The sequence below is a fragment of the Urocitellus parryii genome, chromosome 11 (assembly GCF_045843805.1).
Source record: "Urocitellus parryii isolate mUroPar1 chromosome 11, mUroPar1.hap1, whole genome shotgun sequence".
In the NCBI taxonomy this organism is placed as follows: Eukaryota; Metazoa; Chordata; class Mammalia; order Rodentia; family Sciuridae; genus Urocitellus; species Urocitellus parryii.
The window spans coordinates 122,198,113-122,266,365 of record NC_135541.1 but is presented as its reverse complement, the minus strand read 5'-3'; the positions used below and the strand labels follow the sequence as shown (position 1 = coordinate 122,266,365).

The window sequence follows — 68,253 nt, the reverse complement described above, 5'->3', positions numbered from 1 at the left end:
CTGGGCCTGTGTCTTGAGTAGAGGTAGAGACCCTTGTCACCTGGGCCTCTGTATGGAGTCGAGGTAAGGACCCTTCTCACCTTGGCCTCTGTCTGGAGTTGAGGTAGGGACCTTCTCACCTGGGCCTCTGTCTGGAGTAGAGGTAGGGTCCCTTCTCACCTGGGCCTCGGTCTGGAGTAGAGGTAGGGACCTTCTCACCTGGGCCTCTGTCTGGAGTAGAGGTAGGGACCATCTCACCCGGGCCTCTGTCTGGAGTCGAGGTAGGGACCATCTCACCTGGGCCTCTGTCTGGAATAGAGGTAGGGACACTTCTCACCTGGGCCTTTGTCTGGAGTAGAGGTAGGGTCCCTTCTCACCTGGGCCTCGGTCTGGAGTAGAGGTAGGGACCTTCTCACCTGGGCCTCTGTCTGGAGTAGAGGTAGGGACCATCTCACCTGGGCCTCTGTCTGGAATAGAGGTAGGGACTCTTCTCACCTGGGCCTCTGTCTGGAGTTGAGGTAGGGACCTTCTCACCTGGGCCTCTGTCTGGAGTAGAGGAGGGACCCTTCTCACCTGGGCCTCTGTCTGGAGTAGAGGAGGGACCTTCTGAACTGGGCCTCTGTCTGGAGTAGAGGTACGGACCTTCTCACCTGGGCCTCTGTCTGGAGCAAGGTAGGGACCCTTCTCACCTGGGCCTCTCTCTGTAGTATAGGTAGGGACCCTTCTCACCTGGGCCGCTGTGTGGAGTAGAGATAGGGACCCTTCTCACCTGGGCCTCTGTCTGGAATAGAGTAGGGACCTTCTCACCTGGGCCTCTGTCTAGAATAGAGGTAGGGATCCTGCTGACCTGGGCCACTGTCTGGAGTCGAGGTATGGAACTTCTCACCTGGGCTTCTGTCTGGAGTCGAGGTAGGGACCCTTCTCACCTGGGACTCTGTGTGGAGTCTAGGTAGGGACCTTCTCTCCTGGGCCTCTGTCTGGAGTAGAGGTAGGGTCCCTTCTCACCTTGGCCTCTGTCTGGAGTCGAGGTAGGGACCTTCTCACCTGGGCCTCTGTCTCGAGTAGAGGTAGGGTCCCTTCTCACCTGGGCCTTGGTCTGGAGTAGAGGTAGGGACCTTCACATCCGGGCCTCTGTCTGGAGTCGAGGTAGGGACCATCTCACCTGGGCCTCTGTCTGGAATAGAGGTAGGGACACTTCTCACCTGGGCTTCTGTCGGATTAGAGGTAGGGACCTTCAAACCTGGGCCTCTTTCGGGAGTCGAGGTAGGGACTTTCTCACCTGGGCCTCTGTCTAGAATAGAGGTAGGGATCCTTATGACCTGGGCCACTGTCTGGAGTAGAGGTAGAGACCCTTCTCACCTGGGCCTCTGTCTGGAGTAGAGTTAGGGACCCTTCTCGCCTGAGCCTCTGTCTGGAGTAGAGGTAGGAAGCCTTCTCGCCTGGTCCTCTGTCTGGAGTAGAGGTAGGGACCTTCTCACCTGGGCTTCTGTCTGGAGTAGAGGTAGAGACCCTTCTCACCTGGGCCTCTGTCTGGAGTGGAGGTAGGGACCTTCTCACCTGGGCCTCTGTCTGGAGTCGAGGTATGGAACTTCTCACATGGGCCTCTGTCTGGAGTCGAGGTAGGGACCCTTCTCACCTGGGACTCTGTGTGGAGTCGAGGTAGGGACCTTGCCTCCTGGGCCTGTGTCTTGAGTAGAGGTAGAGACCCTTGTCACCTGGGCCTCTGTATGGAGTCGAGGTAAGGACCCTTCTCACCTTGGCCTCTGTCTGGAGTTGAGGTAGGGACCTTCTCACCTGGGCCTCTGTCTGGAGTAGAGGTAGGGTCCCTTCTCACCTGGGCCTCGGTCTGGAGTAGAGGTAGGGACCTTCTCACCTGGGCCTCTGTCTGGAGTAGAGGTAGGGACCATCTCACCCGGGCCTCTGTCTGGAGTCGAGGTAGGGACCATCTCACCTGGGCCTCTGTCTGGAATAGAGGTAGGGACACTTCTCACCTGGGCCTTTGTCTGGAGTAGAGGTAGGGTCCCTTCTCACCTGGGCCTCGGTCTGGAGTAGAGGTAGGGACCATCTCACCTGGGCCTCTATCTGGAATAGAGGTAGGGACTCTTCTCACCTGGGCCTCTGTCTGGAGTAGAGGTAGGGACCCTTCTCACCTGGGACTCTGTCTGGAGTACAGGTAGGGACCTTCTCACCTGGGCCTCTGTCTGGAGTAGAGGAAGGGACCTTCTCATCTGGCCTCGGTCTGGAGTAGAGGTAGGACCTTCTCACCTGGACCTCTGTCTGTAGTAGAGGCAGGGACCTTCTCAACTGGGCGTCTGTCTGGAGTAGATGTAGGGAGGCTTCTCACCTGGGCATCTGTCTGGAGTAGAGGTAGGGACCTTCTCACCTGGGCCTCTGTCTGGAGTAGAGGTAGGGACCCTTCTCACCTGGGCCTCTGTCTGGAGTAGAGGTAGGGACCCTTCTCACCTGTTCCTCTGGATGGAGTCGAGGTAGGGACCTTCTCACCTGGGCCTCTGTCTGGAGTCGAGGTAGGGCCTTCTCACCTGGGCCTCTGTCTGGAGTAGAGGTAGGGACCTTGCACCTGGGCCTATGTCTGGTGAAGAGGTAGGGACCCTTCTCACCTGGGCCTCTCTCTGGAGTAGTGGTAGTGATCCTTCTCACCTAGGCCTCTGTCTGTTGTAGAGGTAGGGAACTTCTCACCTAGGCCTCTGTCTGGAGTAGAGGTAGGGACCTTCTCACCTGGGCCTCTGTCTGGAGTAGAGGTAGGGATCCTTCTCACCTGGGCCTCTGTCTGGAGTAGAGGCAGAGACCCTTCTCACCTGGGCCTCTGTCTGGAGTAGAGGTAGGGACCTTATCACCTGGGCCTCTGTCTGCAGTAGAGGTAGAGACCCTTCTCACCTGGGCCTCTGTCTGTTTTAGAGGTAGGGACCTTCTGACCTGGGCCTCTTTCTGGAGTAGAGGTAGGGACACTTCTCACCTGGGCTTCTGTCGGATTAGAGGTAGGGACCTTCAAACCTGGGCCTCTTTCGGGAGTCGAGGTAGGGACTTTCTCACCTGGGCCTCTGTCTAGAATAGAGGTAGGGATCCTTATGACCTGGGCCACTGTCTGGAGTAGAGGTAGAGACCCTTCTCACCTGGGCCTCTGTCTGGAGTAGAGTTAGGGACCCTTCTCGCCTGAGCCTATGTCTGGAGTAGAGGTAGGGACTCTTCTCACCTGGGCCTCTGTCTGGAGTAGAGGTAGGGACCTTCTCACCTGGGCCTCTGTCTGGAGTAGAGGTAGGAAGCCTTCTCGCCTGGTCCTCTGTCTGGAGTAGAGGTAGGGACCTTCTCACCTGGGCCTCTGTCTGGAGTAGAGGTAGAGACCCTTCTCACCTGGGCCTCTGTCTGCAGTGGAGGTAGGGACCTTCTCACCTGGGCCTCTGTGTGGAGTCGAGTTAGGTACCTTCTCACCTGGGCCTCTGTCTTGAGTCGAGGTAGGGACCATCTCACCTTGGCCTCTGTCTGGAGTAGAGGTAGGGACCTTCTCACCTGGGCCTCTGTCTGGTGTAGAGGTAGGGACCCTTCTCACCTGGGCCTCTGTCTGGAGTAGAGGTAGGGACCCTTCTCACCTGGGCCTCTGTGAGTTGAGGTAGCGACCCTTCTCACCTGGGCCTCTGTCTGGAGTAGAGTAGGGACCTTCTCACCTGGGCCTCTGTCTGCTGTAGAGGTAGGGACCTTCTCACCTGGGCCTGTCTAGAATAGAGGTAGGGATCCTTCTGACCTGGGCCACTGTCTGGAGTAGATGTAGAGACCCTTATCACCTGGGCCTCTGTCTGGAGTAGAGGTAAAGACCCTTCTCACCTGGGCCTCTGTCTGGAGTAGAGGTAGGGACCTTCTCACCTGGGCCTCTGTCTGGAGTAGAGGTAGGAAGCCTTCTCACCTGGGCCTCTGTGAGTTGAGGTAGCGACCCTTCTCACCTGGGCCTCTGTCTGGAGTAGAGGTAGGGACCTTCTCACCTGGGCCTCTGTCTGGAGTAGAGGTAGGGACCCTTCTCACCTGGGCCTCTGTGAGTTGAGGTAGCGACCCTTCTCACCTGGGCCTCTGTCTGGAGTAGAGGTAGGGACCTTCTCACCTGGGCCTCTGTCTGGAGTAGAGGTAGGAAGCCTTCTCGCCTGGTCCTCTGTCTGGAGTAGAGGTAGGGACCTTCTCACCTGGGCCTCTGTCTGGAGTAGAGGTAGAGACCCTTCTCACCTGGGCCTCTGTCTGGAGTGGAGGTAGGGACCTTCTCACCTGGGCCTCTGTCTGGAGTAGAGGTAGAGACCCTTCTCACCTGGGCCTCTGTCTGGAGTGGAGGTAGGGACCTTCTCACCTGGGCCTCTGTCTGGAGTAGAGGTAGAGAACTTCTCACCTGGGCCTCTGTCTGGAGTAGAGGTAGAGACCCTTCTCACCTGGGCCTCTGTCTGGAGTAGAGGTAGAGACCCTTCTCACCTGGGCCTCTGTCTGGAGTAGAGGTAGAGACCCTTCTCACCTGGGCCTCTGTCTGGAGTGGAGGTAGGGACCTTCTCACCTGGGCCTCTGTCTGGAGTAGAGGTAGGGACCTTCTCACCTGGGCCTCTGTCTGGAGTAGCGGTAGAGACCCTTCTCACCTGGGCCTCTGTCTGGAGTGGAGGTAGGGACCTTCTCACCTGGGCCTCTGTCTGGAGTAGAGGTAGAGACCTTCTCACCTGGGCCTCTGTCTTGAGTCGAGGTAGGGACCATCTCACCTTGGCCTCTGTCTGGAGTAGAGGTAGGGACACTTCTCACCTAGGGCTCTTTCTGGAGTAGAGGTAGGGACCCTTCGCACCCGGGCCTCTCTCTGGAGTAGAGGAGGGACCTTCTCAACGGGGCCTCTGTCTGGAGTAGAGGTAGGGACCTTCTCACCTGGGCCTCTGTCTGTTGTAGAGGTAGGGACCCTTCTCACCTGGGCCTCTGTCTGGAGTAGAGGTAGGGACCCTTCTCACCTGGGCCTCTGTGAGTTGAGGTAGCGACCCTTCTCACCTGGGCCTCTGTCTGGAGTAGAGTAGGGACCTTCTCACCTGGGCCTCTGTCTGCTGTAGAGGTAGGGAATCTCTCACCTGGGCCTCTGTCTGGATTAGAGGTAGGGACCTTCAAACCTGGGCCTCTGTCGGTACTCGAGGTAGGGACCTTCTCACCTGGGCCTGTCTAGAATAGAGGTAGGGATCCTTCTGACTTGGGCCACTGTCTGGAGTAGATGTAGAGACCCTTATCACCTGGGCCTCTGTCTGGAGTAGAGGTAAACACCCTTCTCACCTGGGCCTCTGTCTGGAGTAGAGGTAGGGACCTTCTCACCTGGGCCTCTGTCTGGAGTAGAGGTAGGAAGCCTTCTCGCCTGGTCCTCTGTCTGGAGTAGAGGTAGGGACCTTCTCACCTGGGCTAATGTCTGGAGTAGAGGTAGAGACCCTTCTCACCTGGGCCTCTGTCTGGAGTGGAGGTAGGGACCTTCTCACCTGGGCCTCTGTCTGGAGTAGAGGTAGAGACCCTTCTCACCTGGGCCTCTGTCTGGAGTCGAGGTACGGACCCTTCTCACCTGGGACTCTGTGTGGAGTCGAGGTAGGGACCTTCCCTCCTGGGCCTGAGTCTTGAGTAGAGGTAGAGACCCTTCTCACCTTGGCCTCTGTCTGGAGTCGAGGTAGGGACCTTCTCACCTGGGCCTCTGTCTGGAGTAGAGGTAGGGTCCCTTCTCACCTGGGCCTCGGTCTGGAGTAGAGGTAGGGACCTTCTCACCTGGGCCTCTGTCTGGAGTCGAGGTAGGGACCATCTCACCTGGGCCTCTGTCTGGAATAGAGGTAGGGACCTTCTCACCTGGGCCTTTGTCTGGAGTAGAGGTAGGGGCTCTTCTCACCTGGGCCTCTGTCTGGAGTAGAGGTAGGGACCCTTCTCACCTGGGCCTCTGTCTGGAGTACAGGTAGGGACCTTCTCACCTGGGCCTCTGTCTGGAGTAGAGGTAGGGACCCTTCTCACCTGGGCCTCTGTCTGGAGTAGAGGGTGGGACCCTTCTCACCTGGGCCTCTGGATGGAGTCGAGGTAGGGACCTTCTCACCCGGGCCTCTGTCTGGAGTCGAGGTAGGGCCTTCTCACCTGGGCCTCTGTCTGGAGTAGAGGTAGGGACCTTGCACCTGGGCCTTTGTCTGGTGAAGAGGTAGGGACCCTTCTCACCTGGGCCTCTGTCTGGAGTAGTGGTAGTGATCCTTCTCACCTAGGCCTCTGTCTGTTGTAGAGGTAGGGAACTTCTCACCTAGGCCTCTGTCTGGAGTAGAGGTAGGGACCTTCTCACCTGGGCCTCTGTCTGGAGTAGAGGTAGGGATCCTTCTCACCTGGGCCTCTGTCTGGAGTAGAGGCAGAGACCCTTCTCACCTGGACCTCTGTCTGGAGTAGAGGTAGGGACCTTATCACCTGGGCCTCTGTCTGCAGTAGAGGTAGAGACCCTTCTCACCTGGGCCTCTGTCTGTTTTAGAGGTAGGGACCTTCTCACCTGGGCCTCTTTCTGGAGTAGAGGAGGGAAATTCTCAACTGGGCCTCTGTCTGGAGTTGAGGTAGGGACCTTCTCACCTGGGCCTCTGTCTGGAGTAGAGGAGGGACCTTCTGAACTGGGCCTCTGTCTGGAGTAGAGGTACGGACCTTCTCACCTGGGACTCTGTCTGGAGCAAGGTAGGGACCCTTCTCACCTGGGCCTCTCTCTGTAGTATAGGTAGGGACCCTTCTCACCTGGGCCTCTGTCTGGAGTAGAGGTAGGGACCCTTCTCACCTGGGCCTCTGGATGGAGTCTAGGTAGGGACCTTCTCACCTGGGCCTGTCTGGAGTCGCGGTAGGGACTTCTCACCTGGGCTTCTGTCTGGAGTAGAGGTAGGGACCTTCTCACCTGGGCCTGTCTGGAGTCGCGGTAGGGACTTCTCACCTGGGCTTCTGTCTGGAGTAGAGGTAGGGACCTTCTCAACTGGGCCTCTTTCTGGAGTCGAGGTAGGGACCATCTCACCTGGGCCTCTGTCTGGAATAAAGGTAGGGACACTTCTCACCTGGGCCTCTGTCTGGAGTAGAGGTAGGGACCTTGCACCTGGGCCTTTGTCTGGTGTAGAGGTAGGGACCCTTCTCACCTTGGCCTCTGTCTGGAGTAGTGGTAGTGATCCTTCTCACCTAGGCCTCTGCCTGTTGTAGCGGTAGGGAACTTCTCACCTAGGCCTCTGTCTGGAGTAGAAGTAGGGACCTTCTCACCTGGGCCTCTGTCTAGAATAGAGGTAGGGATCCTTCTCACCTGGGCCTCTGTCTGGAGTAGAGGCAGAGACCCCTGTCACCTGGGCCTCTGTCTGGAGTAGAGGTAGGGACCTTATCACCTGGGCCTCTGTCTGCAGTAGAGGGAGAGACCCTTCTCACCTGGGCCTCTGTCTGGAGTAGAGTAGGGACCTTCTCACCTGGGCCTCTGTCTGTTGTAGAGGTAGGGAACCTCTCACCTGGGCCTCTGTCTGGATTAGAGTTAGGGACCTTCAAACCTGGGCCTCTGTCGGTACTCGAGGTAGGGACCTTCTCACCTGGGCCTCTGTCTGGAGTCGAGGTAGGGACCTTCTCTCCTGGGCCTCTGTCTGGAGTAGAGGTAGGGTCCCTTCTCACCTTGGCCTCTGTCTGGAGTCCAGGTAGGGACCTTCTCACCTGGGCCTCTGTCTGGAGTAGAGGTAGGGTCCGTTCTCACCTGGGCCTCGGTCTGGAGTAGAGGTAGGGACTTTCTCACCTGGGCCTCTGTCTGGAGTATAGGTAGTGTCCCTTCTCACCTGGGCCTCTGTCTGGAGTCGAGGTAGGGACCATCTCACCTGGGCCTCTGTCTGGAATAGAGGTAGGGACACTTCTCACCTGGGCCTCTGTCTGGAGTAGAGGTAGGGTCCGTTCTCACCTGGGCCTCGGTCTGGAGTAGAGGTAGGGACCTTCTCACCTGGGCCTCTGTCTGGAGTAGAGGTAGGGACCCTTCTCACCTGGGCCTCTGTCTGGAGTCGAGGTAGGGACCATCTCACCTGGGCCTCTGTCTGGAGTAGAGGTAGGGTCCGTTCTCACCTGGGCCTCGGTCTGGAGTAGAGGTAGGGACCTTCTCACCTGGGCCTCTGTCTGGAGTAGAGGTAGTGTCCCTTCTCACCTGGGCCTCTGTCTGGAGTCGAGGTAGGGACCATCTCACCTGGGCCTCTGTCTGGAATAGAGGTAGGGACACTTCTCACCTGGGCCTCTGTCTGGATTAGAGGTAGGGACCTTCAAACCTGGGCCTCTTTCGGGAGTCGAGGTAGGGACTTTCTCACCTGGGCCTCTGTCTGGAGTAGAGGTAGGAAGCCTTCTCGCCTGAGCCTATGTCTGGAGTAGAGGTAGGGACTCTTCTCACCTGGGCCTCTGTCTGGAGTAGAGGTAGAGACCCTTCTCACCTGGGCCTCTGTCTGGAGTAGAGTTAGGGACCCTTCTCGCCTGAGCCTATGTCTGGAGTAGAGGTAGGGACTCTTCTCACCTGGGCCTCTGTCTGGAGTAGAGGTAAAGACCCTTCTCACCTGGGCCTCTGTCTGGAGTAGAGGTAGGGACCTTCTCACCTGGGCCTCTGTCTGGAGTAGAGGTAGGAAGCCTTCTCGCCTGGTCCTCTGTCTGGAGTAGAGGTAGGGACCTTCTCACCTGGGCCTCTGTCTGGAGTAGAGGTAGAGACCCTTCTCACCTGGGCCTCTGTCTGGAGTGGAGGTAGGGATCTTCTCAGCTGGTCCTCTGTCTGGAGTTGAGGTATGGAACTTCTCACCTGGGCCTCTGTCTGGAGTCGAGGTAGGGACCCTTCTCACCTGGGACTCTGTGTGGAGTCGAGGTAGGGACCTTCCCTCCTGGGCCTCTGTCTTGAGTAGAGGTAGAGACCCTTCTCACCTTGGCCTCTGTCTGGAGTCGAGGTAGGGACCTTCACACCTGGGCCTCTGTCTGGAGTAGAGGTAGGATCCCTTCTCACCTGGGCCTCTGTCTGGAGTAGAGGTAGGGACCTTCTCACCCGGGCCTCTGTCTGGAGTCGAGGTAGGGACCATCTCACCTGGGCCTCTGTCTGGAATAGAGGTAGGGACACTTCTCACCTGGGCCTTTGTCTGGAGTAGAGGTAGGGACTCTTCTCACCTGGGCCTCTGTCTGGAGTAGAGGTAGGGACCCTTCTCACCTGGGCCTCTGTCTGGAGTACAGGTAGGGACCTTCTCACCTGGGCCTCTGTCTGGAGTAGAGGAAGGGACCTTCTCATCTGGGGCTCGGTCTGGAGTAGAGGTAGGACCTTCTCACCTGGACCTCTGTCTGGAGTAAAGGCAGGGACCTTCTCAACTGGGCCTCTGTGTGGAGTCGAGTTAGGGACCTTCTCACCTGGGCCTCTGTCTGGAGTAGATGTAGGGACGCTTCTCACCTGGGCATCTGTCTGGAGTAGAGGTAGGGACCTTCTCACCTGGGCCTCTGTCTGGAGTAGAGGTAGGGACCCTTCTCACCTGGGCCTCTGTCTGGAGTAGAGGTAGGGACCTTCTCACCTGGGCCTGTCTGGAGTCGCGGTAGGGACTTCTCACCTGGGCTTCTGTCTGGAGTCGAGGTAGGGACACTTCTCTCCTGGGCCTCTTTCTGGAGTAGAGGTAGGGACCTTCTCAACTGGGCCTCGGTCTGGAGTAGAGGTAGGGACCTTCTAACCTGGGCCTCTTTCTGGAGTCAAGGTAGGGACCAACTCACCTGGGCCTCTGTCTGGAATAAAGGTAGGGACACTTCTCACCTGGGCCTCTGTCTGGAGTAGAGGTAGGGACCTTGCATCTGGGCCTTTGTCTGGTGTAGAGGTAGGGACCCTTCTCACCTGGGCCTCTGTCTGGAGTAGTGGTAGTGATCCTTCTCACCTAGGCCTCTGTCTGTTGTAGCGGTAGGGAACTTCTCACCTAGGCCTCTGTCTGGAGTAGAAGTAGGGACCTTCTCACCTGGGCCTCTGTCTAGAGTAGAGGTAGGGATCCTTCTCACCTGGGCCTCTGTCTGGAGTAGAGGCAGAGACCCCTGTCACCTGGGCCTCTGTCTGGAGTAGAGGTAGGGACCTTATCACCTGGGCCTCTGTCTGCAGTAGAGGGAGAGACCCTTCTCACCTGGGCCTCTGTCTGGAGTAGAGGTAGGGACCTTCTCACCTGGGCCTCTCTCTGGAGTAGAGGTAGGGACCTTCTCACCTGGGCCTCTCTCTGGAGTAGAGGAGGGAACTTCTCACCTGGGCCTCTGTCTGGAATTGAGGTAGGGACCTTCTCACCTGGGCCTCTGTCTGGAGTAGAGGAGGGACCTTCTGAACTGGGCCTCTGTCTGGAGTAGAGGTAGGGACCTTTTCACGTGGGCCTCTGTCTGGAGCAAGGTAGGGACCCTTCTCACCCGGGCCTCTCTATGGAGTATAGGTAGGGACCCTTCTCACCTGGGCCTCTCTATGGAGTATAGGTAGGGACCCTTCTCACCTGGGCCTCTGTGTGGAGTAGAGGTAGGGACCTTCTCACCTGGGCCTCTGTCTGGAGTCGAGGTAGGGACCATCTCACCTTGGCCTCTGTCTGGAGTAGAGGTAGGGACACTTCTCACCTGGGGCTCTTTCTGGAGTAGAGGTAGGGACCCTTCGCACCCGGGCCTCTCTCTGGAGTAGAGGAGGGACCTTCTCAACTGGGCCTCTGTCTGGAGTAGAGGTAGGGACCTTCTCAACTGGGCCTCTGTCTGGAGTAGAGGTAGGGACCTTCTCAACTGGGCCTCTGTCTGGAGTAGAGGTAGGGACCTTCTCAACTGGGCCTCTGTCTGGAGTAGAGGTAGGGACCTTCTCACCTGGGCCTCTGTCTGGTGTAGAGGTAGGAACCCTTCTCACCTGGGCCTCTGTCTGGAGTCGTGGTAGGGACCCTTCTCACCTGGGCCTCTGTGTGGAGTTGAGGTAGCGACCCTTCTCACCTGGGCCTCTGTCTGGAGTAGAGTAGGGACCTTCTCACCTGGGCCTCTGTCTGTTGTAGAGGTAGGGAACCTCTCACCTGGGCCTCTGTCTGGATTAGAGGTAGGGACCTTCAAACCTGGGCCTCTGTCGGTACTCGAGGTAGGGACCTTCTCACCTGGGCCTCTGTCTAGAATAGAGGTAGGGATCCTTCTGACCTGGGCCACTGTCTGGAGTAGAGGTATGGAACTTCTCACCTGGGCTTCTGTCTGGAGTCGAGGTAGGGACCCTTTTCACCTGGGACTCTGTGTGGAGTCGAGGTAGGGACATTCTCTCCTGGGCCTCTGTCTGGAGTAGAGGTAGGGTCCCTTCTCACCTTGGCCTCTGTCTGGAGTCGAGGTAGGGACCTTCTCACCTGGGCCTCTGTCTGGAGTAGAGGTAGGGTCCCTTCTCACCTGGGCCTCGGTCTGGAGTAGAGGTAGGGACCTTCACATCCGGGCCTCTGTCTGGAGTCGAGGTAGGGACCATCTCACCTGGGCCTCTGTCTGGAATAGAGGTAGGGATACTTCTCACCTGGGCCTCTGTCTGGATTAGAGCTAGGGACTTTCAAACCTGGGCCTCTTTCGGGAGTCGAGGTAGGGACTTTCTCACCTGGGCCTCTGTCTAGAATAGAGGTAGGGATCCCTATGACCTGGGCCACTGTCTGGAGTAGAGGTAAGACCCTTCTCACCTGGGCCTCTGTCTGGAGTAGAGTTAGGGACCCTTCTCGCCTGAGCCTATGTCTGGAGTAGAGGTAGGGACTCTTCTCACCTGGGCCTCTGTCTGGAGTAGAGGTAAAGACCCTTCTCACCTGGGCCTCTGTCTGGAGTAGAGGTAGGGACCTTCTCACCTGGGCCTCTGTCTGGAGTAGAGGTAGGAAGCCTTCTCGCCTGGTCCTCTGTCTGGAGTAGAGGTAGGGACCTTCTCACCTGGGCCTCTGTCTGGAGTAGAGGTAAAGACCCTTCTCACCTGGGCCTCTGTCTGGTGTAGAGGTAGGGACCCTTCTCACCTGGGCCTCTGTCTGGAGTAGAGGTAGAGACCCTTCTCACCTGGGCCTCTGTCTGGAGTGGAGGTAGGGACCTTCTCAGCTGGGCCTCTGTCTGGAGTTGAGGTATGGAACTTCTCACCTGGGCCTCTGTCTGGAGTCGAGGTAGGGACTCTTCTCACCTGGGACTCTGTGTGGAGTCGAGGTAGGGACCTTCCCTCCTGGGCCTCTGTCTTGAGTAGAGGTAGAGAGCCTTCTCACCTTGGCCTCTGTCTGGAGTCGAGGTAGGGACCTTCACACCTGGGCCTCTGTCTGGAGTAGAGGTAGGATCCCTTCTCACCTGGGCCTCGGTCTGGAGTAGAGGTAGGGACCTTCTCACCCGGGCCTCTGTCTGGAGTCGAGGTAGGGACCATCTCACCTGGGCCTCTGTCTGGAATAGAGGTAGGGACACTTCTCACCTGGGCCTTTGTCTGAAGTAGAGGTAGGGACTCTTCTCACCTGGGCCTCTGTCTGAAGTAGAGGTAGGGACCCTTCTCATCTGGGCCTCTGTCTGGAGTACAGGTAGGGACCATCTCTCCTGGGCCTCTGTCTGGAATAGAGGTAGGGACATTTCTCACCTGGGCCTTTGTCTGAAGTAGAGGTAGGGACCCTTCTCATCTGGGCCTCTGTCTGGAGTAGAGGTAGGGACCCTTCTCACCCGGGCCTCTGTCTGGAGTAGAGGTAGGGACCATCTCACCTGGGCCTCTGTCTGGAATAGAGGTAGGGACACTTCTCACCTGGGCCTTTGTCTGTAGTAGAGGTAGGGACTCTTCTCACCTGGGCCTCTGTCTGGAGTAGAGGTAGGGACTCTTCTCACCTGGGCCTCTGTCTGGAGTAGAGGTAGGGACCCTTCTCACCTGGGCCTCTGTCTGGAGTAGAGGAAGGGACCTTCTCATCTGGGCCTCGGTCTGGAGTAGAGGTAGGACCTTCTCACCTGGGCCTAGGTCTGGAGTAGAGTTAGGGACTTTCTCACCCGGGCCTCTCTCTGGAGTATAGGTAGGGACCCTTCTCACCTGGGCCTCTGTCTGGAGTAGAGATAGGGACCCTTCTCTCCTGGGCCTCTGTCTGGAGTAGATGTAGGACCATCTAACCTGGGCCTCTGTCTGCAGTCATGGTAGGGACCTTCTCTCCTGGGCCTCTGTCTGGAGTAGAGGTAGGGTCTCTTGTCACCTGGGCCTCGATCTGGAGTAGAGGTAGGGACCTTCTCACCCGGGCCTCTTTCTTGAGTCGAGGTAGGGACCATCTCACCTGGGCCTCTGTCTGGAATAAAGGTAGGGACACTTCTCACATGGGCCACTGTCTGGAGTAGAGGTAGGGTCCGTTCTCACCTGGGCCTCTGTCTGGAGTAGAGTTAGGGACTTTCTCACCTGGGCCTCTGTCTTGAGTAGAGGTAGGATTCTTCTCACCTTGGACACTGTCTGGAGTAGAGGTAGGGACCCTTCTCACCTGGGAATCTGTCTGGAATAGAGGTAGGGTCCTTCTCACCTGGGCCTCTGTCTGTAGTAGAGATTGGAACCTTCTCACCTGGGCCTCTGTTTGGAGTAGAGGTAGGGACCTTCTCAACTGGGCCTCTGTCTGGAGTAGAGGTAGGGACCCTTCTCGCCTGAGCCTATGTCTGGAGTAGAGGTAGGGACGCTTCTCACCTGGGCCTCTGTCTGGAGTAGAGGTAAAGACCCTTCTCACCTGGGCCTCTGTCTGGAGTAGAGGTAGGGACCTTCTCACCTGGGCCTCTGTCTGGAGTAGAGGTAGGAACCCTTCTCACCTGGGCCTCTGTCTGGAGTAGAGGTAGGGACCTTCTCACCTGGGCCTCTGTCTGGAGTAGAGGTAGGGACCTTCTCACCTGGGCCTCTGTCAGGAGTAGAGGTAGGGACCTTCTCACCTGGGCCTCTGTCTGGAGTCGAGGTAGGATCCTTCTCACCTTGGCCACTGTCTGGAGTAGAGGTTGGGACCTTCTCACCTGGGCCTCTGTCTGGAGTAGAGGTAGGGTCTCTTGTCACCTGGGCCTCTGTCTGGAGTAGAGGTAGGGTCTTTCTCACCTGGGCCTCTGTCTGGAGTAGAGGTAGGGACCTTCTCAACTGGGCCTCTGTCTGGAGTAGGGGTAGGAACTTCTCACCTGCACCTCTGTCTTGAGTAGAGGTAGGGAGCTTCTCACCTGGGCCTCTGTCTGGAGTCGAGGTAGGGACCTTTTCACCTGGGCCTCTGTCTGGATTAGAGGTAGTGTCCCTACTCACCTGGGCCTCTGTCTGGGGTCTAGGTAGGGACCTTCTCACCTGGGCCTCTGTCTGGTGTAAAGGTAGGGTCCCTTCTCACCTGGGCCTCTGTGTGGAGTAGAGGTAGGGACCTTCTCACCTGGGCCTCTGTCTGGAGTCGAGGTAGGGACCTTCTCACCTGGGCCTCTGTCAGGAGTAGAGGTAGGGACACTTCTCACCTGGGCCTCTTTCTGGAGTAGAGGAGGGACCTTCTCACCTGGGCCTCTGTCTGGAGTAGAGGTAGGGACCTTCTCACCTGGGCCTCTGTCTCGTGTAGAGGTAGGGACCCTTCTCACCTGGGCCTCTGTCTGGAGTAGAGGGAGGGACCCTTCTCACCTGGGCCTCTGTGTGGAGTCGAGGTAGCGACTCTTCTCACCTGGGCCTCTGTCTGGAGTAGAGGTAGGGACCTTGCACCTGGGCCTTTGTCTGGTATAGAGGTAGGGACCTTTCTCACCTGGGCCTCTGTCTGGAGTAGTGGTAGTGATCCTTCTCACCTAGGCCTCTGTCTGTTGTAGCGGTAGGGAACTTCTCACCTGGGCCTCTGTGTGGAGTAGAAGTAGGGACCTTCTCACCTGGGCCTCTGTCTGGAGTAGAGGCAGAGACCCCTCTCACCTGGGCCTCTGTCTGGAGTAGAGGTAGGGACCTTATCACCTGGGCCTCTGTCTGCAGTAGAGGGAGAGACCCTTCTCACCTGGGCCTCTGTCTGGAGTAGAGGTAGGATCCCTTCTCACCTGGGCCTCTGTCTGGAGTCGAGGTAGGGAACTTCTCACTTGGGCTTCTGTCTGGAGTCGAGGTAGGGACCTTTTCACCTGGGCCTCTGTCTGGAATAGAGGTAGTGTCCCTACTCACCTGGGCCTCTGTCTGGGGTCTAGGTAGGGACCTTCTCACCTGGGCCTCTGTCTGGAGTCGAGGTAGGGACCATCTCACCTGGGCCTCTGTCTGGAATAGAGGTAGGGACACTTCTCACCTGGGCCTTTGTCTGGAGTAGAGGTAGGGACTCTTCTCACCTGGGCCTCTGTCTGGAGTAGAGGTAGGGACCCTTCTCACCTGGGCCTCTGTCTGGAGTACAGGTAGGGACCTTCTCACCTGGGCCTCTGTCTGGAGTAGAGGAAGGGACCTTCTCATCTGGGCCTCGGTCTGGAGTAGAGGTAGGACCTTCTCACCTGGACCTCTGTCTGGAGTAAAGGCAGGGACCTTCTCAACTGGGCCTCTGTCTGGAGTAGATGTAGGGACGCTTCTCACCTGGGCATCTGTCTGGAGTAGAGGTAGGGACCTTCTCACCTGGGCTTCTGTCTGGAGTAGAGGTAGGGACCCTTCTCACCTGGGCCTCTGTCTGGAGTAGAGGTAGGGACCTTCTCACCTGGGCCTGTCTGGAGTCGCGGTAGGGACTTCTCACCTTGGCTTCTGTCTGGAGTCGAGGTAGGGACACTTCTCTCCTGGGCCTCTTTCTGGAGTAGAGGTAGGGACCTTCTCAACTGGGCCTCGGTCTGGAGTAGAGGTAGGGACCTTCTAACCTGGGCCTCTTTCTGGAGTCGAGGTAGGGACCATCTCACCTGGGCCTCTGTCTGGAATAAAGGTAGGGACACTTCTCACCTGGGCCTCTGTCTGGAGTAGAGGTAGGGACCTTGCACCTGGGCCTTTGTCTGGTGTAGAGGTAGGGACCCTTCTCACCTGGGCCTCTGTCTGGAGTAGTGGTAGTGATCCTTCTCACCTAGGCCTCTGTCTGTTGTAGCGGTAGGGAACTTCTCACCTAGGCCTCTGTCTGGAGTAGAAGTAGGGACCTTCTCACCTGGGCCTCTGTCTAGAGTAGAGGTAGGGACCTTCTCACCTGGGCCTCTGTCTGGAGTAGAGGGAGAGACCCTTCTCACCTGGGCCTCTGTCTGGAGTAGAGGTAGGGACCTTCTCACCTGGGCCTCTGTCTGGAGTAGAGGCAGAGACCCCTCTCACCTGGGCCTCTGTCTGGAGTAGAGGTAGGGACCTTATCACCTGGGCCTCTGTCTGCAGTAGAGGGAGAGACCCTTCTCACCTGGGCCTCTGTCTGGAGTAGAGGTAGGGACCTTCTCACCTGGGCCTCTCTCTGGAGTAGAGGAGGGAACTTCTCACCTGGGCCTCTGTCTGGAATTGAGGTAGGGACCTTCTCACCTGGGCCTCTGTCTGGAGTAGAGGAGGGACCTTCTGAACTGGGCCTCTGTCTGGAGTAGAGGTAGGGACCTTTTCACGTGGGCCTCTGTCTGGAGCAAGGTAGGGACCCTTCTCACCCGGGCCTCTCTATGGAGTATAGGTAGGGACCCTTCTCACCTGGGCCTCTCTATGGAGTATAGGTAGGGACCCTTCTCACCTGGGCCTCTGTGTGGAGTAGAGGTAGGGACCTTCTCACCTGGGCCTCTGTCTGCAGTCGAGGTAGGGACCATCTCACCTTGGCCTCTGTCTGGAGTAGAGGTAGGGACACTTCTCACCTGGGGCTCTTTCTGGAGTAGAGGTAGGGACCCTTCGCACCCGGGCCTCTCTCTGGAGTAGAGGAGGGACCTTCTCAACTGGGCCTCTGTCTGGAGTAGAGGTAGGGACCTTCTCAACTGGGCCTCTGTCTGGTGTAGAGGTAGGAACCCTTGTCACCTGGGCCTCTGTCTGGAGTCGTGGTAGGGACCCTTCTCACCTGGGCCTCTGTGTGGAGTTGAGGTAGCGACCCTTCTCACCTGGGCCTCTGTCTGGAGTAGAGTAGGGACCTTCTCACCTGGGCCTCTGTCTGTTGTAGAGGTAGGGAACCTCTCACCTGGGCCTCTGTCTGGATTAGAGGTAGGGACCTTCAAACCTGGGCCTCTGTCGGTACTCCAGGTAGGGACCTTCTCACCTGGGCCTCTGTCTAGAATAGAGGTAGGGATCCTTCTGACCTGGGCCACTGTCTGGAGTAGAGGTAAGACCCTTCTCACCTGGGCCTCTGTCTGGAGTAGAGTTAGGGACCCTTCTCGCCTGAGCCTATGTCTGGAGTAGAGGTAGGGACCTTCTCACCTGGGCCTCTGTCTGGTGTAGAGGTAGGGACCCTTCTCACCTGGGCCTCTGTCTGGAGTAGAGGTAGGGACCCTTCTCACCTGGGCCTCTGTGTGGAGTCGAGGTAGCGACTCTTCTCACCTGGGCCTCTGTCTGGAGTAGAGGTAGGGACCTTGCACCTGGGCCTTTGTCTGGTGTAGAGGTAGGGACCTTCTCACCTGGGCCACTGTCTGGAGTAGAGGTAGAGACCCTTCTCACCTGGGCCTATGTCTGGAGTAGAGTTAGGGACCCTTCTCGCCTGAGCCTATGTCTGGAGTAGAGGTAGGGACTCTTCTCACCTGGGCCTCTGTCTGGAGTAGAGGTAAAGACCCTTCTCACCTGGGCCTCTGTCATTAGTAGAGGTAGGGACCTTCTCACCTGGGCCTCTGTCTGGAGTAGAGGTAGGAAGCCTTCTCGCCTGGTCCTCTGTCTGGAGTAGAGGTAGGGACCTTCTCACCTGGGCCTCTGTCTGGAGTAGAGGTAGAGACCCTTCTCACCTGGGCCTCTGTCTGGAGTGGAGGTAGGGACCCTTCTCACCTGGGCCTCTGTCTGGAGTAGAGGTAGGGACCCTTCTCACCTGGGCCTCTGTCTGGAGTAGAGGTAGGGACCTTCTCACCTGGGCCTCTGTCTGGAGTAGAGGTAGGGACCTTCTCACCTGGGCCTCTGTCTGGAGTATAGGTATAGACCCTTCTCACCTGGGCCTCTGTCTGGAGTAGAGGTAGGGACCTTCTCACCTGGGCCTCTGTCTGGAGTAGAGGTAGGAAGCCTTCTCGCCTGGTCCTCTGTCTGGAGTAGAGGTAGGGACCTTCTCACCTGGGCCTCTGTCTGGAGTAGAGGTAGAGACCCTTCTCACCTGGGCCTCTGTCTGGAGTGGAGGTAGGGACCCTTCTCACCTGGGCCTCTGTCTGGAGTAGAGGTAGGGACCCTTCTCACCTGGGCCTCTGTCTGGAGTAGAGGTAGGGACCTTCTCACCTGGGCCTCTGTCTGGAGTAGAGGTAGGGACCTTCTCACCTGGGCCTCTGTCTGGAGTATAGGTATAGACCCTTCTCACCTGGGCCTCTGTTTGGAGTAGAGGTAGGGACCTTCTCACCTGGGCCTCTGTCTGGAGTCGAGGTAGGATCCTTCTCACCTTGGCCACTGTCTGGAGTACAGGTAGGGACCCTTCTCACCTGGGTCTCTGTCTGGAGTAGAGGTAGGGACCTTCTCACCTGGGCCTCTGTCTGGAGTAGAGGTAGGGACCTTCTCACCTGGGCCTCTGTCTGTTATAGAGGTAGGGAACTTCTCACCTGGGCCTCTGTCTGGATTAGAGGTAGGGACCTTCTCACCTGGGCCTCTTTCTGGAGTAGAGGTAGCGACTCTTCTCACCTGGGCCTCTGTCTGGAGTATAGGTAGGGACCCTTCTCACCTGGGCCTCTGTCTGGAGTAGAGGTAGCGACTCTTCTCACCTGGGCCTCTGTCTGGAGTAGAGGTAGGGACCTTCTCACCTGGGCCTCTGTCTGTTATAGAGGTAGGGAACTTCTCACCTGGGCCTCTGTCTGGATTAGAGGTAGGGACCTTCTCACCTGGGCCTCTTTCTGGATTGAGGTAGGGACCTTCTCACCTGGGCCTCTGTCTAGAATAGAGGTAGGGATCCTTCTGACCTGGGCCACTGTCTGGAGTAGAGGTAGAGACCCTTCTCACCTGGGCCTCTGTCTGGAGTAGAGATAGGGACCTTCTCACCTGGGCCTCTGTCTGGAGTAGAAGTAGAGAGGTAGGAGGATGGCTTGAATCTGAAGTGTAGGGCACACTGCTGATTGGGGGTCCATGCTAAGTTCAGCATCAATAGGGTAACTTTCCAGGAGCACGGGATCACTGTTCCTAAGGAGGAGTGAACCAAGGGGTGAACCTAAGGAATGGGTATGTTGACTCTGAAAAGAGATCTGGATGGAGCACTATAGTATTTGTTAAACCTAGCAGAGAAGTATTATTGCACATGGATGTGCCCAAGAGTGGGCCAGATCCCGAGTGTTTTCATAAATCAAGGTCCCAGGCCTCAAACACTTCATAAACTATACACAATATTTTACACATTTGTAGATTATCTGTTTCTACCTTCTGGAACATAAGCTCTAGGAGGGTAGAAACTATGTTTTCTAGAGACTGAAGTTGATTAACTGTTGAGTGAATCTAATAGGAGTCTTGAGGTATGAAGAAAAAGGATCTGGCTTCATGTTATGCAGAGTTAAGAGTGGCATGTCTCTGGAGAAGAGCAGGTGGAGCTGAGCATGGGTGTGAACTCCTCATCTTAAGCTGTGGCAGAAGACACACAGATAAAGATTTTCTAATCAAGCACGGTGCGGTGGCACACGCTGCCTGTAATCCCAGAAGCTCAGGAGGCTGAGGCAGGAGGACACAGTCAAAGTCAGCCTCAGCAACTCAGTGAGGCCCTAATCAACTCAGTGAGACTCTATTCCTAAATAAAATACAAAATAGGGCTCTTTCTGGGGATGTGGCTCAGTGGTATCCACCACCACCCCCCCCAAAAAAAGTGTTGGGAATTTGGCTCAGTGGTTAAGTGCCCCTGGGTTTAATCTCTGGTAAAGAAAGGAAGGAAGGAAAGAAGGAAGGAAGGAGGAAAGAAAGAAAGGAAAGAAAGAAAAGAAAGATAGATCCCTAATCATGAGACCCTGCATGAAGAAAGTACAAGCATTCAACATGTGGGATCCATTTTCACAGTCCGTAGTCTTCAGCCCAGTCTCTCTGGATGCTCCTTGAGTTCTTCAAATATCAAAATGGTTTGGGGAAAGGCTTCATGTTCCAGGTGAGAGGCATTGTAGAATACCAGATGGAGAATTAGAAGACCCAGTTTGAATTCCCTCAATCACTAACTAACTGTGTGATTCTGGGGAATTGTAGGGCTCAGTATACTCATATGTCAATGGGATCAATAGTACACAGCTGTCTTTAGGATCAAGAGTATTCATGTATCTGAAGCAGGGTACTTTTTGCAATTCAGGCTAGTTCTATGAGAAATAGGGATAAAGGACAGGAGAGAGAGAGAGAGAGAGAGAGAGAGAGCGAGCGAGCCTGGGCAAACTCCAGGCAGAGGTGCACACAGCCTGCTCACAGACAGGCCTCTCACGTTCCAGCTTCCACATATGCACAGAAAGCTGAGAGCTCTATTCTACACATCTGCGTAGATAGTAACTGCCAAGATAATTGGTTTTATTTATTTATTTTTTAAATATTTATTTATTTAATGTATCTTTAGTTTTAGGTGGATACATTAGTTTGTTTTTATGTGGTGCCAAGGATCGAACCCAGTGCCTCATGCATACTAGGCGTGCACTCTACCACTGAGCCACCACTCCAGCCCCAAGATAATTGGTTTTAAAGTCTGTTCCTTATCTTTTCCCCTGGCATGCAGGAGCTGTGTACCTATGCACACAGAATAGCAGTGGACAGAGATAGCAAGACACCACCATGGCCCCGGATCAGCTGCTGGCCAAAATGAGGGGCTACTTTCGGATCCACAGCCTCCTGGCCCGACAGTGCTTGGCAGAGTTTCTGGGTGTATTTGTGCTCATGGTAGGCAGTAACTGGGGGGAAGAAAGGAGGGAGGTAGACCAATGTTTCTGGCTCTTCCTATACTTCCTTTCAACTCTCCATCTCTTCTCTTTCCCTCTTGTTTCTCCTCTTCCTTCTTCTCTTTCTCCTTATTTTTAAATTTTTGTTTGTTTTATACTGGGGATTGAACCAGGGCACTGTACTGCTTATCTACAGAGTTTCTGATAACTTTCTGAGGGCTCACTAAGTTGCTGAGGCTGGCTGCAAACTTGCAATCCTCTTGCCTCAACCTCCCAAGTCATCAGAACTATAGGCACGGTCAAGGATACTCAGCTTGCTTCTTCTGTTAGATGCCTATCCTTTATCATCTCTCACCTTCCCTCCCCTTTTCCTTCTCCTCCACTTCTCCCATTTCTTTATCTCTTTCCTGTTTCTGCTTTTCTCCTTTCCTTGCTGGTCCCTTGGTTGCTCCCAATCTCTCTCCTGTTGGTCTCCTGGACTTCCTTTTCCTCACCTTTCCTCTCCCTGTCAGCTCCTCACTCAGGGGGCTGTGGCCCAGGCTGTCACCAGTGGAGAAACCAAAGGGAACTTCTTCACCATGTTTCTGGCTGGTTCTCTGGCAGTTACAATAGCCATCTACGTGGCAGGCAATGTCTCAGGTGAGCAGGGTGGGGTCTGGTCATCGGCAGGGGTGGGACGTATATGTGGCAGTGGGTATCTGCAATGGTAAAAAGGTAGGTCCTTTGGTGACTCATGAATATTATCTCCGTAAGCTTGACCAGTGCCCTAGACTGAGATATGTCTTCAGCCTTACCCAGTCCCTCCCCTTCCTATCTCTCTCCATTCCCCTTCCTCACACTAATGGATCAGTTGGCTTACCTTAGCAGAAATCTATGGCAGGGCAATGACGGTAAGTACTGTCCTCTGACACCTCACACCTGAAGCTCTCTGGTGTCAACTCCACTCAGGACCTTGCTGCTTGTCCCTCAGATACACCTTGCATCAGTGTGCTGAAGTGGAAAGGGCAGACAGATGCAGGTTCAAATCTTGGCTTCATTGTGTGACCTTGAGGAGTCACTTAAACTCTTTGAGCCTTAATTCCTTAAGATATATGATGAAGCATGAAGATCATGAGTTCAAAGCCAGCCTCAGCAAAAGTGAGGCGCTAAGCAATGAGACCCCATCTCTAAATAAAATACAAAAAATAGGGTTGGGGAAGTGGCTCAGTGGCAGAGTGCCCCTGAGTTCAATCTCTGTTTATCAAACAAATATATATATATATATATATATATATATATATATATATATATACATACACATACACACACACACACACACACCCATATATGATGAAAATGAATATATATACACATACATACACACACACACACACACACACACACACCCATATATGATGAAAATGATACAATTTATCCTAAGAGTTGTAGGAAGGAGTGGCTGTGTTGCTGGTGACAGTGTTTGGATGCTCATTTTCTTCCTCTGTCCCTGAAGGAGCTCACCTGAACCCAGCCTTCTCCCTAGCCATGTGCCTCCTGGGACGCTTCCCCTGGTCCATGCTCCCCATCTACTGCTTCGTGCAGCTGCTGTCTGCCTTCTGTGCCTCTGGAGCCACCTATGTTCTCTACTATGGTAACAGAGGGGGCGGTTGGAGCACCTGTATGAAGGGTGCCTCAGGGCAGTTTGCAGTAAGTAAAGATGGCAACCCTGGGTTTGCCTCTCTCCCAAAGATGCTCTGCAGAACTATACAGGGGGGAACCTGACAGTGACTGGCCCCAAGGAGACTGCCTCCATCTTTGCCACCTATCCTGCCCCTTATTTGTCCCTGAACAATGGCTTCCTGGATCAGGTAGGTGAGAGGAGCAGACCTGGAAAAGTTTAACCTTTTCCCTTCACTTGGGACCCCAGCTAATTGTTCTGGGTGGAATATGGAGCTAGTTCTACTTTGGTACCCCACCAGCCCCCAGCTGCCTGTGTTGAACAAAGCCAGGTGACATGGGGGTCATAGTTTGGAGTGTTTGGGTGAGGGCAAATGGAGCACCTGGCAACTGATGACTAGGACCCCTCTGTCTGAAGGTTTTGGGCACTGGGATCCTGATTGTGGGGCTCTTGGCCATCATGGACGGACGCAACAAAGGAGTACCTGTGGGTCTGGAGCCCGTGGTGGTGGGGCTGCTGATCCTAGTCATTGGACTATCCATGGGTGTCAACTGTGGGTTCCCACTCAACCCTGCCAGAGATCTGGGTCCACGGCTCTTCACCTACGTGGCTGGCTGGGGCCCTGAAGTCTTCAGGTGGGAGACATCTTCCCTGGATGCCGTCCTTAACTCACCTCTCTCTGCTAATGGCTCTGTCCCTGGGTCCCTAGCTTTCTCCTCTTAAATAGTTCTCTTGCCCTCTTAGGACAGCGTTCCTCACTCTCCCCTGTCCTTTCACTGAAACAGTTAAGATTTAGAGGTTGTATTCTGGGCAACGACATATTATTTCTTTGGGCATTAGTGATCTACCTCATCAGCAAATGGGTATATTCAGATAATTCCCTAAGGCTAGAGGCTGGACTAAGTTCTTCTGGTGGTCTCTCCTCTCTCTTCCTGGTGTCTTTCACTCCAGGAACTACTTTAGGGAGCTCCCTTGGTTACTGGCTCAGTCCTTGAGGAGAGGGGAGACTAAGGGAACCATTCCCGATGCGTCTCTTTTGTCCTTCTCTTGCAGTGCTGGCAATGGCTGGTGGTGGGTGCCTGTGGTGGCCCCTTTGGTGGGGGCTACCCTTGGCACAGCCACATACCAGCTGCTGGTGGCTCTGCACCACCCTGAAGACTCAGAGCAAGGTCAGAAAAAAGCCTCAGACTTGGAAACTCCTGCCTCGGTTCAGATGCCCAGCCTCAGGGCCTCTAGGAACGCAGTTGCTAAAAGTAGCCACGAGGGGGTGTCCACCCTGGACGCTGGCTTGGGAGGGCAGCGGGAGTCTGCGGGGTGGAGGGCCGACGGGGGAACTTTCCTCTAGTCGGGGCCTGGCGGGGAACTTGCCTCCAAACCTGGGTCCCCTCTGCCTGACTGCCAGCTCTTGTAAGCCCAGCGTCGCGCGCCTTTGCCCCACAGGGGCGCTTCGCGGACGGTCCTTAGCCGCGGGGAAGCCGCTCCATCCAGGGGGCGTGGTGGGGCGGCGGAGCACGGGCCGTCCCTCGCCTGGTAGGCAGGGAGAGAGAGGCGAGAGACGAGGCACGACCTCTCCGGCTAACCCGAGGCTGTGTGGTTCACGGAGAGCGAAGTGCCACGGGCGGAGCCGGGCGAGGAGAGGGGGCGAGGAGCCTGAGGCGGGGCCACGGGGAAGCTGGCGGCGAGGAGGATCCGAGCTCGCCGCTTCGCCCGCCCTCTGGTCCCTCCGGGCCGAAGATGCGCTTTTTGCAAAGAAGGCAGCATTTCTCATTCGCTTTCTGACGAATTAAAAGGAAAACCCTCCGCTACCTGGCCTCCCGGGTTGTCCGTTTGTTGAAGGGTGCGGGACGGGCGAGGGGCGAGGGGACCGGCCGGCGGCCTCGGGGGACGGGCTAGGACCCTCCCCCTGCCCCGCACAAAGATGGCGGCGCTCACTTCCCTGCCCTCCGCCCTCCCCAAAACCCCCTCCCGCCCCCCGCCCTGCACCGCCACCGCCGTCACTTCCGCCCCGCGGTGGCCGAAACTGACACAAAGTAGCGGGCCGAGGCCCGGGGGGAGCTGGGCCGCAGCTGGGGGGCGGGCGCCCGCGGGGAGCTGAGCCGAGCGCCCCCGCCCCAGCCCCCGGCCTGGGCAGGATGGGGCCGCCGGGGCGGGCGCCGGGCGCCGGGCGCTGAGGTGAGGCGAGGCGGGGCGAGCCGGGGCACCCCGAGCGCGGGGCGGAGGGCAGGGGGAGATGCGGCGGCGGCCGGGGGGCGGGAGGGGTTTGGGGAGCCGGAGTCTGGAGCCGGGAGGGCGGGCGCCCGGAGTGCGGAGCTGCGGGGAGACCCGCAGGGCGAGCGGCAGGGTGGAGAAGAGGGGTGTCGGCTGCCCAGGGTGGGGAGACCCCAGGCTGTCCGCAGGCTGGGAGGATGGGGTGCCCAGGTGGCGCGTGGAGAGCAGGGAAGGGGCGCAGAGTGCCGAGGAAAGGCCGGCCCGAGAGGGAGGGCCGCTGGGGAGTTGGGGTGAGAAGAGTGACCGACCGGGCTTAGGGAAGGGAGCTCGGACTCTGCTGGGTTTTGCCTCTGGAAGGTGGAGGTCTGGGTGCCAGAGGGGTGGTAGCTATGCTTGAGTCCTTTGTTACTGCCCTGGGCGAGGGAAGGTGGCCCAGGGCGGTGGTGATGCAAGAGAGCTGGGGGTCTTGGATTCTAGATCTTCCTGTTTTCCTGACCCACCAGCCTCCTCCAAAAGGAGTCCTGGTTGGAAGGCAGCAGAAGCCAGACCTAGAGGAGGAGCGGTTTTCCCCCCATGGAGCATTGCCTCTTTCCTAGGGTTGGCTATTTTTATCCCAGATGTGGCTGCAGAGGGGGCTGGGGCTGGGGCTGGGGCAGGGTGACGGGGCAGGGCGACGTGGCTGATGGGCCTGACCAGTTCAGACAACCGAGGCTGTGTGAGACTGGGAAGGAGAAGTGAGAAGGGGTCCCTGTTGCCAGCCATCTCCCTCCCTCTCCCTTCCTATGACTGCCCCCAGAGGGGATGGGATCTGGGGCCAAGTCTGCTTTTCTCTCCCCAGGGTATTAGAGGTAAAACAACTTTCCTGGTCCAAGTCCAGACTCCTGACTCCTGGCTGCCCAGCTCCTTCATTAACTCTTTCATAGGCTGCAGACCCAGATCTTTGGACTGGCAGTGTTTCTTGATCACTCCCTTCCCCAGGGTCCTCGCTGGCTACTGAACCTCTGATGCCCACCATGTGTCCTCTTTAACCTCTCCCTGCATACCCCACCCTTCATGACTCATACTCTAGACTGGGTGGAGACCCTGGCTGGGGGCCCTAGAGGAGGACTTGGCATCTCTAAAATGTGGATGAAGTTTTTCTTCCTGAGCCAGGCACCCTTGCCTGCTGCAGTTGGGGAGGATCAGGGATGAAAAGGACTTCTGCTCTTGGTATTGCCTGGTCTGGGGTCAGGGAGTGTGTGCTAGTGAAGGGAGAATTGGTGTGGGTGCCTGAGCTGTGGCCAGAGTCTGTAATTATAGAGGTTGGGCAGACAGGCAATTAGTATCTCTTGGGGCTGACAGGCTGGTGGGTGTGCCCATAGGCTGCAGGCAGGGGAACCAAAGAGGAGGTGGAAGGCTAACCCTTCCACCCAGACAAAAAAAGAGGAGGTTACTGACTGGCAGCTTTTTTTGGACCAGGCTGGAGAATAGGGTTGAGGCTCTGTGAGCCTGTCTTGTAGGCCAGGCCTTATGCCTTTTTAGGAAAAAGAAAGGACACAGGAAGGTGGAAGGAAGCAGAGGCTTGTGTGACTGATGCTCCTTGGCCTGCACTGAGCCTCAGGCTGATTGGACTAGGCACAGAGTGGGAGAGAGCAGGGGTGACTCTCTGACAGGATAGGAAGACCCCTCTGCTGGCCCAGAAGGGTGGCTGACCCAGATTGAGAGGAAGCGGTTTGGGGACTGTCTGTGCAGGAAGTGAAGGCCATGCTTCTAATGTGAACTCAATGTGGAGGAGGTGATAATGGAAACCCCAGTAATGGGGTGAGCTGGGGGAATGATGAGCATTTTGAGAAGGGTGGAGCCTGCCCACCCTATTTCCTAATGTCCTGCCAGGTGCTTCCTGGCTATGTTCCCTCCACCCCACCCTTTTGGGGGACATTCTGCTTTCTAGTACATGAACAACTCATTGCCACCAGGAATACAGTCACCACACACTGTCACCAGGAATACAGGCACTACACCTGTCATCAGGAATATAGGCACACATTGTCTGTCGGCAGGGGAGCACATGAAGCATCTATGGTACCTTGAAAGCTGTGCTCTTTTTTTTTTTTTTTTTTTTAGTACCTGGATTAACCCAGGGGCATTTAACCACTGAGCCACATCCCCAGGCCTCGCTCCCCCTTTTTAAGAAAGGGAATCCAGTAGCTTGAAATTATTATTATTTTTTTTAAAGAAGATGGACACAATACCTTTATTTTACCCATTTTTTAAGTATGCTGAGGATTGAACCCAGTGCCTCACACATTGCTAGGTAAGCGCTCTACCACTGAGCTACAACCCCAGCCTCCAAGCCCTTTTTAATATTTTATTTAGAGACAGGGTCTTGCTGAGTTGCTCAGGGCCTCCCTAAATTTCTGAGGCTAGCTTTGAACTCCTGATCATCCTGCCTCAGCCTCCTGAGCTGCTGGGATTACAGGCACGCGCAGCTGTGCCCTTCTTACCAATTCCTTGCCTATTCTCCTAGACCCCTTTCCTGCAGGCCTTGACTTCTGTAAACTCTCAGTTCTTCCCTCCTTCCATGTTATCCAAAGCAGAAGGGATGGCCCCTTTTCTCAGGTACTGGACAGGGCAGAAAGAAGAGAGTGTTGGTGGGGAGGGATGGAGAGGTCAGGATCAGTGCTGGAGAAGAGAACCTTCAGCAAGGGTCTAATGAGGGGAATAAAGGGTTACCCTCAGCTTCCTGACCACACTCATGTATCACCTTCCTACAGGGTCTCCCATGGGATTGCTGGGACCTTGCTGGGTGAGATGGCACTGTGTGCAAAAAAGCGCCCCCCAGGTAAGAAAGGCAAGAAGTGGGAATCCCTGGGAATTTAGACAAGAGTGAGTGTTATTATGGCTCAGGGAGACAGGAGAAGAGGGACAGCTGGTATGGATCTGGGAAAGGGGAGATTAAGATCCCTACGCATCCTGGGAAGAGCCTAGGAAACACAATTTTTTCGTTTGATGCTTGAGCTGGGTTCTCTGCTGGGATAGTGCTGAGTACCAGTCCCCCTCCCCCCCCCCGCCCCGAAACACCTGCTCTCTTTTCTCGGGGCACCTGCAGCTGCTACTTTCTGGCCTGGGAAGCCCCTGTCTCTTCCCCACAGGGTCCTCTTCCTTGTCCTTCGGGTAGGGAGGGAATGAAACGGTTGCCCCCGACAACCGCGGCAGCCCGCTCACCCACATCGGCCCTGGCCGGGTGCGGGGCGGGGAGAGCGGAGGCGGGGCGCGCTCCGGCTGGCTGTCGCCTACGCGGCGAGCTGGCAGGCTGCTGCCCCTGCAGTCCCGGAGCGGGAGGGGGCGGGGAGCGGGAGGGGGCGGAGCCCGGGGCGTGCGCACCGCATCCGGGGCCACTCAGCGCGTGCAGTCCTTCGCTGGGGGCTTCGGGGGCGGCGCAGCGGAGCTCACGGAGTTGCCGGGCCGGCGCGCCGGTGCCCGTGAGGATGGCCTGGCTTGCGGGTGGCATGCTCGCCGGTGGGCCGGGGCTCACTTCTAAGCGGCAGCGGCACTTGCGCCTCCCCGGGGGGCCGCCCCGTAGGCGCCGCTGAGGCCAAGAACTGACAGTACGCTCTCCCCACTCAAACCCGGATCATGACGGTCCCCAAGGAGATGCCCGAGAAGTGGGCCCGGGCCGGGGCACCACCCTCTTGGAGCCGAAAGAAGCCTTCTTGGGGGACAGGTAACGGGAGGTAGCATCTTGCAGCTCTCCCGAGCCCATAATTTCCTCCTCTCCAATCCCTACATTCCCTTGTCCTGTGCCTTCCCAGTCTTCCCCCATCCTCTTTCTAGACCCAGATCCTGGCTCTGAAGTGTCTAAGAGTCCCTACCTCCTTCCTTTGCATGGCCTCTGGTGATTGCGTAGGGTCTCAGCACGAGGAGGCTTCTCTAGGGGAAGTTTTTGGGAGTAAAGTGGCTCAGTAGGCTGGCGACACTGTGGCCTGAGATTTTGTTACTGCAGTGTGCTCTGCAGGGGTCTTGGGGGAAGGGGCCTGGAACACTGCCTTTGGCTCTCTGGCAGGTTTAAGGCATTAGGTTTACAGTCTGGTCAAATCCCCCCTCCCCTTACAGCATGAGATCAAAGTGACCCCTGGGATGTGGGGAACCCTTCATAGGACATTCCCTTGTTCTGGAACCTGAACTTGGTGGTTGCAGTCGGGAACCTGCAAGGGGTAGCTAAATAGATGTCATTGAGTGAGCGGTTTATGGGAAACGTGTAGATGGTACAGAAAAGGTTACAGTTAGAAAGCAACTGTTTCCATTACATCTCATTCCTCTCTCTTGCATCTCTGCTTCAGTCTGCATGACCCATATCCCTGACTCCCCCACCTTCTCCTACTTGAAGATGAGCTTTGAAATAAGGTGATGTCATTGTTGGCCAGTCAGAAGCTGCTGCTGGTGACATGTGACAACCAGAGGCTCCTGTAGGGGGACTGCACGTGGGGCTGGGATGTTGCCGCAGAGCAGCTCCAGGGCACAGTGACCCTCTGTCTTGTCACTCCCTACTTCCACCCCATTAGTCCCCAGTGTGGGGGAGAGCAGCAGTCCCGTGGTTAGATCTGCAGTAGTTTCTAGGGGGAAGGATGCTTTGTGTCTTCAGCTGCTACTCCTTGATTATGATGATAGCAGCCAAAGGGTCTGGGGACTCCATGACCATCAATGGCTAAGGCTCTTCCAGAAGGGGAGGACAGAAGAACTGAGTGCTCCCAGTAGAAGATTATTGGTGGTGAGGAAGAGAACCTATCCTGTCCTTTGAATGTAACCTGCAGAACCATTTGGTTATGCTGTGGGTGCAAGCTGGACTAGAGGGAAGAATTTAATGACACCTCAGGTGTGGAGCTAACGCCATAAAACTATTTGGTGAAAAGAAACAGGGACCTTTGGTGGAATGTCCATAAAGTAGGATGGACCTGACAAGGTGGGGGTGCAGGCCTCAGTTTGCTGCTCCTAACTATGGCATCATTCTGTTGTAGAAGAAGAAAGGAGGGCGCGGGCTAATGACCGAGAATACAATGAGAAATTCCAGTATGCGGTAAGTGATCTAGACGACCTGTTCCCACGTCCTGAGTGGGAGTGGGGAAATATAGGGCTGTCGTGGGCTTGGACTGAGCGCTGAATAGGAAGGTGCTTGAGGAGGTGGAGGCCCCTTCTTCAGCTGCTCTCCATCTGCTACTGTGCTGGAGTCCTTCACCTGTCAGTAATCAGAAGACCTTGACCCCAGACACTCGACTCCTCTCTCCCACTCCAGTGCTGATTCTGGGGGCAGAGGTTTGGGGAAGTGTAGAGATGGAGGAGACGGCCTCCGTCTGATTCTGGGTTGAGTTTGGGGACCGCCTCATTATCTTCTTTCCCACTGCCATAGAGTAACTGCATCAAGACTTCCAAGTACAATATTCTCACCTTCCTGCCTGTCAACCTCTTTGAGCAATTCCAGGAAGTTGCCAACACCTACTTTCTGTTCCTTCTCATCCTGCAGGTGAGTGACCTCTAGTATATCCCTTGCAACTCACAAAGCCAAGGAAGAATAATGGGGGCGATGGCCAGCGTCTCATTGGGGGGTGGTTCTTCCTGCCGAGGAGGGGGTAAGCCACATGAAAACTTAAAGTCTAAAATAGTTAGTGAAGAACGAAATACCAAGAGCCAGAAATATATTTACAAAAGTGGCACCCCTGATAACATCCAGTCCACACAAGAGATGGAACTAGACAAAGGAAAGATGGCTCCTGTGATTTGTTCAAGGGGTACATCAAAGACAGGGATAGGGTTTCAAGGGCAGAGTCTTGCATCCAATGTCTTGTAGTCAGCAGGTTGATTGGCATCTTGGCAGGTCACACCCATCTCAGGTGCTCTGTGGCAACCTTTAAAGCAGAACTTGTAGGGGAAGTTCACCTGCATCAGGCGGTCTGTCCCTGTGGGGCTGCCATGGGAAGTTCCCAAAGCCAGACTTATCCCCTCACTAGGCTACAATGCGCGACTCGGTCCACACACAGCCCTCAGATGACTCTCAACAGAGGAGGGAGATGTGGGGCAAGAAAGCTTTGGCTGGGGCTTCAGATGCCCGCTTCTCCTTCCTCTTCTCAGTTGATCCCACAGATCTCTTCCCTGTCCTGGTTCACCACCATCGTGCCTTTGGTTCTTGTCCTCACCATCACCGCTGTTAAAGATGCCACTGATGACTATGTGAGTTCTTTCATTCTTTTATTCTGCCACCCTCAGCACACAGTCACCTTCGCCCAACACAATTCCTTGGTGACCTAGACATCCTTTACCTGGTCCCGCTAGGTCCATGATAATGTAGCTAAGGGTGAGGAGGGGAGTCAGGAAGAGATGGTCTGTGAATAGGTGTGTGGAAGGTGTTGCCCAGCATTCTCTGAGTTCCCCTGATGGAGCCAGAGTCTCCTCTTCTTTGGAGCAGGAGAAGGTGTCTCAACTTTTCAGTTCTCTTCTTTTCAGTTCCGCCACAAGAGTGATAACCAGGTGAATAACCGTCAGTCTCAGGTGCTGATCAATGGAATGTGAGTGCCTTTTGGGAACAAGGGCCCTGGGGACAAAGCGGGAAAGGCCCTGGAAACCTCTGTAGCTACTGACAGCCTTTTTACTGTCTTGTTGCCGCAGCCTCCAGCAAGAGCAGTGGATGAATGTCTGTGTTGGTGATATCATCAAGCTAGAAAACAACCAGTTTGTGGCGGTAAGGGAAAAGTGGCCGCTCTAGGCCTACAGGGCTCACCTTCCTCTTTAGCAGAAAGGGATGGGTCCTTCCTGATTCCGTTTGCCTTTTAAACACCCATGGAAGGAGACTGTCTTGAGTGGAGGGCTTAATATGCCTGGGACCTGCCGCTCATGTGCTTGGAACTAGGAAAACCAAGAATGCTCGGCCGGGGGCGGGGGGTGGGAGGGAGAGGATCCTTGCAGAGCTGCTGCAGGTGGAGACCTGCGTATCTGGGCTTCTCATTAGGGCTTCTTTCCAGGCGGATCTCCTCCTCCTCTCCAGCAGTGAGCCCCATGGGCTGTGTTACATAGAGACGGCAGAACTCGATGGGTAAGTGGCATGCTCAAGTGTCAGCCCTTTTACTTCCTTTTTAGGGGTGAAAAGATTGTTTTTGAAAGTGGGTCTCCGGCCTGGGCTTATACCTTTTGGAAAATTTAGGGGTAAGAAAGACTTTGGAGCCAGGTATGGTGGCACATGCCTATAATCTCAGAGGCTCGGGAGGCTGAGGCAGGAGGATAGCATGTTTGAGACTAGCCTGGGCAACTTAGTGACACCCTGTCTTAAAAAAAAAAAAAATTAGAAAGGGCTGGGGACGGACGTAGGTCTGTGGTAGAGCACCCGTGGGTTCAATCCCCAGTACGAGGGTGGGGTGGAGGGGAGAACGCTTTGGGATATGTAGAAGTATTTGCTGTGCTGAGAAGTGGGATGCCCGTGGTCAGGTGCTCCTGAGCAGGCTACTGGGTGGGTAGGGAGCCGGGACTCAAGGGTACTGTCCTTCTAGAGAGACCAACATGAAAGTGCGTCAGGCAATTCCGGTCACCTCAGAACTGGGAGACATCAGTAAGCTTGCCAAGTTTGATGGTGAGTAATCTTGGAGAAGCAGTCTTCAGGTAAAAGAGGTAGGTTGGGTTTTAGAATTTAAATTGTACCTTTTCCTTTTGGCTTCTGGTTGCTGTGATTATGCAACTCCTTGGATTTGGGGGTGGGGGTGCTGGGAATGCCAGGTGGTTGCAACTTGATGATCATTTCAAGGAAGCCTTGAGACTGATAGCTCCCCACTTGCTGTGCATCTTGAGAGAAATTCAGCTTATACTGTTTGGGTGTTAGCTCAGAATAATGATATGTGCTCCTTATAACAAGACAGACTGCCAGGCATGGTGGCATGTGTCTGTAATCCCAGCAATTTGGGAGGCTCAGGCAGAAGGATTACAAGTTTGAGGCCAGCCTCAGCAACTTAGTGAGACCCTTAGCAACTTAGTGACTGCAGATGTAGCTCAGTGGTCGGGTACATCTGTGTTCAATCCTAGTAACACATACACAAAGACAACTATACAGAGTGTATAAGAAAGTTTATGGTCTGTCCTGCCCTTCTTAGATGACCATGTTAATTAGCAGTCAGTCCTGTGTATAGTACTCTACACTTTTTACATATGTTTGTATACATAAAAATAAAAAATGCAATTCTTTTGTACTGAAGTTTCTACCTTTTTTGCTTATTAAATATATCATAAGCATCTTATCATCTGTATAAAGAAATTTACCTTTTTCTCTTTAGTAGCTGCATGATATTTCATAAAATTGTTGTATCATCAGAGCCAGCCTGGGCAACTTAGAGAAAACCTTAGTATAGAGCACTTGCCTAGCCATGTTCAAGGCCCTGGATTCAGTCCCTAGCACCGAAAAAAAAACCCTGATGTATCATAATTTATTCATCTACTCCTGTCCCTTCAGTGGTTTCCAGTCTTTTGCTGTCCTGATAATGCTTCAATAAAGGATATTATGCTCTATTCTATTTAGTAGGATAGAGTGATCAAACTGGAATTATTGAGTCCAAGCTTATATGTACTTTTTTTTTTTTTTTGGTATTGGGGATTTAACCCAGGGAAACTTAACCACTGAACCACATCCCCACCCTTTTTTAAATATTTTATTTAGAGACAGGGTCTTGCTAAGTTGTTAGGGACTCTTTAAATTGCTGAGGCTAGGTTTGAACTTGCGATCCTCCTGTCTCAGCCTCCAGAGCTATTGGGATCACAGGCATGTGCCACTGCACCCGGCATATGTATGTACTTTTAATATTAGTATATGCTGCTTCATTCTTTTTCTGAAAAGTGGCATCAGCTCACACTCTTGCCAGCAGTATGCAAATGGGTCCCTGTCCTTACTCTCTCTCCTTTAGCTACTTTTTCTCTCTGTTTCATTGTCACGTGATCGAATTGTAAACTAGAGCTTGAGCCGAGTTCCTCTTATCTACCGTCCAGGTGAAGTGATCTGCGAACCTCCCAACAACAAGCTGGACAAATTCAGTGGAACCCTCTACTGGAAGGAAAGCAAGTTCCCCCTGAGCAACCAGAACATGCTGTTGCGGGGCTGTGTGCTACGAAACACCGAGTGGTGCTTCGGGCTGGTCATCTTTGCAGGTGAGCCTTCTAGCATCCAAAGGAAGAAGGGTAAGAGAAGGTGACTCAGCCCTCCCTCAGGAGTATGGGCTGAAACTGGGTGGGCTGGCAGAGTGCATAAGGCACAAAACCTCCAGCCCTGAATACAAGTCTCTTGTCCACCTAGTGTCTCCATTCCATCCTGATGTACTGCCTCTGGGGATCAGAGCAGAAATTCAGAGGCAGTTTTGTTATTTGGCTTCCCATTCTTTTCCAGGTCCTGACACTAAGCTGATGCAGAACAGCGGTAGAACAAAGTTCAAGAGAACAAGTATTGATCGCCTAATGAATACGCTGGTGCTCTGGGTAAAATCCCACATATATTTCCCTCTCTGCCCTTCTGGTTCTCCCTGGGTGGTTCCCTTGGCTTCCATTGCTCTTCCCTGGTCAACAGTCAGGCTTTGGATTTGGTTTTAAAGTCACTGCAGGTTAGCTACTCAAAGGCAATGTTTACTTCAGGTTTCTTTTAGACTTGGAAGATATTTTTTAAAAAAACCTTAGGAACGTGCATGAATCAACAACTTAGAGCTAAAACAAATCGTCCCTTCTCTGGATCCCAGTTATGATGATGATGACTTAGTGCATCATGTGACCTTCTGTTTACCTTTGCCAGAGACAAGGAGGCCTTCATGAGGATGGAGAGGGAATTAAAAGAAAAAATTTCCACTTGGAAGTTGGTTAGCAGGGTCTTCCCCCCCCAATTTATAAGGATGAAGAATCCCAAAGGAAAAGTTTCTGTTTTCGTTTTTGGCAATTCTTGAGTCCTTCTCTTGTTTAGCTAGAAACCTGAGCTCCTTGTTAAACACTGCTCCCCTTCTTGCACCCTCCTGCCTGCCGCCTGCCCCCCACATGCCAGCTTGCAAAGGCTGGGGCCACCCTGGTTTTAAAGGGCTTGCAAAATCCCAGTTTGAGGGAGCTCCAGGGCAGATTTTGCCTGTAGAGGCTCACGTGGCCCCCTGGTGGTCGTTGGGCACCAGGATAGTTCCTGTTTTATTTCAAACTCAATGGTGAAGATGGCTTTGGAAATAACTGTCAGAGAGGAAAAAGAAAAAAAGTAAATAGATATCAGAAACCAGACATATGGATTTTGGTTATTTTCTTCTCTCTCTCTCTCTCTCTCTCTCTCTCTCTCTCTCTTTTATATACCTTCATTTTATTTATTTTTATGTGGTGCTGAGGAAGGAACCCAAGGTCTTGCATGTGCGAGGCGAGCACTCTACTGCTGAGCCACAGCCCAGCCCTTGGTTATTCTCTTATAATTACCAGACTTTCTTATGATCCTTCATCAAGGACTCCAAGCTGTTTTGATTAATCAAGAAATCTGGAGTTATCAAGATACAGTTTATTTCCCTGGTTTGTTTTATTTATTAATGGGCACTGGGGATCAAACCAAGGGGTACTTTACCACTGAGCTACATCCCAAGCCCTTTTTATTTTGAGATAAGAATCTCGCTAAGTTGTTTGGAGCCTTGATAAATTGCAGAGGCTGGCCTCGAAGTTTTGATCCTTCTGCCTCAGCCTCCCAAGTTGCTGGTATTACAGGCATGTGCCACTGTGCCCAGCTTCTATTTCCCTGGTTAAAAAAAAAAAATGGGCTGGAGTTGTGGCTCAGCAGTAGAGCGCTCGCCTAGCACATATGAGGTGTTGGGGTTTGGTCCTCAGCACCACATAAAAATGAATAAATAAAATAAAGGTATTGTGTCCACATACAACTAAAAAAAATATTTAAAAAAAAATAACAGTCTGTATAAAATAGACATTATAAGGGCTAGAGGGCTGGCTCAGTGATAGAGCACTTGCCTAGCACGTGCAAGGTTCTGGGTTCAATCCTCAGCACTGCAAAAAAAAAAAAGTAAACATATATATATAGGCGTATATATACTATATTTTATATATATATTATATATATATATATATATATACCTACATGTATGTATACACACACACACACATATATATATATATATTATAGTAACTTGGCATTTTTGTTGGTTTGTGAAGGCTTAGCCCAGGTAAATGGGTAATTTGCACTAAGTGTTTTTGGTATGTGAAATGTAGTTCACCCCACTCACCAACCTTAAAGACTCCTGAGGGTTCCATATTGGGAGCAACTTCTCTACTTCAGCTTCCCCACTGTACTCAGGAGGAAATGTTCAGAGAGGGCCACGTGGTGGTCAGTGGCAGACCAGAGCCAGTTCTGAGCTCATTCCTATGATTTCTAGGGCTCAGGCCTGAGTAGTAACTTCCTTCAGGGGGACATTTGTTTTCTAAGTCTCTGATTAGTTTCTGTTCTCATTCCTCAGATTTTTGGATTCCTGGTCTGCATGGGGGTGATCCTGGCCATTGGCAATGCCATCTGGGAACATGAAGTTGGGACACGCTTCCAGGTCTACCTGCCCTGGGATGAAGCGGTGGACAGTGCCTTTTTCTCTGGCTTCCTCTCCTTCTGGTCCTACATCATCATCCTTAACACCGTGGTGCCCATTTCACTGTATGTCAGGTATGTTGTTTTCTGCTCTAGGTTCTGTCCAGGGAGCCCAGTGGTCCTTTGATAAACTTTTCTGTAAATATTCAATCATTGAGAAGGAACATGAACTCCTTTTCTTCTGTACTGTGAGCATTTTGTGTTGTCTTTTTATCTTTGTGTACCAAGTAGACTTTTTACCAGTTTCCTGGCACTGGGAGTGTATTAGAGCGAAACCCTTGAGCCTATGTCTAGCGTATGTGTCATGCATGCACTATGTGCAAAGAAGCGTGGTAGGCACTGTGGCACACAGGAATCGGAATGGATCTCTTTTACTCTAGGAACTCAGGTCCAAAAGAACAAGAAAAATATAAACGCATGATGAAAATAAATTGGGACTAAGTCCTGTAGAAGTCATTCTATCCATAGTCTTCAGACACTGAGATGTGTCAGATGGCCTGTGCCTTCAAAAGCAGTAGCCTGGCGGTGGCGGTGGCGGTGGGGAGTCGGAACCTGGTCAGACACTGATACACCATGCAGGGGGCATCAGGTGCCCAAGGTGGGGACGAGCCCTGCTCCTCAGGCAGGAAATCAGGGAGAACACCTCAGAAGAGATGAGTGAAGGTGGGATTGGAAAAGAGAGGAGGAGGAAAGGGCTAGGAACCATGGCAAGGAAGTGGGCACTGGGAATGGCCTCGGGTCAGCAGAGAGTAGGGACGTGAGTGAGGAGCTGTGAGAGAGAGACCCGGAAACAACGGCTCGCTCCTGACTGCGAAGGGTCTTCAATCTTGGCCTGTGGCCTTGGACTTCGTAAACCATTATAAGGTCTTTGGAAAAACGAATAAACAACAAAAAAAGAAGTCATTTGAAAAATAAATTCTAAAAAAATCTAAAGAAGCTTTGGGCAGGGGAGTGCAGCATGTGCAGGGTCGGGGGCCCAGGCAGGGTGCTTGGATGCTTGAGGTGAAGAGTGTCACAGGGACAGGCCAGTAAGAGTGGAAGGAGGAGGGGGCTGGGAGAGGTGAAAGGAAGAACCCAGGAGAAAGAGACTTTCCTACCTGTACCTTGTACTTGAGATAAGGGGGCCTGGGGCATTTTACAGGAGATTCTTTGTGGAGGTATTCAGAGTCTTCCTGTCTCCTGTGTTTGATTGACGGTTTCCTCAATTCTCCTACTGGCCCAAAGTCCTAGGATGGATGATGATGAATAGAAGATGAAGCATTTCTTTGCCAAGAAAGTACAGTTTAGGCTTTTTTCGAGCACAGAGAGGAGAGTCAGAAGGATCTTGGTTTAGTACTGCCTGCTCGACTAGATTTGACAGATGGCCACAGTCACTTGAGGCTTTCTGGGACTTCTGGTTTCTCCTGTAAAATGGGACCCCTGTTTCATCTTCCTCACAGGGACGTTTTGATGTAAGACACGAGTTTGGAAAACACAGGTTAAAAGTTCGATTATGGTAGCTGGACATGGTGGTGCACGCCTGTAATCTCAGTGACTGTGGAGTCTGAGGCAGAGGAATTGCAGGTCCAAGGCCAGCCTGGGGACTTAGCAAGATCTCGGGTTAAAACAAAAAATAAAAAGGGGGTTGCGGTTGTAGTTCAGTGGTAAGAGCGCTTGCCTTTTGTGTGTGAGGCACTGGGTTTGATCCTCAGCATCACATAAAACAAACAAATAAATAAAATAAAGGTATGTGTCCATCTACAATTAAAAAAAATTAAAAAATAAAAAGGGCTGAGGAATGTAGTTCATGGGTGTCCCTAGGTTTGATCCCTAGTACCCTCCACCCAGAAAAAAAAAATCACTATACAAATATTGGATGGTGTATATCTGTTATCATGGCAACTCTGGTTCTACATTATTATTTATTTAAATGTTTTTTTCCCTTAAAACCTAATTTTGTTTTCTTATCTTTGGGCTTTCTTGTCCCTGTTTTGTATCTAAGTCTATTTGAAGCCCTTGGGAGCTGCCTGAGGAAGTTTTCTAAGTCCCATCAAGTTATAGTATGTCTTGGGGTGGGGTGGAGGCAGGGTTATAAGGTGCATGGGGAAAAGGTTATGATGATATTTCCAGCTACCTCAGTTTTGACCTGGTAATAGGATCCTGATAGGAGCTTCGGTCAGGTCAGGAGCAAAGTTCCCGATAAGCCCATTGCTGGACCTCTGGACCTAAACACAGGTCCTTTCTGGAAATACTGTCAGCCCCTATCCAAAGCAGAGGAGGAGCTGCCTCAGCAAAGGAGAGGATGGGGACTGTCAGAAGTCCCGTCCCCTGTAACTTGGCACTGTCCCCTACGCGTTGCAACCCCTCTCCCTTCTGGAGTCAGCCCCTCAGCTTTGCCACAGAGTCGGGGTGTAGGGCCCAGGTGGAGGGAGAACGTTCCGGGGGCTGGGGCAGCAAGGAGCGAGTGGGCCGTGCTGCGTCTCGGTTTTCGTTCCCAGCCTGGCCCCTTGGAGGTGGCGCTCCCGCCCTGGCGCGCACAGCACCCTCATTATTTCTCTCTTTTCTCTCTCCCTTCCCTCTCGCACTTTCTCTTGTTTTTTCTGCGTGGTTTCTGTATTATTAGTCCTGAGGTAAGAACTGGTCGAGTGCCTTGTCTGCAGTCCTTTCCTCCCTCCACCGTGCGCTCCGTCCTGCCTGCCCAGGCCTGTTGCACCTTCTTGTCTAGAGTGTCAGGAGGGGCGGGTTGGGGAGTACTTTGCTGGCTGTACATGGCTGGCTCACCTGCAGGCTCTCCTTGCCCCTTCCCACCCAGGTTCCTGTGCCCAGGTGTCTTCTCCGTTCTCGTTTCTCCCCAGATGGAGGGCCTGCAGCGAAGGCCCAGGTGGGGGGGGCACCTCTTCCCCTTCTCGCACCAAGCCTCACCTCCTGTCCTCTGTGTAGTGTGGAGGTCATCCGTCTGGGTCACAGCTACTTCATCAACTGGGACAAGAAGATGTTCTGCATGAAGAAGCGGACACCCGCCGAGGCCCGCACCACCACCCTCAATGAGGAGCTGGGCCAGGTGGAGTACATTTTCTCCGACAAGACCGGCACCCTCACCCAGAACATCATGGTTTTCAACAAGTGCTCCATCAATGGCCGCAGCTACGGTATGGCGGGGCCACGAGGGTGGGGCTGCACATCTCGCTTGGAAAGAGAATGGAACCAGGGCTCTTATAGTTGTCTGACATTGGACTTTGCTTCTTTGCTGTTTGGGTCCAAGAGTCCTTGAGAGGGTCTGTTCTGTATCCCATGCCAGGAAGCAGATCCTGAGAGCCTTTTCCTGGTCCTCACTTGATACCCTTGCCTGGTCTCAGCTCCAGGCACTAGGGGGGCTCTTTGGATGTTTGGAGTGAGGCCCAGACACTGCCCTCTGGTCATCCTGGCCAGGTTGGACCTTGGCTGACCCAGTGGAATTCTAGACTCACCCATGTTGCTTGTCATAAGGGCCCTGTGAGTCTCTGGAGTGTGCCCATGGTCTTCCCAGTGTGGCCCTGTGCAGTGGCCTGGTGGCTGAGCTGCTGGGGTGGCTGGGGCAGGGGGTGTGGGGGATGGCCTTGGTACGGGGTCAGCCCTGCTGTGACTGCTTCTGTACTGACCTAGACCTGGGCCTAGTGGGTGAGGCTTCGTCTGCTGTGCAGGCCTCCAGGGTGCCCGGGAGCCCTGGCTGGTGCAGGTGAAGAATTGGAGGTGCCCTGAAGGGACAGCTGCTGGGAGGTGGTGGGGACAGGAATGGTGAGCGGTAGATCCCATGACACTCTATGGCCACGGTTCTGGATTCTGGCACCCAGGACGCCTATTGCCTGCTGTCCCTTGTCAGTGGTGTGTGAGTGATATCTGCTCAGTGACCAGGCTGAGGCTTCCCAGTGCTTGTAGGGATCTGTATTAGAGGCTTATCCCCGGTGCTTAGAGATCTCCAGCTCTGATCTTGCTTCTCCTTCTGTCGTGGCTCTGTGTAGGTGACGTGTTTGATGTCTTGGGACATAAAGCGGAGTTGGGAGAGGTAAGAGCCAGTCTCCATAATTGTTGTGTGTACCATTAACATAGGGCGCCTGATGGGAACCCGTTGGCATAATTAGGAGAGCTGTGTTGTCTGGGCAGGAAATGGAAGCAGCTTGGAGAAATGGATATGAGAAAAAAGAACTTATAGCAAAATGGGAATTTTGAGGTCCACAGTGGTTTCCATCTTGGGCTCTTCTACTGAGAGGTGGGTGGGCAGGGACCGCCTCTTTCCTGGGCTGTCGCTGACAACCCAGCTTTTCCTAAGGGCCTTCTTACCTGTTGCAGAGGCCCGAACCTGTCAACTTTTCCTTTAATCCTTTGGCTGACAAGAAGTTCTTATTTTGGGACCCCAGCCTCTTGGAGGCTGTCAAGATGGGGGACCCCCATACACATGAGTTCTTCCGCCTCCTCTCCCTGTGTCACACTGTCATGTCAGAAGAAAAGAATGAAGGTGAGCCGAGGAGCTGGTTCCTCCCTACCCTCACCCAGTTGGTGCTCTTGGGCCCTGCTCTGCGTTGCAGTGCTGCTGGGCTGAGGCTTCCTGAGGGTGGCCACTCATGCCACGCCACGCGTGTTCTTCCTGCCCATCTAGGAGAACTATACTACAAAGCCCAGTCTCCTGATGAGGGCGCCCTGGTTACTGCAGCCAGGAACTTTGGTTTTGTGTTCCGCGCTCGCACACCAAAAACCATCACTGTCCATGAGATGGGCACAGCCATCACCTACCAGCTGTTGGCTATCCTGGACTTCAACAATATCCGCAAGCGGATGTCAGTCATAGGTCAGGCCAGGACTGGGAGGTGGAGGCGGGGGCGGGGGCAGCACACAGGCCTGGAATGGGCCGGGTATGCTGAGGGTGGAATGATGGGTTTAGACTGCGGGTCTCTGCCTGTCTGAATTTTTCTGGCACTTTTCTTGCCCCCTGCCGTATGCCCAGTGCGGAATCCAGAGGGGAAGATCCGACTCTACTGCAAAGGGGCCGACACCATCCTGCTTGACAGACTGCACCACTCTACCCAGGAGCTGCTCAACACCACGACCGACCATCTGAATGTAGGTGTGAGGGAGGGACTGGCCTGTTGCTATGCTGCGCTCAGCGTTGGGGTGGGAGCATGGCTTTCTCTTTTGTGTGTCTCTTCTTGTGTTTATTGAACACATTTAAGGTGTACAACGTGATGTTTTGATATACTAGGTGAAATGATCACTGCAATCAAGCATATTAACTTTTCCACCATCTCTTTATTTATTTGTTTTTTCATTCATTTATTTGTGTGGTAAGAATACCCAAAATCTCTCCCAGCAAATTTTTTTTGGGGGGGACTGTTCTGGAGATTGAACCCAGGGAACTGTAGACTGAGCTACATTCACAACCCTTTTTTTTTGTTTTGTTTTGTTTTGGGTATAGGGATTGAACTCCGTGCACAAAATCACTGAGCCCCATCCCCAGCCCTATTTTGTATCTTATCTAGAGATGGGTCTCATTGAGTTGTTTAGTGCCTTGCTTTTGCTGAGACTGGCTTTGAACTTATGATCCTCCTGCCTCAGCCTCCCAAGCTGCTGGGATTACAGGCATGCACCACCGCGCCCGGCCACAACCCTTTTTATTTTGAGAGAGAGGCTCCCTCAGTTGCCCAGTTTGGACTTGCAGTCTTGGACTTGGCCTGGGACTTGCAGTCTTCCTGCCTTAGCCTCCTGAGTCTCTGGAATTAAAGGCATGCACCACTGCATCCAGCTGCAGATTTTAACTGTGGTCCTCATGTTGTGCATTATTAACTCTCTAAACATACTCAGAGGTGCATTCCTGACTCTGCCCCCAGGAGTATGCAGGGGAAGGGCTGAGGACCCTGGTACTGGCCTACAAGGATCTGGATGAAGAGTACTATGAGGAGTGGGCCGAAAGACGGTTGCAAGCCAGCCTGGCCCAGGACAGCCGGGAGGACAGGCTGGCCAGCATCTACGAGGAGGTTGAGAGTGACATGATGGTGAGGGCACAAGGATGGCCTGAGGGTGGGCAAGGAGGACTTGTGCCTGTGACCCTCATGCCAGGAGTCCTTGTATTTTCAGCTGTTGGGTGCAACAGCTATTGAGGACAAGCTGCAGCAGGGGGTTCCAGAGACCATTGCCCTCCTGACGCTGGCCAACATCAAGATCTGGGTGCTTACTGGAGACAAACAAGGTGAGAGCCCAACAGGGCAGAGGAAGTTACATCTGGGCAGTATTCCCGTTGGAGCCTGGTGGAGCCACGGGCCCTAGGCTGACCTGTCCAGCGCCTGTCTGTAGCCCCTGCACTCTGTCTTGCTAGAGACTGCTGTGAACATTGGCTATTCCTGCAAGATGCTGACGGACGACATGACAGAGGTGTTCATAGTCACAGGCCACACTGTCCTGGAGGTGAGAGAGGAGCTCAGGTAAGCCAGAGGCCCAGGGACAGGCTGGGGTTTCTGAATCCTATTGAGACTTCTGTCCTGACTCACTGCTGTTGTCCTGGGTCACCACCATTCCAAATCCACCTTCACAGGAAAGCCCGGGAGAAGATGATGGACTCTTCCCGCACCGTAGGCAACGGCTTCACCTGCCAGGAGAAACTTTCTTCTTCCAAGGTCACATCTGTCTTGGAGGCCGTGGCTGGGGAGTATGCTCTGGTCATCAATGGTCACAGCCTAGTAAGTGTTACCATCCTTAGCTTGAGTGGTATTCTTCCAGAAATCCCTTTTCTCAACACAGCTTGTAGATCTTTTTCTTCTCATTTCCCTTGACTTCAGAGGGGGTGGTGATCTTCAAGGGGCAGGGAAGAGCTGAGGCCCCTAGGTGTTCCCCGGGAAGACTGTGCCTCTTTCAGGTGTTCTGTGTTCCAGGCCCACGCTTTGGAGGCAGACATGGAGCTGGAGTTCCTGGAAACAGCGTGTGCCTGCAAAACTGTCATCTGCTGCCGGGTGACCCCCTTGCAGAAGGCACAAGTGGTGGAACTGGTTAAGAAGTACAAGAAGGCGGTGACACTCGCCATTGGAGATGGGGCCAATGATGTCAGCATGATCAAAAGTGAGTGTAGACTGTGTGCCTGGGTGGGCTGGGCAGGAGGGCCGAGGTGCCCTGAGGTCGGCTGGGGAGAGGGACTGTAACTTGGTGGGGTCTGAAGGGCGTGGCCACCCTCACCTCTCCTCCTCTCTCACCTCCACAGCGGCTCACATCGGTGTGGGCATCAGCGGGCAGGAAGGGATCCAGGCTGTCCTGGCCTCCGATTACTCCTTCTCGCAGTTCAAGTTCCTGCAGCGCCTCCTGCTGGTGCATGGGCGCTGGTCCTACCTGCGCATGTGCAAGTTCCTCTGCTATTTCTTCTACAAGAACTTTGCTTTTACCATGGTTCACTTCTGGTTTGGCTTCTTCTGCGGCTTCTCGGCCCAGGTAGCGAATGTACCCAAGCTGTGATGCATATTTTTTAAGGGCAGAGGAGGTTGTATTTGACCTGTTTGCTGCCTAATCCCATTGTCTAGTGCATGCATTAAAAAAAAAAAAAATTGTTGAAAGAGTAGAGAGAGCTCTCAAGAAATTCCTTAGGGATCCCCAAGAAGCCCTAAGCTCCACATCAGCTGTCACATCAGTCACTTCCCGTGCCTGATGTGCAGTGAAGAGGGGTTGCGACTCCCTTTTCCCTGTCCACTCTCTTGCAGACTGTGTACGATCAGTATTTCATCACCTTGTACAACATCGTGTACACCTCCCTCCCCGTCCTGGCTATGGGCGTCTTTGACCAGGTATGGGGCAGGTGGACAGCCAGGTAGGAGGGCGAAGAGCACGGCTGTTACGGTGTGGATGTGGGACACGTGTGCCTGCCGACTTGTGGACACGGGGAAGGCACTTTCAGCAGGGGAGGGTGTGGGGCGGGCTCCCCTCAGGTACAGCTTCTCCACAGCTCTCCTGAGTTGCTGAATAAAAACTGGGAGCAGCTGGCTTGAGGTCGTTGTTGCTGAAGTCTGTGGAAAGGAGGTTTAAGGGGCAGGTCTGCCTTGGTGATCCTCACCGGTCACGTGGCCCTCCCGATGCAGGATGTGCCAGAGCAGCGGAGCCTGGAGTACCCTAAGCTCTACGAGCCAGGCCAGCTGAATCTCCTCTTCAACAAGCGGGAGTTCTTCATCTGCATCGCCCAGGGCATCTACACCTCTGTGCTGATGTTCTTCATTCCCTACGGGGTGTTTGCCGAGGCGACCCGGGATGACGGGACCCAGCTGGCCGATTACCAGTCCTTTGCAGTCACTGTGGCCACGTCACTGGTCATCGTGGTCAGTGTGCAGGTATGAAGCCTCCAAAGAGCTGCCCTCTCCTAGGGGAGGAGGGAGCCTTCTGTCCCTGGAGCTGCTCTCAGGGTCCCACTTTAGTTTCTGGGGGGGGGGCGGTTTAGGGGCTCTCCTGCCTGTGACAGCTCTGCCCTCTTTCTGCAGATTGGACTGGATACAGGATATTGGACAGCCATCAACCACTTCTTCATCTGGGGCAGCCTGGCTGTGTACTTTGCCATCCTCTTTGCCATGCATAGCAATGGGCTCTTTGACATGTTTCCAAACCAGTTCCGATTTGTGGGTGAGTCCCTGTGGCTTCCTCTTGAGTCTTCTTTAGGAATTACGGCTGTTCTAGGACTCACAGGGCAGTCGGCCAGTGCGCACATCACCAGCGTTTATCAGCACTCCTGATGTGCCAGGTAGCTGACCCGTCAGCAGGACATCAGGGGTAGCTGGTCTAGACCTGGTCCCAAAGAGTTTCTGTAACCATGAAAGTGACCAACAGCCCTTCCAGGCTGTGGGAGGTCAGGGCTCTGAGGGGGTCAGGGGTGGCAGGCTTTGTGGTTAGCAGAGACCCTGCCAGTGGGGTGGCCATGGTTAGTCCCCCAGAAGAGGCTGCTATGAGCAGAGCCAGGAAGTACAAAGAAGCAAGTGTTTCTGGGGAATAAAAAGTGCTCTAGCTGGGTGGGCGGGCCCTGGAGAATAGAGGGGGCTAGAGGATGGAGGGCGGGCCTTCAGCTCTAACAATGACAGCTGCCAGCCTTTCATTTGCTCTGCCGCAAGTCTTCATTTATTTAGAGGAAGGGGGACAAATGACATCAAAAGATTGAGTGTTAGAGCTGGGTACAGTGGCGCACGCCTGTAATCCTAGCGGCTTGGAGGCCGAGGCAGGAGGATCATAAGTTCAAAGACAGCCTCTGCAATGGCAAGATGCTAAGCAACTCAGTGAGACCCTGTCTCTAAATAAATACAAAATAGGGCTGGGGGTGTGCCCCAGTGGTCGAGTGCCCGAGTCCAATCCCTGGTACAAAAAAAAAAAAAAAAGATTGAGTATTAGGAATGTGAAGCAAGAGTTAAACGTCGTGGCAAATGCCTGCAATCCCAGCTTCTCAGGAGGATGAGGCAGGAGAAGTGCATGTTCAAGGCCAACCTGGGCAACTAGTGAAACCCTGTTACAAAATTAAAAAATGCTGGGCATGGTGGCACACACCTATAATCCCAGCAACTCTGGAGGCTGAGGCAGGAGGATGGCAAGTTTGTGGTCAGGTATATCCCTAGCCCCAGAAGTTTGAATTTTAATTGAAATTTGATGGGAAGCCATTGGAGGGCTTGAGGCAGGAAGTGTCATAAAATAATAATGTTTTTAAAGGACCACTTATATTGTTGTGTGACTAAAATAAAGTGTAGGGAGTAAAGGTGGAAATGGGGAGACCAGTTAGAGGCTATTGCAGGATTTGAGGGTGACACGTGATGGCTTGGGACACAGTGAAGTGCAGAGGGACTCCCTAGACATTTTGAAAACGGAGCCAACAGACTGAATGTGGGTTGTGAGCAAGACAGGAAAGTGCTGATGGGTGGGGGATTTAATCAGAGCCGCTTGGTGAGTGGTAGTTGTTTCCTGAGCTGGGAAAGGCGTGAGCAGCTTTGGGGTGGAAGAGACCGTGGTTCACTTTGGTCCAGGTGAAACTTGAGATGCCTGTTGGATATTCAACCATAGTTAAGGAAATAGCTCTGGGGCTTTTGGGGGAGAATTTGGAACCAGTCAAAAGTGGAGATAAACATTTGAGGAGTGGGCAGAGAGAAGAGGGAAGCCAAGATGATTTAGGTTTTGAGATTGGGGGAGTGGGACTGCCAGAAATAGAAATGGAGAAGTCAGGGGCTACCCTTCTGTCCACTTTGTGAGTCCCAAGGCCACCGTCTCCTGTGTACCTCCAGGGAACGCCCAGAACACCCTGGCCCAGCCCACAGTGTGGCTCACCATCGTGCTCACCACGGTCGTCTGCATCATGCCTGTGGTGGCCTTTCGGTTCCTCAGGCTCAGCCTGAAGCCAGACCTGTCTGACACGGTGAGCAGCTGGCCTCCTGGGCTGTCCGCTCTGGGGGCGGAGACCCTTGGCCTGAAGGGGGGCTGTGGCTTGGGGGTTGGAGGTGGTCCTAAGCTGCACAGACGTGGAGGTTCCTGTGCTGGCCTGTCCCAGGGCCCCGTCCCTTCTCCGTGGTGGCGTGTCACACCGCTGGCTCCTTCCCGTGTCCCCCAGGTCCGCTACACGCAGCTGGTGAGGAAAAAGCAGAAAGCGCAGCACCGCTGCATGCGGCGGGCCGGCCGCACGGGGTCGCGGCGCTCGGGCTACGCCTTCTCGCACCAGGAGGGCTTCGGGGAGCTCATCATGTCCGGCAAGAACATGCGGCTCAGCTCCCTGGCGCTGTCCAGCTTCACGGCCCGCTCCAGCTCCAGCTGGATCGAGAGCCTGCGCAGGAAGAAGAGCGACAGCGCCGGCAGCCCCGGCGGCGGGGCCGAGAAGCCCCTCAAGGGGTGAAGGCCTGCGGTCACAGGACACTCCGTGCTGGTGACCAGAGCAGCTGGCCAGGGGGTCGCCAAGGGAACAGTGTCTTGAACTGTTGGTCCTCGCTCTCTGCCTCCCGCCTCCTCCGGTAGACTCTGGGGAGATGGAGGGAGGGGCCCAGGGGCAGACAGAGGCTCAGGCACCAGGAAGCAGCCCCGTGGGGACCAGACATGGTACCAAAAATAAGAAAAACTGTGAGAGATTGTTTGTCCCTGCCCGGCCTGGGAGCTCCCAGGGACACTGTAATCTCCATATTTTTTTACGCCCATTCCCCAGAGGGGCTCTAGCACCCCGTTCCTGAATTACACCAGAATGTATCCTGCCGGGAAGCCGGAGACCTGCTGGGGCCTCCGGAGACCTGCTGGGGCCTCCGGGCCCCTCACGTCCTGGGTGTCTCCTTGATTCGTGTTTGTGTCCAGTTTGGTTTTGTCTTTTTTATTTGGCTGATGGCGGAGGCCTTTATGTGACTTTTATGTTGTGATTGGTGTCTTAACTCTCCTGGGAAGAGGAGCCTGGGACTCACGGGGACACCCCTCCTGGTGGAGTGGCTTGGGAGCAGCTGTGTCTCACTGGTCACCCTCCAGTAGCTGGTGCCCTGGTGGGACAGAGAGGCTAACCAGGGAGGGAGGAAGCCCAGCCAGGGTGTCGGGAGAGTGAAAGGGGGGCTTGGCCTGTCTCCTTCCTCACCTTGAGACTAACGCGCTGTCCCTTCCCCAGTGCACACATGTCCCTTCCTGGCATCCATGGAGTCCTGCTGGTTTGGGGCTGGAGCCTGGAAAAGCGGCCCCTTCATCCTCAGAGAGCTAAAGCCCAGTTTGAAATCTCGTCTTAAGGAGAAAAAGGAATGCTCTCGTTTTAAATTTAGTCCCAAGTTCATTAGCAGACTTTCTTCTGACTCCCCCCCCCCTTCAGCTGGAGCTGTCTTGCACCTGCACCTCAGAACCCTGAGGTGACGCTGAACCCCTGAGGTGGGATTGGGGAACCCGGCCTCTCTGCTCCCTCTCCCAGGAAACCGGCCGTCCCACCAGCAGGCCTGGCCGCTGGGAGGAGGCAGAAGGGAAGGGCAAGGCCAGGCCGCGGCCGGACTCTGTCTGCTCAGCATCCTGCCCGTCCGAACAGGCCTCCGCTGGAGGCTGGCCACAGCCCGTCTTATCTCCATCGTCCACAAGCTGTACCCCACGTCAGGCATTTCCCAAGTTGGTTGCCACCAGTCAGTCTCCAGAAGAAGCCCTTCCTCTTCTTTGGGGACTGTGTGGGGGTAGAAAGTACTAGTTTGGGAATGGTGGGGAGCTGGGAGTGGGGGATCCTAAGCGTTCCCTGTGGGAGCCCCAGAGGGGCTGGGCAGAGGCTGCAGTCAGGTGGGGTGAACCCTCAAGGAACGGGGGAGGGGAAGTCTTGACAGGGAAATCCCTTTTGGCCACAGTTTACAAACCCAGTATCATGTCTGTCTGTGTGTCTCTCAAGGTGAGAGTCTGATTTTTATACCAAAGAGGAAATGATTTTTTTTTCATATTTGGTTGGTCTATATTATATAAATATATATATATATATATATATACAGTTATATATATTATTTTTTTGGTTCTCTCTCGTTTTTAGGGAGGGAAGAAAGTACCAAGTTGCATTGAGCTGTAATTAAGGAACATTCTGTATAATTTATGACACATTTCTATACTTGCAGAAATTATATCATTTTATGAATATAAAAGAAAAAAAAACTTTTTATAAAATTCCAATTTCTGAGAAGTGTGTAATTTGTCTCTTTTTATGATGTTTAAACAAGACTGATGTCAAAGTAAAGACAGAAACTGTCTCTGAAGTGGAAGTGAGTGAGTGGAGGAGGGTGAGGCGGGGGGGGGGGGGGGGGGGGGGGAGGGAACCTGCCGCGCTCAGCACCTCCTCTGTCTGCCCCGCTTTCTGGCTTTCTGCATCGGAGTTTCATCTAGGAGATGGGCGTGGGCCGTGCTGAGGCAGAGCTTGGAGACTCTGTGTCCGGCCGACGGCTGGTGCTTCAGACCTTGAACTGATTGCTGTTCTAAACACATTCTGGGGGCGGGGGGTGGGGGATCTGGGCAGGGAAAGTTCCAGAGTAGCAGGTAAATATTTTTAAAGACCTTAAAACATTTTTACCACTGAGATAGATTCCTAGATCTTTTTTATTTTTATTTTTTTTGAGGCAGGGTCTCACTGAGTTACTGAGACTGGTTTTGAACCTGTGATCCTCCTGCTTCAGGCTCCCAAGCCATTGAAATAAAGGCATGTGCCGCCAAGCCTGGTTCCTCATGTCTTTTCTAATGACATCAACCTCATAGCCTCAGAGGTTCCTGGCTTTTTGAGGGACTGTTAAGGAACCTAGCAGGCACAGTGGTATGTGCCTGTAATTCCAGCTGCGTGAGAGGCTGAGCTAGGAGGACTTCAAATTCTAGGCCAGCCTGGGCAACTTAATGAGCACCTGTCTCAGAAAGTAAAAGGGTTGGGGATATAGCTCATTGATAAAGCACCCCTGGGCTCAATCCCTAGTACCACAATAAATACATCAATAAATATCTTAAAAGGAATCTAACTATTATATAGACTCTGCAGGAGGTCCTAGTGCATACGGTGGGTGACCTTTCCTTCAGGAAACTGTGTGGGGGAGGCTCCTGGTTCCAGGAGACCTAGGGCCTGGGTGTGGGGACCAGGCAGAGCAAACCTCCTGCGATGGCTGTCCCCAGGCTTGTTTGTCCCTCCACCCTAACCAGTCTATTCTGTCATAGGGAAATCTGGCTTTCCTTCTCAGAAGCAACAGTTCCAAGCAGGTGCTAAGCTCAGAGGGAGCCATGAAGATAAGATCAGTTTCCTCCTCAGGGAGAAGAAGTCTAGGGCCAGAAAGTCCCACCGCTGCCTGCCTGTCCTGCCTGCCTGCCTGGGAACACAGCCTGCTCCGGCCTCCATGTGGGGAGGGCCTGCCTGGAACTCTGAGCCTCAGGCAGCCGAGTGGCATCTGGCCACTGTCCCTCCCTCTCTGGGGTGCAGAAGCAGGCCTAAATCCCTTGAGATGAGCTAGGCTGCCAACTTGGGTGTCCTCGCTTTTACTGCAAGCGGAGGCTGAGGCCTCTCTTTCCCATGAGGCCCCCCACCCCCTGAACTTCCTGCCTCTCACTGCTGACCTCCGGAGCGGTTTCAGAGGACAGATGAAGACTCTTCAGCCGCTGAGAGGATATCCACCCTGCTCCTCCGCAGACCCGATCCTGTACAGATACCTGAGGGGCAAGGCCCACGTATGTCCACTCTCCCTGCCACCTTGGGGCCTGTTTTCTTCCCTTTTTGTACAAACACACCTCTACTGAGCATTTAGTTTCCCCACTTTGTCCCTTCTGTGCTGTAGACATTCCCTGACCTCCTGATCCCTTCCTTACCTCACCAAGTCACTGCAGCCTTAGGCACCTTGGATCTTATTCTGGTCCCTGGCACCACCAAGGTCCCAGGGCCTTCTCTGTTGGTGTGAACGAAGGAAGGAAGGAGCACCCTTGGGCACCCACCGTGGAAGGGAGTAGCTCCACCTCTGAAATTTCACAGTTCAGTGTTTGATCATTCAGATCCTTTGGTTCGAGCTGTGGAATAGGAAAAAAGAGACACTGCTGGGCTTGGTGGCACCCATTTATAATCCTGGCTACCTGAGAGGCTGAGGCCGGAGGATCTCAGATTTGAGGTCAGCCTGGGCAACTTAGTCTCTGTCTCAAAGTAAAATTTTGAAGGGCTGGGAATGTATCTCAGCGGTTAAGCGCATCTGGGTTCAATCCCCAGTACCACCAAAAAAAATATGGAATTAAAAAATAAAAAGCCTAGCTGGGTGTAGTGGTGCATGCCTATAATCCCCAGTGAGGCAGGAGGATCTTGAGTTCAAAGCCAACCTCAGCACGTTAACGAGGCCCTGTCTCGAAGCATAAAAAGGGCTGGGAATGGGGCTCAGTGGTAAAGCACTCCTGGGTTCAGTCCTTAGTACCAAATAAATAAATAGCCTGTGGGAGGTGAGGAGGGAGAACCATGCCCTATTTCCTCTTCATGAGCCACTCTTCTCCCTGCTCCCAGCTCTGGGACAGGCAGCTGCAGTCCAGGGTGCCCCTCCTCCCGGTCCTCAGTGGCTGCTGTGCTCTGGCTCTGGGTCAGTGGCTTTCTGCACTAGGAAAACTGCTTTGGGGATGTGCTTGACCGTTTTGCATGAGGTTCCTGGTGCCAAGATTTACAGGGCTTCAGGAGCCCGGATGGTTGCATGGTGATGCCCAATGCCCAGAGGAAGTCAGGTGGCTGCCCAGGCCCAGAGGACCCTCCAAAGAATCTGCAGAGCTTCTGTGGTGGGAGGGAAACCATTTGAGCTTGGGCCTGGGGGCTGGTTCTCCACTGGAGAAGGGGGGACTCTTACAAACTGTTTTGTGCAGTTGGAAAGAATACCAGGATACTGAAAAATAACCACCAAGTCCTCCTCGGTGGTTCCAAACGATGGCTGTTCTCTAGTTCTACCGTCACACCAAGAAGGGGAAGAAGAGATGGCCTCTCACCCTGTCTTTGCAACTAACCTGGTGCCCTGTTAGATTTTCGACAATATCCTGGCCAGGAATAGTGACTTTGGCTCTGGTTTTTCTCTGAGAATCTGGTAAAAGCTATGCAATAAAATGCTCAGGTGCTTTTACAAGTGCCTGCCATTTCACAGGCTCCTCATCTGTCCTGCTTACAGGCAGGCCTTCCTGGAATGTTCCTGGGCCTCAGGGAAAGGAACAAACAGAGGCCCACAAACCCCACGCCTAGGTGTGGAGGAGTTATGAAATCAGGCTCACAGTCTGTTACGTTCCTTGAAAGATTTATCTTCATAACAACTTGGAAGGCCAGGTTTAAATTCAGCTCTGGTTACCTTTGCCCTCCCAGCCCTCTGCCTGCCTCCCCCTATCTCTTTCCATCCCCTGGGCCCATTCTGCACTGAGGAATCCTGCAGCACCTAAGTGGATCCCCCCACTCACAAGTCCTAGCTCCACCCCCACCCCTCTGCAAACAGCGGCTCCTGGGGGTCAGATGGGCACACTAGCAAAGGAGGGTACCAAGAGCAGAAGGCTACACAGACCCTGGAAGTGGACTCTGGGTTATCTGGGCAGAAAAGGTCAGCATCTAGAAGAACACTATTTCAGGCAAGCATCAGCTTTTAAAGTTTCCAGGCCATGGCTGTAGCTCAGTGACAGAGCAGTAGCCTGGCTCCCACAAAACTGGGTTTGGGTTCAACTCCTAGTAAAAAAAAAAAAAAGGAAAAAAGTATCTAATCTGTGATGGACTGACACTTTTGTGAAATAAGAATACAATTACAGTGCATTCCTGGGAAATGACTAGGAGCTTGGATATTGCAGCAAAGTTAAATTTTTTTTTTTAAACGAAGTTTGACTGTGTTGCTTCGGCTCAGGCTAAGATTTGAATTGAAGAGCTTGAGGGAGCCATGTCTTCCTCTTCTTTAAAAGCATTTAATTTAGTTGGGTTTGGTGACTCATGTCTGTAATTCCAGCATCTGGGGCGGCGGAGGCAGGAGGATCACAAGTTTGAGGCCAGCCTCAGCAACTTAGTGAGACCCAATCTTGAAGTAAAAAAAAAAAGGGCTGAGGATGTAGCTCAGTGGTAAAGCGCCTCTGGGTTCAATCATCAGTACCGAAACAGACAAAAAAGTCAAATGGTGATACAAGTTTCTAAATGCTTGCTTTCAATTTCTATACTTAGCTCATTGCAGTCAAGCAAGAAGCATTTTATTGACTGGCAATAGTTCAAAGACTACACCTTCCCTGGAATGGTGGTGAACACCCATGATCCCAGCAGCTCAGGAGGCTGAGGCAGGAAGGTCATGGGTTCAAAGCCAGCCTCAGCAATTTAGCAAGGCCTAGGCAACTCAGTGAGACCCTGTCTCTAAATAAAATGCAAAAATGGGGATGTGGCTCAGTGATCGAGTACCTCTAAATTCAATCCCACTCCCCCCCCAAAAAAAGAAAGACCACACCTTGAGTACTAGTAGTCGACAAAGAGGCAATGTGGGAGACACAGGCCCTCTGACTTAGCATTTTATGGGAGAGTCAGGCATGACTAGAGGAGGGTGCGTGGCGGTGCTGGTGAAGGGGTGCTGTGGATCAGCCCAGAGTCGTAGGCTTTCTATGAACAGTACAGGGAAGGACCATTTGGGGGAGATCTAGACCCCTGGACATCATAGGAACTCGAACATAATTTGTCAAGTCCATGGGCTGGGGCAGTAGCTCAGTGGTAGAGTGCTTGCCTAGCACATCCAAGGCCCTGGGTTTGATCCCCAGCACAACACACACACACACACACACACACACACACACACACACACACAGTCTAAAGTTTCCTGTCCCAAATTATGGCTCTCGGCCTCCACTGGGCCAGTGGCCAAGGGAACCAAAGATAGAACACATATTCATAAATAAGAAAGTCTGTTGTACAACAGAAGAAATTGACTCTGAAGTAGCTATCGATGTCATTAATTAAAGGCTCTCTGGAGTGTAAGAGGCCCAGGTACTAGGGCAGGCCTGATGGCTTTTTTCCCTTTTCTTTTCTATATTTCTTTCTTGTTACAGATGGAGGAGCAGTGAGTGTCGCCTGCATCTGGAGCTGATCACGTGATCACGAACTCTGACCCCACTGTCCCTGACTCTTTGATCACGTGACTGTGAGCTCCCATCACCGTGTGTCTGTTTTCTTTCCTCCTAGAATCACTGTCTGTATTATATTTTATCTACTGAAGTCACAGAACAGGGGCCTAGAGGGAACTAGAGGGTGTGGGAAGCAAAGACTAGGATGAGACATGCAGTAGAGGGGCCACCCCAGAGTGACTGACCAGAGCAGTGGTCGAGGCCAAGCAGGGCTTCCAGAGAGAAAGGAAGAGGAGAGCCAGCAAGGAGGCGCCTGCAGCCGCAGCGTGGTCCTTAACCGTGACAATCCCCGTTATTGCCAGCTGGATCACCCAGGTGGACCTTCAGGACCACACACACATACACATATGCACAAAATTAAAAGTATGTAAAGAAGCTGGGTGCGGTGGCACACGCCTGTCATCCCAGCGGCTTGAGAGGCTGAGGCAGGAGGATCCCAAGTTCAAAGCCAGCCTCAGCAACTTAGTGAGGCCCTAAGCAACTCAGCAAGGCCCTGTCTCTAAATAAAAATTAAAAGGGCTGGGGATGCGGCTCAGTGGTTAAATGTCCCTGGGTTCAATCCTCAGTACCAAAACTGAGTATCCCCCCACAATAAAGAAGTACATAAAGAGGAAAAATATCATTTAAAAAATATTTCAAAATCATCAAATACCTAGAAATATCTCTAAGGTGTGAACTGCCCATGTACCCTCCACATGAGACATGGCTGTACACTGTCCCAGACACTGTCTTCCCTCTCCCCAAAGGTAACCTCTAATCTGACCCCTAACCCCACGGATCATCTCCATACCCGATGTACACTGAGTCAGGTAGCATGTACTACTTGTGTCTGCTTCGTTCACCGTCATGAGAGGGACCATCTCTCAGTACTAAAGGAAGCAGTGGGCCAGAAGCAGTCCAAGGGCTCTGTTTTCCTGACCCTCAAGTTAGAGTATCTGAAAACTCCAAATGGCAGGTGGCGGACTTCAGCTCAGCCACCTCCCGTTGTGTTTTTAGCAATTGTGGCGCCAGTTTCCAAAGCTGGCTCCTTTCCAAGTAGCGAAGTGGCTCTCTCATTCCCAGGTATCACACCTGTGGTCAGCACCATCCGGAACCAAAGAGAGGAGCTGTCCTCTGTGCCATCCACCTGGTCTGCACTCAGAGCCAACCCCGTGCCCTTTTGGAGCCGAGTACTTTGACCAGGGAGGTGCTGTGTGTTTGTGTGAACGGGGCAGGATGTGGGGGTAGAGGGCGTCTGTGGTCTGACTCAGTTGTAACTGGGTTCATCCCCGGATCTGGGGCTGGAATAGAGCCCTTCGACTCCTGTGGCTGCCCAGTGTGTCAACGATTAGCCGCAGGGACCACCGTTCCTGGGAGCAGATGAGCAGTGGTTTAGGAAGGGTATTGTTCTGTTCTAGCAAAAGCCAACTGATGTCAAGTGGCAGAGGAGGTGGGTACGCTAAGTAAGTGTGTGTGCGCATGTCTGGGCAACTTGGGGCCCGTGAGCGTGGGGCCCGTAGAAGGAACCCACCTGCCCACCTCGGGACAACGTTTGCCAAAATATTGCTCTGGTAGTAACTGGACGGCAGTCAGAGAGAGTCAGGACAGAAGGCAGGGGCGACTTCTGGAGAATTCCTTTTCTTTGCCAAGGCGATTTCAGCTTCATCTTGAATATAAGTCAGAGCCCCAAGAGGATTTTAAGAGAGAAAAATCTCTGTCTCTTTGGTACTGGGGAATTGAACCCACAGGGGCACTTACTCACTGAGCCTCACTAAGTTGCTGAGGCTGGCTTTGAACTTGCAATCCTCCCGCCTTAGCCTCCCGAGCACCGGGGTTACAGGCCAGTACCCCCCCACCCCCCCCCACCCCCGGCACCCAGCGTCCCAGACCTTTTCCTTTCTTATTTTGAGACGGGTTCTTGGTCAATTGCTGAGCCTGGCCATGCACTTGCGATCCTGCTGTCCCAGCCTCCTGAGTTGTCACCACACGGGCCCGCTCCATCTCAATGGCTCCATCTCCATGGCTTCGGGGTCACACTGCCCTTTCTATGACTCAGAGACAACAATAGTGCTAATTTCCAGTTCCTTCATCTCTCAGGTTGTTCAAGTCATCTCCATTTCCTCCCCCCTACTCCCCTCCCCTCCCCTCCCGTTCACCCTGGTGGGTCCTGGGCGTGGTACCTAGAGGTGGGAACCTGAGGGCAGAGGGTGTGGGAGTGCAGAGGGGAACGGAAGGCCCTGGAAAGTCCCTGGGAGCCTGGCAGCTCGTGACCACAGCTAAGCCTGTCTAGAGAAGAAGCCTGGGTTTGAGGGCAATGAGGAAATGATTGCTATTCCACGGAGGGTGTGTGCAGCACAGACATGTGCACACGTGGCCCAGGCCTGCTCTTCCTGACGGCACGGGCCAGCTCCTGTAGCTCAGGTAACCCTGCGAGCCTCTTTCCCCTCCTGCAAATCCTAAGGCCTGTTCTGTTACTGACCTAAACTTTGTATGAAGTGTCAAACTCTCAGAGGTTTATTATTTTATTTTATTGTATTTTTTGGTATGGGGCATTGAACCTGGGGGTGCTCAACCACTAAGCCACATCCCTAGCCCTTTCTAAAATATTTTGTTTAGAGACAGGGTCTCGCTAAGTTGCTGAGGCTGGCTTTGAACTCTCGATCCTCGGCCTCAGCCTCCTGAGCTGCTGGGATTACAGGTGTGTGCCACCGCGATTGGCCTCAGAGTTTTATTTAAAATGTCTTATTCTACCCTTGTGCTTGATTCATATTTTGGCTGGGTATAGAATTTTAGGTTGGAAATCAGGCATGCTGTTGCACATTTATAATCCCAGCGATTCCATAAACCGAGGAAAGAGGATCACAAGTTCAAGGCTAGTCTCGTCAATTTAAGGAGATTTTCAGCAGCCTACTGAGACCCTGTCTCAAAAGAACAAATACAAAGGAATGGGGGTGTCGCTCAGTGGTAAACATCCTGCCCCCCGAAGAAGAAGAAGAGGAGGAGGAGGAGGAGGAGGAGGAAGAAGAAGAAGAAGAAGAAGAAGAAGAAGAAGAAGAAGAAGAAGAAGAAGAAGAAGAAGAAGAAGAAGAAGAAGAAGAAGAGCCTTATTCTCTTATTCTATCCTCACATTTGTCACATTTGATTTATATTTTGGTTGGGTATAAATAGAATTCTAAGTAACAAAAATTGTCACTTTTTTTTTTTTCATGGTGGGGTAAAACCCAGGGCCTCACCTACGCTGGGCAAGGCTCTACTGCTGAGCTACATCAGCCTCTGAGAGCATTGTGTTGCTGTGGATACCAGCCTCTCAGGTCCCTGGATTCCTCAGTCTGGGTTCAACCAGGAGATAGAATCTCACAGTGATTTAAACAGGGAGGCTCTCACAGAGAGTCTTAAAATGACCAAAGAATAACTGTGAATGTAAGAAGACTCCGTGACACCCCAGGCTGAGGGTGACATCCAAGGGAGAACACATTTGGAAGGGGGGTCTTCCCCAAGACCGGGGCTCGGACCTCCCTGGAGAAGCTGCAGCTCCGCTTGTTGTTGGCAGGGCAGTTCTCTGGCTTACGGGCCAGGGCTGGTCTGCAGTTGTGAGACCAGGGGGAGGCAACACTTCCGGGCACAGGGGAGCCATGGCAGGCAGCTGGTGTACCAGGGGGCAGGCTGCTGGGGGGGTAGATCTGGAGTGTGCAGTGCCCAGGGCAGAAGGATGGAAGCATCGGGAGGGAGCAGAGTGTGTGGCTGCTGCAGAGCAGGGCAGGAGGGGCTTCCCTCCACCTCTGACTGGTGCTGGGGCTCAGATGTCCTAAAGGGAAAGTCCCGTCCTCCCACAGACACTCCAGGGCCTTCTTTCTAGAGAGCTTTAGCATCAGGCTCCCTGTAGAGGAGAAATTCCACCCTTTAAAGCTGAGAGTGTAGCTAGGCATGGTGTCCCTGGCTTGCATCCCATCTGTGGGGACTATGTGTGTGTGTGTGTGTCCTGAGGCAGGCGGATGGCAAGTTCAAGGCCAGCCTCCAAAGCTTAATGAGTCCCCATCTCAAAATAATTATAAATCCATCACAGTGGTGGCACCTGTGTGTAATCCCAGGGGCCCCAGGAGGCTGAGGCAGGAGGATGGCAAGTTCAAGGCCAGCCTCAGCAACTTAGTGAGGCCCTAAGCAAGTCAGTGAAACCCTGTCTCAAAATAAAAAATAAAAAAGGGCTGGGGGTGACCCTGCGGCCCTGGGACGTCGTGGGCATGGCCCGGACAGGGGCGACATGGAGTGGAGCCTCTCTGCCCTTCGACATCCTGACCCTGGTGAACACCCCGTACAAGCGAGATGTACCTACTACCCCTACTGCCCGGACACCGTCACCCATGGGCTTATGGCCGGGTCACCATCACAGCCACTGTCATCCTGGTCTCAGCTGGGGAGGCCTACCTGGTGTACACTGATGGCCTCTGTTCCCGCTCTGACTTCTACAACTGTGTGGCTGCCCTCGACAAGGTGCTGGGCACCTTCTTGTTCAGGGCGGCCGTGAGCCAGTCCTTGACAGACCTGGCCAAGTACGTGATCGGTGGTCGGCGCCCCAACCTCTTGGCCTTCTGCCGCCCAGACTGGAGCCGGGTCAACTGCTGGGTCTGTGTGCAGCTGGAGAGGGTGTGCAGGGAGCCCTGCCAACGTCGCCGAGGCCAGGCTCTCTTCCTACTCTGGTCACTCCTCCTTCAGGACATACTGTATGCTGTTCTTGGCGGTCCGTCCGTCCGTCCGGTATGTCTCAGACTTCTTCAAAGCCTGAGCCCTGCGGCCCTGCCTGGAGGAGGCGGTAGAGCGCAAGCCCAGCCTGTCCCTGACAACCACCGTGGCTACCCCGTCTCCTCCTCCTGAGCCAGGACCTCCAGGCGACCATCTGTGGGCCAGCTCTGCCCTGGGCCCGGGTCAGCAGGAGGACAGACAGGCCCCAGGTTCCCAGCTAGTGGCAGAGGCAGCAGTGCCCCCGGGGGGCCAGGCGTCCTGTGGGCTGTCCCCGCTGCTCCTTGAGGAGCCCCTGTGTGGGGTGGGGAAGGGCCTGGGAGCCAGGCACCGGGCTCCATGGTGGGTGTGCACGTGGGTCTCTATAAAGCAGGCATTGGTTGAGGGCCTGGCTGCCAGGATGGCTTCCTGCTTCTCTCTGACCAGAGGACCCCAGGGCGCAGTAGGGAGGAGCCTGGCGGTGCAGACAGCAGGTTGAATGCGTTGAGGGAAAGCACACCCCTGGTGCAGGGCCAGAAAGACCAGCCAGACTCACTGCCCTTCCTGAGTGCTGCCCCTTCCCCTCCTCACCCCTGTGTATGCCCCAAGGCCCTCCACTGTGATGGGCCACACCCTCCGCCCCTGCGCAGACCGGTTCCAGGCCCTGCAGGAAGACTGTCCACGCCTTCCCTGGGCCCCCACGGGACTCTGGCCTGAGCCCTGCCGTCCTGGCCCTCTGTCCACACAGCGGTTCTGAAGCCAGAGGCTGGGCTGGTGCCTCTCAGCCATTTCAGAACTTTCTGGGTTTGCCTTTTCAGTGGGAGACTGATGCATAGATTTTGTTTTTTTACCAAAAGAAAAAAAAAAGGGGCTGGGGATGTGGCTCAGTGGTCACACACCCCTGGGTTCAATCCCTGGGACCATTAAATAAATAAATAAGGTTGGACCCCATTTTTGTTCAGGAGTGTAGTGTCTTTTAGTGTGACTGAGGATATGAGGGTAGTTTTGGTTTGGTCCTATGTAGAATTTGTTCCTGCATGTTGCTTTCCATTCTTCTTTGTGTTGTTTGTTTGTTCTATTTTTGGTGCTTGAAGAAGGTTTGCTCAGCCAGCTCTCTGGGGATCACTGACTGTCTGGTCATTTATGATTTGGGGGGACTGAACTCAGGACTTGAGCACACAAGGCCAGTGCTCACCACTGAGTCACGTCCCCGCCCCTCTGTCTGATCTTTTGTGAGAGGGGATGACACAGTTAGGTCCCAGCAGTAAACCTATGGTTCACTCAAATCAGGATAATTTCAGGAGGATTTGTCTGCAACATGGCCACTTACAAAGACAAAGCATCGGGGAGCCGTGACCTTCGGTTGGGAGACATGGGGTGGGGGAGGGGAGCCCGAGTGACCCCTAAGAGACCCACTCTCACTGTCTCCTGCCCCGTTCCCTTGGCTCCGTGGGGGCCAGGGGTCAGAGGGGGGATCCCCCAGACCCAGGGCCAGGTGGAGGGGGGTGTAGAGGAGCAAGGGAAGTTAGTTCCCACAGCAGTCGGCACACTGGAAGCTGAGTGTGCACACTCACGCACACACATGCGCACACACACACACATTCAGTTCCAGAGGTCCTTGGAGCTGCCCATTCGTGAGTCCTGCAGGGGTCTGTGGGGTACGTCGGGCCTCCTCACTCTCCCTGTGCACTTAAGGACTCCGCATCTGTGACTTGGCTAAGTCAGTGCTGCCTCAACCCAGCTGGTTTCCTGGCTCTTGGGCTCTACCTGGAAATATCAAAACTTCCTTGGCTGTATGTCTGGAACGATCTTGTGGGAAAGAGAAGAAGAGTCATCCTGAGGCCGGAATGTGAGTGTCCAAGTGTCTCGAGGACCGAACCGAACTCTAGAGCCCATGGGTTTGGGGGAGGGGGATAGCAGCTAAGGCTAGCTATGTGAGTCTTTGGGGAAGTTTATTATCTGTTTGGGGTTCAGTTCTTTTTTTTTTTTTGGTGTGTGTGTGCGTATGCGCACGTGTGTGTATGCACATGCATGTTGGGGCTGAAACCCAGGGCCTTGCACATGCTAAGTACATGCTCTACTTCTGAACTGCAGCCTCAGGTCCCAGTTTCTATTGTGTGTGTGTGTGTGTGTGTGTGTGTGTGTGTGTGTGTGTGTACACTGGGGATTGAACATAGGAGCACTCTTCCACTGAGCTACATCCTCAGTCCTTTTAAGTTTTTATTCTGAGACACACCCTCACTAAGTTGCTAAGGGTCTCATAAAGTCGCTCAGGTTGGCCTTGAACTTGCAATCCTCCTGCCTCAGCCTCCTGAGTTGTTGGATTACAGGCCTGTGCCACTGTTCCTAGCCCTGGTCCCATTTTGCTTTCCTTTTTTGTTGTTATTGTTGTTGTTCCAGGGATTGAACCCAGAAATGCTTAATCACTGGGCAACACTTCCAGCCCCTTTTACAATATTTTATTTATAGACAAAGTCTCACAAAATTGCTTAGAGCCTTACAAATTTGCTGAGGCTGTCTTTGAACTCGAGATCCTCCTACCTCAGCCTCCCAAGCCCCTGGGATTACATGATTTGCCCTTTTTATTTTTTATTTTAAGACAGGCTCTCATTGAATCACAGAGGTTGGTTTTAAATTGGTTTTCCTCCTGCCTCAGCCTCCCAAGTAGCTGGGATTGCAGAAGTGCACCATTGTACCCAGCAGAATAGAATTTACATAGAAAATGACAAGGAACTGGTTTATCCAATTATGGAGGTTGACAAACCCCATGATCTTTTTTTTTTTTAAATACATTTATTTTATTTGTTTATTTTTATGTGGTGCTGAGGATCGAACCCAGGGCTTCACATGGGCTAGGCAAACGCTCTACCGCTGAGCCACCCCCCCCAGCCCCCACACCCCATAATGTCAAGAAACAGCAAACCGGAGGCCCACAAGAACTGACGTCCAAAGCCTGGCCCAGGAGGACTGCGGTGTGGTTCCAGTCTGCAGGCCCCAGGGCCCAAACTCAGGAAGAGCTGATGTGTCCACTCCAAGTGGCAGCCAGGAGGAGGTCAGTGTCTCAGTTGAAAGGCAGCCGGGCAGGAGGGACTGTTTCTCATGTGGGAGAGGGTCAGCCTGCTGTACTGCTTAGGTCTCCCGTCGTTGGACGGGATGCACTCTCACTGAGGAGGACCATCTGCTCTTCTTAGCCTTCTGACTTACATGCTGCTCTAACCCAACTCCCGCCCCCAAGAGAAAGGCCCAGAATAATGTCCGATTAAGTATCTGAGCACCGGAGCCCACTCAGGTCAGCGTGCAGAACTGACCACCGTGTCCCCTTCCTCGCTGGGTATTGCAGGAGCTGGGAGTCTGCAAACTGTTTTTCCCAGGTTTCTTTCTAGCTGGTTCCTCCTCCTCCTTTTTCTTCTTCTTTTTACTGGGGGATTGAACCCTGGTGTGCTTAACCACTGAGTCACATCCCCAGCCCTTTAATGTATTTGCTTATTTTATTTTTTTTAGTTATAGGACAAAATACCTTTATTTTATTGATTATTATTATTATTCTTTTTCGATGTGGTGCTGAGGATCGAACCCAGTGCCCCACACGTGCTGGGCGAGCGCTCTGCCACTGAGCCACCACCCCAGTCCCGCCAGACCTTTTTTGAGGTAGGGCTTTGCCAACGCTCAGAGCCTCACGAGGTGGCTGAGGCTGACTTTGAACTTGCGATCCTCCTGCCTCAGCCTCCCAAGTTGCCTGGATCACAGGTGTGCACCCCGTGCCCTACCCTCTTCTGTTGGAACCCTTCCAACATCTTTGTAACTTGGTCCTTTTACAGCAGTCGGTCCTTACCACGGTCCTTACCACGGCGGGATGCTTCTAAGAAACCACAAGTCCTACTGAGCCCTATAGATAGCTACGCTTTCCCCTCTACCAAGATATGTATGATGATGCAGGGCCAGTGGCACGTTCCTGGGATCCCAGCGGCTCAGGAGGCTGAGGCAGGAGGATCGCAAGTTCCAAGCCAGCCTCGGCAACTTAGCGAGGCCCTGGGCAACTCAGTGAGAACCTGTCTCTTAATAAAATACAAAAAAAAAAAAAAGAGCTGGGAATGTGGCTCAGAGGTTAGGTGCCACAGTTTAATTTAGAAATTAGGCTTGGTAAGAGACTGATAATAATTCATAATAAAATAGAACAATCATAATAATATATGATAAGTTTGTGTGAATGAGGTCTCCCCTTCAAATATCTTATTGTGCTGAACCCGCCCTTTTCTTGTGATGATGTGAGATGGTAGCACGCCTGGCAATGAGCTGAATGAGCAGGAGATTAAACACCCGGTACACACGACCCAGAGGGGTGCTTCACACCAGGGACGGATGGCTGGGATGGCTGGAGGTTTCATTATGCTCTTCAAAACAGAACGCCATTCCAAATTTATGAATTGAAGACACAGCTCAGTTGGTAGAGTGCTTGCCTCACATGCATAAGGCCCTGGGTTCAATTCTCAGCACCACACACACAAAAACCAAACAAACAAAACCCCCAAATTTATGAATTATTTAAACTTGGAATTTCATTTTAATATTTTTGAACTGAGGTCGATTGTAGGTAACTGAAACCACAGAAGGTAAGACTGTGGATAAAGGAAGACCACTGTGTTACACTCCCTCAGTTTGAAAGACCTGAAATAGTTTCTGTTTTCTTGATCATATTTCTTTCTCTCTCTCTCTCTTTTTTCTTGGTTAGGGGGTGGACTGGGGATTGAATTCAGGGGTGCTTCACAACACTGAGCCACATCCCCAACCCTTTTTGTTTTTTATTTAGAGACAGGGTCTGGCTGAGTTGCTTAGAGCTTCACTAAGTTGCTGAGGCTGGCTTTGAACTTGCTATCCTCCTGCCTCAGCCTCCCAAGCTGCTGGGATTACAGGTGTGTACCCCCCTCCACCTGGCTTGACTATACTTCTTGATCTATGAACATTAGATTTGTCAGGCCTGGGGATGTAGCTCAGCAGGAGAGTGCTTGCCTAAGCATCCACAGGCCCTGTGTGGGATCCTAGTGCACATGCACGTACACACACACACAATCAGGCTTCTCTGTTTTATGGAAATTATGATTTTCCTTCTTAACAAGAGTAATTTGAAGAGCCAGATGTGGTGGTGTACACTTTGAATCCTGGCAACTTGGGAGGCTAAGGCAGAAGGATTGCAAATTTGAGGCCAGCCTCAGCGACTTAGTGAGATCTTGTCTCAAAATAAAGAATAAAAAGGGCTGAGAAAAAAAACACTGAGGCATAGCTAGTGGTAAATCACCTCTGGGCTAAAATCTTCAACTCCTCACCTCCAGAAGATTAATTAATTAATTAATGGACTGGGAATGTAGCTCAGTGGTAGAGCATCCTTGGGTTTAATCCCTAACACATGCACACACACACCAAAAAAAAAAAAAAAAAAAAAAACTCAATTTTTTTCTCCCCTTCCATGATTTTTAAAAATTTTGGATATATAAATATAAATAAATATATATATTTTCTTTCTTTTTTGAGACAGGTTATTTCACTAAGTTACCTGGGGCCTCTCTAAATTCCTGAGGCTGGCTTTGAATTTGTAATCCTCCTGCCTCAGCCTCCCAAATCCCTGGGATTATAGGCGTGTACCACTGTGCCAGGTTCCTATTTATTCTTTTCCAAAAAGAATTATTAAAAAAAATTTGTAGTTGTAGATGGACAATATGTCTTTATTTTGTTTTTATGGTTTTTTTTTTTTTTTTTGGTGGTGCTGGGGATTGAACCCAGGGCCTTGTGCATGCAAGGCAAGCACTCTACCAACTGAGCCATATCCCCAGCCCCTGTTTTTATGTTTTTTTATGTGGTGCTAAGGATTGAACCCAGTGCCTCAAGTGCTAAGCAAGTGCTCCACCACTGAGCTACAACCTCTGTCCCCTATTTACTCTTTTTAAACCGTTTTATTGAGAAATATTTCACATAATATATAAGTTTGATATATAATTCACTTATTTAAAGCATACATCTGAGTTTCTAGTGTACTCATAGGAAAGTATAACCATTACCAATTCTAGAACATTTCCGTTACCTTGAAAATCAACCCTCTAACTTTCGGCCATCACTAACTCTCCCTTTAGCCCCGGGACCACTGGTCTACCTTCTGCCTCCACGATTCCCCGACTCTGGACTTTCATATGAATGGAGTCATATACAAGATACATCTTTGAGGTGACTTCCTTCATTGATAATAATGTTTTCAAGGTTCACTCATAGCCAAACGTCTTGGCCAAATAATATCTCCTTGTATGGATACACCCTGTTTTTATTTATCCAGTCACGCTGATGGACATTGGTTTTCCATCTTTTGACTGTTGAGAATGATGTTGCTGAAGACATCATGCACGAGTCTTTGTGTGGACGTAGGTTTTCATTTCTCTCGGATACATACCTTAGAGTAGAATTGCTGGGTCATACGGTAACTCTATGTTTAATCAGTTTGAGGAACTGCCAGACTGTTTTTCAAAATGACTACGTCATTTCAGATTCACTCCTACCAGCAGCAGATGAGAGTTCTAGTTTCTCCTATCCTCTCCAACACTTGGTATTATCTGTCACCCCCACTGCACCGGCACTTTCTGGGGACTGAACCCAGGGGCACTCGACCTCTGAGCTACATCCCCGGCCTTTTTTATGTTTTTATTTATTCTGAACAGGATCTCGCTAAATTGCCCAGTCTGGCCTCGAATTTGCCAACCTCCTGTCTCAGCCTCCTGAGGAGCTGGGATTACAGACATGCACTGCTACACTGGGTTTACTATTTCTAGTTTATACATAAGGAAAATGAAGTCCAGACAGATAATAATTGTCCCAGGTTCCCAGCTGTCAATAGCAGAGCTGGGTTTGAACTCAAGGACTTGGCTTATGTGTGTCTGAATACATTACATAAGCTGCACCTATGCAAGAGTCAGCTGATAGATGCAAATGGAGTACTTGATCAGCAATACAGAGAGTGATTATGACTCAACCCTTTTTCTACAAAAATCCAGAGCCGTCTCTGCTGGGAAGCACAAGAGCAAACAATTCATGGGTACTTGTGAAATCCAAGTTCAGACCATCTTCCAGGAAAAGTGAATTGGCAGAGGAGTGACTGCTGGAGCCTGGCTCTGACATGACATGACTGCTGTCAGCAGAAGCCAACCTGAATCAACAGTTAGGTCTCGGGAGGCTGAGGCAGGAGGATTGCACGTCTAAAGCCAGCCTCAGCAATTTAGTGAAGCCCTAAGCAACTCGGTCTCTAAATAAAATACAAAAAAGGGTTGGGGATGTCGCTCAGTGGTTGAATGTCCAAGGGTTCCATCCCTGCTACCAAACAAAACAAAACAAAACAAAATCCCAAACAGGTCTGTGGGTAAATGGTTCTGTAGACCCAAGCACTAACTAACCCAAGGGGCTTCTTAGCAGGAGGCCCAAAGAGCATCTAGTGACCACATTACATTTTTTTTTTTTTGTGGCTGGAGATTAAACGGGGGATGGGGGGGGCGCCGGGGGTGGGGTGGGGCTGACAGCTGAATGACATCCGGCCCTTTTTATTTCTTATTTTGAGAAAGAATTTTGCTAAGTTGCTTAGGGCTTCACTAAATTGCTGAGGCTAGCCTGGAACTTGCAGTCTTCCTGCCTCAGCCTCCCAAGTCACTGGGATCACAGGTGTGCACCACCCCCAAATTATATGTCAACCTGTTTATTTTAAAGGTGACAAAATGAGCCGTAATTTATTTATTTATTTATTTTTGGTATGGGGGATTGAATCCAGGGGTGCTTAACCATGGAGCCACATCCCCAGCCTTTTTTATTTTGGGGGCAGGACCTTGTTTAAATTGCTTATGAACTAAATCGCTAACTTGCTGAGGCTGGCTTTGAACTTGTGGATTCTCCGGCCTCAGCCTCCCAAGTGGCTGGGATTACAGGAGTGTGCCTGGCTATGAGCTGTAATTTTAAAAACGTATTCAGGCCAGATACGGAGGTACACATCTATAATCCCAGCTACGTGGGAGACTGAGGCAGGAAGATCGCAAGTTTGAGGCTAGCCTCAGCAACTTAGGGAGGCACTAAACAATTTAGCAAGAGGGTTTTTTTTTTTTTTTGAGGGGGGTATTAGGGACTGAACTTAGAGGCACTCTACCACTGAGCCACATCCCTAGTCCTTTTTATTTTTTATTTTGAGTAGAGTCTCACCAAGTTGCTTAGGGTCCTGCTAAATTGCTGAGGCTGGCTTTGAACTTGCAATCCTCTGCCTCAGCCTCCCAAGCCACTCCAGTGCATCACTGTGCCCTGTGCCATTCTACTCTCTATTCCTAAAACTTGCACTATTTAGGGACCTTACATAAGTGAAGTCATATAGTATTTCTCCCTTTTTCATTTAGCATAATGTCTTCAGGATTCATTTTTCTTGTTGGGTGAGTTGGTGCATACCTGCAATCCCAGCAATTTGGGAGGCTGAGACAGGAGGATTGTAGGTTCAAGGCTAGCCTCAGCAATTTAATGAGGCCCTAAGCAACTTAGTGAGACCTGTCTCAAAAAAAAAAAAAAAAAAAAGTGTGTGTGTGTGTGAGGGGCTGCTGGGGACATAACTCAGTGGCAGCGTGCCCCTGGGTTGAATCTCCAGTACCAAAAAAGATTCATTCTTGTAGCAGGATTCAGAGTTTCCTTCCTTTTTAGGGCTGAATAATGTTCCATTGTGTGCACATCTTTTATTTTTTTTGTCCAATCATCTGTTGAGAGACACATTTTTTCTTCCCAACATTTTCACGACTTTGAATAAGGCTGCTACAATGTATTACTCTTTTTTCAGGGGGTGCTGGGCAAGTGTTTTATCATTAAGCTACAGCCCCAGCTCTTGAATAATGTGGCTATGAATATGTGTGTACAAGTATGTTTGAGTTTCTGCTTCCAATTTTTGTGTGTGTATAGACCCAGAAGTGGAACTCTGGATCATGCGGCAGCCTCATTTAATTTTTTAAAACATTTATATTTTAGTTGTAGTTGGACACAATACCTTTATTTTATTTATTTGTTTTTATGTGGTGCTGAGGATCGAACCCAGGGCCTCATACTTGCTAAGCGAGCGCTCTGCCACTGAGCCACAGCCCCAGGCCTCATTTAATTTCAATCATGATGCTTCTTAGCAGTTACAAAATCACAGCATTCTATAAACGTTACAAAAAGGGCAAGAGGCTCTTATGACCCCTTTCTGAGAATGGTGCAAAAAAAAAAAAAAAAAAAAAAAGATCCCTTCCATGGGATGAACTCACCCGTGCTGCTGCAGTGCAAAACAAAGCGGATCAGAAATGTACTGACCTCAGCTGCAGATGGGTGAGCCATGGGGGTGAGCCTGAGCATCCTTTTGCCAGAACTGGGGATGCTCATCCCCCACTGTGAAGTGAGGGCTCCCCAGGCAGCTGGAGAGCGCTGGTCCCTGGCTGGGGCCTGAGGCTAGAAAGCACAGGTGGTCAGAGACAGAGTCCTATTGATCAGAGAGGTGGGGCCCTCAGAAGTCCTACCTCTATCTGCCCACACACCTCCTCCCAGGCTGATAAGAAGGGGGGTAGGGGAAGTTCCAGACAAGAAGTTTCTTCCTTAATTATTAATGAAACAGGAGCCGGGGAGGGAGCTGGCTCCAACGCCAGAGGCCAAGGGAGAGTCTGTACATTGGTCCAACCCCACCCCTCTGAACCCATAATTATCCCTGACCCTAAGGTGAGTTAAGAACAAACAGGTCAGTTGGGCG

General features: G+C 52.8%; 2 protein-coding genes, 1 non-coding gene and 1 pseudogene across 3 annotated transcripts; 3 read left to right on the top strand and 1 right to left on the bottom strand.

Annotated features, from left to right (window-relative positions):
- The first annotated feature begins 20,698 nt into the window (after positions 1–20,698).
- Aqp10 (aquaporin 10) lies at positions 20,699–23,923 on the top strand. The gene is made up of 7 exons (XM_026404895.2): positions 20,699–20,803; positions 21,315–21,441; positions 22,295–22,432; positions 22,531–22,649; positions 22,877–23,094; positions 23,513–23,628; positions 23,877–23,923. The coding sequence occupies exons 1-7, from the start codon at positions 20,699–20,701 to the stop codon at positions 23,921–23,923; spliced, it is 870 nt and encodes a 289-aa protein (XP_026260680.2).
- Positions 23,924–24,561: 638 nt separating this feature from the next.
- On the top strand, positions 24,562–48,742 carry Atp8b2 (ATPase phospholipid transporting 8B2). The gene is made up of 28 exons (XM_026405086.2): positions 24,562–24,631; positions 27,421–27,488; positions 29,662–29,720; positions 30,051–30,164; positions 30,770–30,868; positions 31,142–31,203; positions 31,304–31,376; positions 31,657–31,727; positions 32,179–32,258; positions 33,659–33,817; positions 34,053–34,141; positions 36,139–36,335; positions 39,180–39,388; positions 40,238–40,281; positions 40,566–40,731; positions 40,873–41,061; positions 41,218–41,333; positions 42,098–42,262; positions 42,345–42,456; positions 42,583–42,688; positions 42,799–42,943; positions 43,136–43,319; positions 43,459–43,682; positions 43,949–44,032; positions 44,324–44,569; positions 44,717–44,855; positions 46,490–46,620; positions 46,813–48,742. The coding sequence occupies exons 2-28, from the start codon at positions 27,458–27,460 to the stop codon at positions 47,089–47,091; spliced, it is 3,573 nt and encodes a 1,190-aa protein (XP_026260871.1). The 5' UTR covers positions 24,562–24,631; positions 27,421–27,457; the 3' UTR covers positions 47,092–48,742.
- Positions 48,743–58,009: 9,267 nt separating this feature from the next.
- On the top strand, positions 58,010–58,983 carry LOC144249405 (phospholipid phosphatase 2 pseudogene; annotated as a pseudogene).
- Positions 58,984–64,234: 5,251 nt separating this feature from the next.
- Positions 64,235–64,307, bottom strand: Trnaa-ugc (transfer RNA alanine (anticodon UGC)). The gene has a single exon. It is a non-coding gene; the product is annotated as a tRNA-Ala (tRNA).
- Positions 64,308–68,253: the final 3,946 nt, after the last annotated feature.

Excerpts from the sequence above, each read along its gene's own strand:
- Aqp10 (XM_026404895.2), top strand. The coding sequence starts at position 20,699 with ATGGCCCCGGATCAGCTGCTGGCCAAAATGAGGGGCTACTTTCGGATC. Across the intron at positions 20,804-21,314 it reads TGGGTGTATTTGTGCTCATG|CTCCTCACTCAGGGGGCTGT; the intron begins GTAGGCAGTAAC and ends TCTCCCTGTCAG. Across the intron at positions 22,650-22,876 it reads ACAATGGCTTCCTGGATCAG|GTTTTGGGCACTGGGATCCT; the intron begins GTAGGTGAGAGG and ends CTCTGTCTGAAG.
- Atp8b2 (XM_026405086.2), top strand. The coding sequence starts at position 27,458 with ATGGCACTGTGTGCAAAAAAGCGCCCCCCAG. Across the intron at positions 36,336-39,179 it reads CCCATTTCACTGTATGTCAG|TGTGGAGGTCATCCGTCTGG; the intron begins GTATGTTGTTTT and ends TCCTCTGTGTAG. Across the intron at positions 46,621-46,812 it reads AGCCAGACCTGTCTGACACG|GTCCGCTACACGCAGCTGGT; the intron begins GTGAGCAGCTGG and ends CGTGTCCCCCAG.